General features: G+C 37.0%; 1 protein-coding gene across 1 annotated transcript; it reads left to right on the forward strand.

Annotated features, from left to right (window-relative positions):
- Positions 1-12526: 12526 nt before the first annotated feature.
- Positions 12527-52771, forward strand: HNMT (histamine N-methyltransferase). The gene is made up of 6 exons (XM_063112297.1): positions 12527-12719; positions 17830-17882; positions 39971-40078; positions 41110-41240; positions 43618-43711; positions 52050-52771. Exons 1-6 carry the CDS (start codon positions 12583-12585, stop codon positions 52403-52405), a joined length of 879 nt encoding a protein of 292 aa, XP_062968367.1. The 5' UTR covers positions 12527-12582; the 3' UTR covers positions 52406-52771.
- Positions 52772-72089: the final 19318 nt, after the last annotated feature.

Genomic DNA, 72089 nt, shown 5'->3' on the forward strand with positions numbered 1-72089 from the left:
AAACCCTTTTTTATAGGAAAACTTTAAGTAGGGCTGCTCTGATTGAAGGAGAACCCAGAAGACCACAGGCTTGGCTGTCCTCTGTCTTTTCCACATTGCTCCTGAGGTACCTGCAAAACCAAAAGATTCCAAGAAATAAAGTCAGATAAACAAAAAGAAAGTATATGTAGTATTCAAAATTTCTTTTTATTAAGAACAGAAACTGAATTCTAGCTGATGTGGGCAAATAAGGCATTTATTTTAATCCTCTGAAGGCTTTTGTTTCTCTCACAGCATCACAGGCCTGGAGAAGCGGATCTGTTGGCTGCTGGCCAGAAACAAGCCTGAAATGACACCCTGGACTTGGCATGATGGGGACACCACTGCCTCATGTCTCTTGCTCTATTTGGCCTTGGCACTTTAGGCCTTTCTCTCTCTCCTGAATTACTGAGCAATGGAAGACATGGTGGTCACAGTAGTTATGGAAAAAAGAAATGATAGGTGGACAGAGCCACAGTGAAAGAGACAAGAAAAATGAGCAGCCTAAAACATTTCTAGGAGTAAGCTAGCAATTGTACTTTTTCAAAGCAACATCATGATATAGGCATCAAGATATGGGCACATAGCTGCTACTGATCTTCATTCTGGGAATGAAAATGTCCCCTCATTGCCAACATTCCGTCACCTATAACTTCTTATTTCCCAAGAACACAGACCATTTTAAGATTTCTTGATGCCTTTCTTAACGTGTCCTGCTGCTTGAAAATTCCACCCTGCCACCTACACAATTCTTTCAGAAACTGCTAGTTGAAATATTTTCCAAGCTGGAAAGCATGATTCATACCTTAAGTCAAGTTTTTTCATGTCCTAGCCCTGTGACCAGGGGCAATTCACTGCTCTGGGCTGGAGTTTTCTCATCTGTAAGATTCTGGCATTGCAGGATGATTGAGTGTCAAAGGAGCTAGTTGAAAATTACTGTACACTGTAACATAGTTTACAGATATAACGTAGGATTATTATGATATTCTTGTCACTTTTCCCCCCTTTAGATTCATAGATGTCTTACAAAAAATGAGTGTCTCCCTGCCCCCTCATCTTGGTGAATTCTTTCCATCAGCACATTCTCCCTGCTTTCGGAATGCTCCTTTCCAGGCCTGAAGTATTTTCATCACCATGATTAATTTGAAGCCTTGGCTCCCAAAGTTGGTTTTTTGTGTGTGTGCAAAAGAAAAGAAATCAAGAAATCATAGCAAACCCTAGAGAAAGGGGAAAACTAGGGAGAGGTGAGAAGGAAGGCAGCTTTGAAATGGGAACTAGGGATGTGGAGATTTACTAGGTCAAAGGTCAAGTCTACTCATGGACATGTCCAGCCTAAAGCAAATTGAAACACTTTTAAAAACTTTAAAAATTGATAATGTTTGTTTATTTTTAAATTTACATACAGTAAAATTCACTCTTTTTGGTGTACAGCTCTAGGAGTGTTGTCAAATGCCACCACCATGCTCAGAATACAGATTAGTACCCTCATTGCAAAAAGGCTTCCTCTTGCTGTTCCTTTATAGTCCAAACCTCCTATGACCTTTAACCCCTGAAAACCACTGATCTCTTCTCTTTCCCTACTAGAATTTATGCTGTACCCCACAGATATGTACAACTATGTCCCAATTTTTAAAAAAGTAAAACAAAATTGGAAATGAAAAATTTTTCATCTGGGTGGTAGATATGATTTCCGTCTTACCAACTGTAGCTCAGAGTGACAAAGTTCATAGAGGAGCTATTGTCTTCAGAGCATTCCTGTCATTGTTTTGGCAAATGCTCTCTCCTGTCTGGGTTCCAAAGGAAGGTTCTGAGGGTGGGGAGGATATTTCGTGTTTGCAAAAATGAACAAGATCTCATAGAAAGGCCATTTTCATCTCAGAATTGCAACCCTGGTATAAAATTAGAATTGCTTCTCAATGAGAAACAGCCTTTATTAATGTAAGTACAAATTCTTTCTGGAGAATCCCAGGTTTGATGTAACTTTTAATTAAGCTTCTCAAAAGCTGGAACTCATTTATCCTTCCCTGTGTCTGCCATCTAGCAACAAGGTGCAGGGCCCTGTATTCAGAGACTTTGCTTTGAATTCTAATTTCAATTTGAGTTTTTATACATCATTTTGGCTCATTCCATGAGTTTTTCTGAAATTATTCGCTTGAATATCGCCAATATCTGCTTTTTGCCCCCATTTTCACTATGGAAATCTCTCTGGGTATGGCTGTTATGAAGTTTGAGCTATCTCCTCTCAATACTGAATTGCAGTTAGTATTTTAAAACCAATTAAACAAAATGAATTCCCTAAACAAATTAATTCCAGTATGTGTTCATTTCTTATCCTGACTGGAGATAAAAAGGTGATAAAAATGAACCTTAGAAAAATTATTCTAGCAGCAATATTATGAAAAACATGAGCATTTCAGTGTTTATCTAACCAGTAAAAGGCCAAATACTGTGAAAAGTTTTAACAAACGTTGAAATTCCAACCAGCATTTCATTTGGCATCCAAAGAAAAAGCAGACTATAAAACAGAGAGTGCATTTGTGGGAAGCAAGAATCACTGTGCCTTTCCCTCTTTCTTTTCTTTTCTTTTTTTAGTAACTTGGAATTTTGGAGACAATATAGTCCACTTGTCAATCTAGAATTACCAAAAAGCAAATTTTAAAAGTCACCCAGTTAATCCCACGTACCTTCATCATCTTTGACCCAAACTGCATTTCATTGCTTCTAGATCTGTACCAGTGGAAGTATTAATTTGGACTAGCAGAACAGAGAGGCTTTAAATGCACTTTTGTGTATATCATGCATCTGTCTTTAATCATGTGTTTATTGACTACGAATTTCACTTGATGACACAAAATGCATTCATAATTTATAACTCTGAAATGTAACAGCAATGCGTTTGCAGGAGGTTCTCTTCTAGCTACTCAGACTGACATCCCCATGTATAATGTGTGATTGTAGACCATATTGGGAAAGGAGCTAGTTTTTCTATAGGTATCTTAGAATCCTATATATTGGAAATAATAAAAATAAACATTGAATATGTATGGCTTTTGTTTTTAATTAGCCATATCGATAAACAGACTTTAATTATTTTCTACTAACTGAGAACATATGGGTAATTATTACGATCCCCTTATGTTTTCCAAGTGGTTAGTGTATCATGATAGTGCAATCTATGCTTAAAAATGAAAAATAGCTTCGAACCTGTGTTAGGAAAAAAGGGGTACCAAAGAGTCAGAGAATGAGGCACACAGAGTGCCAAATGTCTTAGAAATGGCATTCTGCTTCCAACCTGAAATATTAGCCATGTCTCTGATTAACAGTCTTAAACTAAAATAATCTTAAAATTTTAGAATTGGAAGTGAGATGATGGGATTTAGTTTTTCACATTTGAAGAAACTCAAGCCCCTCTGAATTAAGTACTCACTCAAAGTCACCCAGGGAGCCAGTAAGCAGAGTAGCAAGAAGTAGACACAGAAGTCACACACTACTCTACTCACTGACTCCCTATGAGGGTCCAAGGACAAAGGGACCATCCATGGCCCTGTTCTTGGCCACCTCTGAAACTCACAGTGGTGAGAGGACTGTCAGCTGTCTGGTAATTGTCCTTTCTGACAAGCTTACCAAAACCCTGACGGATTCCCAAGAAATAGCCAAATATTTTACACATAAAACAAAGCCAATCTTCATGATGACTTGGGGAGTTAGTGATCATAGTCAATCATCTCAGACCTTTAAGGTTTCACAAATACCAGCCTTCCTTTGACCTGTGGCTATCATAGTAGCCACTTCTCATTTTCGCTATTTTACTGTGATTCTCTAGCATTCAATAGGCACTTAATATGTTCTAAGTATTTTGCTTTATATTCCCCACCCCTTTTTAACTGTCACACAAATTAATATAGAAGATACTTAACGCTGCTCATCGCCTGTCTGCCACTAGATCCATTTCTTGTTCTTGGTTTTGTTCAGTACTTCAAGGGGCTGAATCTTATTAGTTATGTCATCCAAGCTTTCTTGCCAACTGGTTTTAAGTTAGTTTTAGAAAAGAGGGAAAACTGGCAGAGATGAGAGGGTAGGAAGAGGGGAGATGTCAGGTACTCTTGCCCATTTCCTGCTTTCTCAGGCAGCATCTCCAGGAGTGGTTTGGCATTGTTCTAGCTCTATCGGGTAGCTCCTGTTCCAGAGATTTGGTAACGCATGTTCTGCCTTTATCTCTCCAGCCCTAGAGGTGGTAGGAGCATCTTGTCCTGGTGGGTTGCCTCCTGATGGGTGTTTGCCCTTTGAGCTCTTCCAACACCTTTATAATGAGTTGCCAGTATTAAAATCTCCTCTGGAGCACCTGACATAGTTTCTGCCTTTTGGATTGGAACCTTACTAATGTCATTATTGTCTTTATCCTGAACTGAATGTTAGAGAAGTTTGTCTCACCCCAGAGAATTTACTATATGCTAAGCACTAGGCTGAACACTTGATACCTGTTATTTCATTTAATCCTCACAAATTATTGTAAGGTAGATAGTATTACCCCTATTTCACAGGTAGGAAAATAAGGTTAAGGAATATAACCTGCCTAATGCCATACTAGTAACTGGCAGACCTAGGAGCTATGCTTAGATCAGTCTCTAGATCATAGCAAGGGTGAAACCAATTAATTAATTAAGGGATGCTGGAAGATGGTACTGCCTCTTTTGGTGGTCCCACACACAGATATGAGTCACACTCTTCAGAAAGTTTATACTGGGGACCAGAGAAAGGAATCTTCTGTTGCATTACCACAACTCACCCAGTTTAGAAGAAGGTTCAAGTTCACCACAGCCGCTTTGCAAATAATCACAGGGCTGCAGGCAGTGGTGTGTTGCTAATTGTTTAAAAATCTGCTCTCCAGGGGAGTTTGCCAATTACCATGATGTAAATATTCCCAACATAGCTGACTTCAGGCTACTAATTTGATGCCAGCCTGCTCACAATATTTCTGAAATTCTAACTAACAGCTCCCCATAGCACTGACTAAAGGTATAAAAGGCAAGTAATTTTTCTTGACTAAATTATAGATGCTGCTATACAGCCTCAGCAGAGATAAGTCAAAAGCAACTGGCAATGCAGAGAATTGGTGAGGATATGGAGCAACTAACATTCTTATACCTTTCTGGTGTTTGTGGACATTTGCAAAACTTTTTTTTACAATACCTTCTGAAGCTAAACATTTGCTTACCCTATGACATGCCAAATTCACTCATGAGTGCATATATACATCAAAAGACATATACAGAAATGTTTCTACCAGCTTTATTCATAATAGCTAAAACTGGAATAGCCCAAATTTCCATTAAATGAAAAATGGTTTAAAATATATAGAATATTTATACAATGGAATAATGTACATCAATAAAACAAAGTGAACTGCTTTTGCACAAAAATATGGGTGAATGTCTAAAATATTGTGTTGAGCTAGAGAAGCCAGATACAAAAATATATTCCATATGGCCCTTTTATATGAAGTTCAAGAATAGGAAAAACTAATCTATGGGGATAAAAGTCAAAATGGTGGGTATATTGGGGGTGTGGGGTGAATATAATTGATTGCAGGCATGAGTTAGTCTTCTAGGAAGCTTGAAATACTCTATATCTTCACCTGGGTGGTGGCTATATGGATTTATACATGCAGAAAACTTCCTCGACCTGTGTACTTGATATTTGTATACCGTATTGTATGTAAACTATGCTTTGATTTTTTTAAACTAATCTCTGGGTCCCATGCACAGGCAAGGCATCCCAGATAGGAGAATATTTGAGCCCAGCATACACTTGAGCATATGTTTCTTCACCAAATGCCAGAGAAGCTTGCTTACCATTACCTCTCTGTTTATAAAAATTCCTCCTATGTGAGCATTTTCCCTTCACCAGATCCACAATTCACCATTAGATCTATCTCTTAGGGTAGCTGAATGAAGTTTGCATGATCTGTAACATGAGCTCTTAGGCAAAACTTGTTTGATGAATTGTATTATTTTATTTTTGTTTTGGTAGTTGTCCAGTTCCTGCTAATTTGCCAGCTTCTAAATGCTTACTGACCTTCAATTTTGCAAGGGGACCTAGACCTTACCATGTGACTATAAAATTTTAGATTATTAAATAGGAACTTAATTCTCAGACTTTCTTCTTTGTCTTATCTTATTCCTTGTTCCCATCCTTGAACCTTTCGGGTAAGCTTCATGTCCCTATGACATCACTGGTTACTCTTCTATGGCTTTTAAGATCATTTGTCTACCTATCTGCTCTCTTCTGTATCAACTAATTATCCCCCAAATATTGCTTTTACATCACTTGTTTTGGTTGTCCCTGATGGGGTATTTGCGGCCTTTTTTTTTTTCTGTTTTAAGTTGAATAAAACAAAACCATTATAAACTTCACATTAATAAAGTGTGATTGAAACAACTATGTTATTAAAAACAACAAGATCTATGGCATTATAACCAGCCATGTGAGCTTAAAAAACTCACATTGGTAAAATGTGGCTAATAACATTTTGTACAAAGTCAAGGGGCCTCTTACTCAGTGACTGTTTAGGTTATCATTTATGATTTATTGACAGTCTTTGGATAAAGTAGCTCTACTAGGTATGAATATATGTATCTACTTTTAGATTCACAGGCCCACAATAATTTGTCTTTTCTAAAAGATAAAGACTTTTAACTAGAACTTCAAGGAACCTTAACAATCATCTAGCATACTTTTTCTGTCATATATTTGTATGGGGGAGAAAAAACAAGGCAAGTTTTGAGCAGTTACATCATTTACTCTGTAAGAGAATGTGCTTGTATAGCACTCCAGTATTTGCCTGAAATAATGTCTAATCCTATGTACTATGATTTCAAATCTCTCTCTCCCTTTTTTTGTTTTGTTTTTTGTGGTTTTTTTTTTTTTTTTTTTTTTTTGGTGGCTGGCTGGTATAGGGATCTGTACTCTTGACCTTGATGTTATTAGCACCACGCTCTACCAAATGATCTAACTGACCAGCCCTAAATCTCTCTTTGAGACCACAGTTGGGTCAACCTGCCTGCCAAATTTCAAATAAACCAGCAGATCAAGTAAGCCAATCAATTTGTATAAAATATCTTCCTTCTTTATTCTTGCCAAGAAGGAAAATCCCAGAATTCTTTGAACTGTTTGATTAAGATAATTTAACAGTATTGTCAATATTATACACACATGTGTTATGCTATTTAGAAGGTGGGGCATATAACGAAAGATAGGAGGCCAGAATAGCATTTGGAAGACTAAAGACCAGAGTAAATGGAGATATCTGAAGAATGCTGAGTATTAGAAAATGGGTTCTGAGGATTTTGCTATTGTTTTTACATTTTTTTTCTTTTGTTTGTTTTTTGACATAGAACATACAGAGCAAGAAGAACAAACAAGGTAAAGCCTTTGTTTTTTGACCTAACCCAAATGGTATTCTATTAATAGGTACTAAGAAGAATACAGAATTACTCCACTTTTTCTTTGTTCTGGTCTTCTCTAACATGGAAAATAATATTCATACTGGAAAGATACAGAGTGGCAAGAGGTAGTATGGTATAATTTTTAAAACATGGGCTTTGGGCCTTGGAATCAAGCATGAATTTGAATCCAGGCTCTTCTCTTAGGAGTTATGTGATCTTGTACAATTTATCTTCTTTGAGTCTCACTTAATGATATCAATAGTTCTGTTCCCAGAGGGTTAGGAGTATTAAATGAGATGTAAAGTATATAAGGCACTTTGACACAATAACAGCTTAATAAATGGTAGATAACAGGGGATGGGAACCCAAAATTGGTAAGAAAATAAATAGAATTTTAAACGAGACAATTTTTCAAGGCCTAGAAGAATTACATCCCAATGTGCTGAAAGAACTTGTAAAAGCAATAATGACATCATCGCCAGTAACCTTTGAGAAGTCATAGCAAATGGTAGATGGGCTAGATCGTTGTTCAATTTTCAAAGAGGAGGGAAAGGAGAATTCTGAAAATTTAATAATTTTAACTAGCCAGCTAGATGTTTTAATTCCCAGTGAAATTCTAGATGCATTATGGATTATGGAACAGATATTCTATGTGAACTTTTAAAAGGAAATCGTGATTGCTAAGACCAGCATTTAATCAAATGCAAGTCATGCTGAAAGCAACAAGCTTTCCTCTTTTTGGGAGTGGGGGTGGGGAGGGATTGCAAGACTAATCAGAGAAATGTCATAGACATAGAATATCTGCATTTCAAGAGGGAATGTGACAAAGGTTTCATGAACCTTTAACATACTCTTATGCATTATGAATATCCAGAGAAAGCTACTGAATACAGCGCTTTTCTATTTGACCACAGAACCCAATTTTTTTGCAGAGCACCTAGTAAAATCTGAAAGAACTTGGGCTGAGCAGAACATTGGGTAACATTAACCTAAGCCTAGACAGCCATAATCTCCACTGGTCAGGTAGCCTTCAAGATAATGTATTTATTTCCAAACACTATTTTTTAAAGGAACCCAGACAGTAAAAGTTTTCCAAAGGAGGAGACCAGAATAATGAATTATATAAAGCTATATTATAAAATAAATAATTAAGAATGACAAAAGAGACACTTTGGGAAGTGGGGTTGTTCTGAGTCCATTTCAAATTTTTCAATTTCAATTACAAATTTTTTATATGGAGAAAGAATTGGATTCATTCTGTTTAGTTTAAACAACCAGAAATAGGAATTATAGGGAGACAGATTTGGGCTGAATATAAAAAGTTTTGTGAGAGCCCTGATCCTGGGGTTTGACAGACTAGAATTATACGACAGCCTTGCCACTTCTTCGCTAGGTATCCTGAGCAAAGAACTCAACCTCTCTGAAACTCAATTTTCTAATCTGTAATATAAAGAAGCTCATGGAAATACTGCAAAGAGTAAATCCTATACTAAATTTGAAAAGATCAGGCTGGCCAGTTAGCTCAGTTGGTTGGGGTACAGTCTTTTAGTACCAAGGTGAAGGGTTCAGATCCCATACTGTACAGCAGCCAAAACAAAACAAAAAGCAAAAAAATTAATTTGAAAAGACCCACACAATTCCTAGCACATAGTAAGTGCTTAGTAAAGGTAATTGTTAGTGCTATTAGTAATACTTAAAGCTACCCAATAATGAAAAGAAAGGAGAGCATATCAATAGTGGAAATGTTCAAGTACATTTTTAATCATTAAAAAAAAAAAATTGTAAGCCTACTGTGGGCAAAATATCAGGGAGAGTAGCTGTGACTCATTCCTGTCTTTATAAGCTAACAATCACATGGGGACAAACAGGGGAGTTAAGGTAAATACATCCAACAACATCAACACAAGGATAAATGCTTGCAAGAGGCTCAGAAATTATGAGCACAAGTGCTAATCTTTTTGAAGGAAGTATGCAAGGCTTTATGAAAGTGGTACCATGAAGAATGGGAAAAATTTTGATGGTTGGGGTAAGAGGGGAAACAGCATGTTACAGAGCAAGGAACTATTATGAGGAGAGGCTATAGACAGGAAATCTTATGGATATATCCAGATAAACAGCACAATTTTAATGGCAGGTAATGGCATGCCTAGGGGAAAATGGAACATAATTCTGGATAATTATTTGGGCCCACAGAGTGGGTCTTCTACTCAACTTGGGGGTCAGAGGAGAGACTAAACATTTTGGGACAGAAAAATGACTTTATTCAAACTTACTTAAAAAAAAAAATGAATCTGGCAGTGGTGGTAAAATTGATTAGTATGTGCATGATTCCTAAAGCAGGAAGACCAGTAAGAAAAATAGTACAGTAGGTGAAAAATGAAGAGAATCTCCAGTAGGGTGGAAGCAGTGGGAAGGGAGAGGGGATCCTGGAGGAGACACACATGAAGAGCAGACTCTGCTGGAGAAGATTTGACAACAAGCAAGGGAGGCGATGGCCTCAGGAGACTGAGCTACAATTAAGGGAGGTTTTAGCAGGATTTTTTCCAGATGAGGTCAAGGACATTTCTTCTCAGCAGAATAGCACAGTGTAAATGCTTATTAAATATTTGTTCAATAGATGAATACATGAATGAATGAATGATATGGATTGAGCTCTACAGAGAAGAATGGAAGATGATAATAGAAGAACCAAAAGCCTGTGAGAGTCAGTTTGAGGAAGGGAAACACTGGTTGGAGAGGGATGGGAGTTCAGAACATCATCCAGTGATGAGTGAAGGCCAGAAGGAGCCAGATCAGGAGTTGGCCAAAGAGAGCCCATGGGACAAATCCAGCCCACCACCTGTTTTTGTGCAGCTCATGATATTACAATAACTTTTCTGTTTTTAAATGGTTAAAAAAATCCAAATTAGAGTAATATTTCGTCACAGGTGAAAATGATATGAAAGTCAAATGTCAGTGTCCATTAATAAAGCAACACTTTTTGTTGTTCTATTTTTGCAGAAAGGAGCACCTTGCACTTTATAAATATTACCTATAGCATTCTCCCTACAACCCTATGAGGTAAAATTTATTGTTCCCATTTTATTGACAAGCAAACTGCAGCTTTGGTTTCAGCCAAGGTCATGTAGCTCATTAGGGAAGAGTCACACAGTTCAATCTGCCACTCCAGACTTTCCATTTTCTCCTATGATGAAAGCACTGGCTCTAAGAGTATTGAGACCAAGACATGTTTGCAAAAGGGAGTTGGGGAATGTTTTGAATGCTTAACGGAGTTTTGGACCTCAATCAGAGTAAGGGAATGTTTTAAGCAGACACATCTCTAAGAGTTAACTCATCCTCACAACTCCGCAGTGAATTGGATTCTACTATTAATAACCCTAGGTTAGATAAAGGATGGCCCTCTTAAAGACCACTTCCCAGGTAAAAAGCCCAATGTGTAGATGGATACTGTAAAGCTTTGGGTCTTCTTGCAGGTGAGAAAACTGGGCTTCCAAATGATGCCAGAGGAGAGACTCTGGGGAGGCCCAGACTCTGGTGAGGTCGGATAGCTTACTTCAACCCACCTCATTCTCGTACCAGGTTCTTGACTCCGCTACAGGAAAGAATTCAAGAACGGAGTCTTTAGTGAAATGGAGTAGAAGATGAAAACAGGTTTAATGTAACATAAGAGAAACGCATTTCACAGAGAGAGTGCAGCCTAGCTCCAGAGACTGAGCAGAGGGCCCACACTAAGTTTAATACAAAAGTAAGAAATATGCACTTAAAGTTTAGTACAGAGTGCAGGCTGGCTCAAGACAGTGAGCAGTGCTTGCTGAAAATAAGTTTGATGCAAAAAGAAAGCATGTACGCCTCAACCACCAAAGTGCAGGATGGCCCCAGAAAAGTGAGCAATAACCCTGCCTTCTGCTGGTATTCAACTTTTATAGTTTTGCTATCTAATACATATTCATAAATCTGATGAATATTCAACTAAAGGGGTGGTTCCCAGTTATGTAACATAGTCTTGCACATGCTCAATTGGTCTCCTTTTAGGGCATGTTCATTGGTCAAATTCTATCACATACACTGACCATACTCAAGAATATTCTGTGCTCTTTAGCACCTCTAGGGGAAGGTTATTCAAAGGAGAAACTCCACTTTACTGAGCATGCTATTAAGAATTATATAACCCCTTTCTAATGAGCATGCCCAGCCAATGAATTTGCATAAATCTGCCCTCTGAGGTCTCAATTTGCTGCACGGTGCCCAAAATAGGTCCAACCTGCAACAGCAACTCTCCTCTTGGGGAGCTGCTTGAAACTCAGGGTTGTGTCATGAAACCAGAACTCTTGGAAACTGAGCCCCTCCTATCTCACAAAGGCTCACTTAACCTTAAGCATCTATGATCCCATGTTCAGAGCACTTAGGGAAGGACTCCTGTGGACTAGGCATTGACCCTGGTGTCCTGCATGTTTGTCCCAGGAATCCTCCCTCACCCGTCTCATTCCCTCCCATCCCCAGCTTCTGACACTTTCTAGCTAATAGTTCTCATGCTCCTTCTTCCATGGTTTATTCTGAAGAGACTATCTGAGTTACAAATCAATCAGCATTTGAAGCAATGTGGTGGATGAGGAGTTTAAAGTTCAAGTGTTAAGCAATGTTAAGGCACGAAACTCTTCTGTAAACAGTGCAGAGTCAGATGCCAGTGTTTTGGAGCAGTTGCAGATTTTTGAAAGTGGTGCGTAGCCTTGTAGCTGTCCTGTTTGTCCCTGTGTTTGTGCTTTCAGCAGCCACTTTCCCACTTGGAACTTGTGGCAGCTGTGACAAAACAGGAAATGATTTGAATGCAGTTTGTTTTTACAATTTTCTGAACTTTGGAATTTAAAAACAAGTTTAGCAGTGATTGACTGCCTTGCTTTATTACCTCTATTTCTTATAAAACAACTGTGTCCTGTACAAATATTGACTTAGTCATGAGCTCTGCACAGCCGCCTTTGGTGCATGTCACATTCAAAGCAAGCTTAGCTTTTTTTTTCTTCTCTCGATAGAAACCGGTGGGGGTGGGGAGAGAAAGAGGGAACTGGGAAGAAAAGGAGGGGTAAGCCTTGCTTCCCTCTCTGCCTGCCTCCGAAAGCCAAACATGGCATCTTCCATGAGGAGCTTGTTTTCAGATCACAGCAGATATGTTGAATCTTTTCGGAGGTTTCTCAACAGTTCCACGGAACACCAGTGCATGAAGGAATTCGTGGACAAGAAGCTGCCAGGCATAATAGCAAGGTAATAAAAAGGGACGTTTTTGCCCAAGGGGCAGGCCTGGGACTCGCTGTGCACCAGTGATAGATGGGCCAAGCGCAGTCCGGCAGGCTGGGCGCGGGGACAAGGGCGAGCAGCCCACAGCAGCTCCCCGACCCCTCCTCGCCGCCCTGCCTGCTTTTCTCCTGCTGTGTTTTGCTTAGATGTTTGCTTTAAACACTCAAAGCCTCTGATTTGTGCTGCGTTTCCAGCTGCACGGAGATAAGCATTAACCATTTGAAGGCAGAGATCCTCGTTCATTTGGGAAAATGTTAGATACAAATCTTTGAACTCAGATTTTTCAGCCCTTCTCCAAATTTTACGTTTCAAAAAAGTCCCAAAGAGAGTCTGGTATGCTTTTCATTAGAATCAAATATAAGTAATTGCCCAGTATTATTTACCCCTGAGGATTGAGTGGGTGTCTTTCAGTTCTCATAACATCCATTTAAATTCATTTTCTTTATCCATTTATCTATTATTATAGTTATCACTGCCCCCCCCCCCCAAAAGTGTCTTTTCCTTTCAACTTAATATTAGCAATGTGGCCCTTAAAAAAGAGCATTTTCTCATTATTAGTGAGACTCACTAGTTTCTAGCCTTCTTGCAGACTCCTTCTTTTTCTTTTTGGTTATTAATGTGTTCAATTTGTGCCAGAGCTGATAAGCTTTATGCGAGTAACAGATTTCACATGCTAAAGATAATCAAATCACCTATCTGGGGGTGAACTGCTGTAACTCACTCTGCTTCAGGAAATAAAGATAGAAAACCGGGGGGAATATGACTGACTGTGTATTCAATTTGCAAACAGCAAAGGAAACTGATAGTTTATCTTTTGCTGAATTTCTCTATCATAGGCCTGAAAAATTCTTTCGTGGGGGCAATACCTCTGACTGACCAGAGCAGCATAATTGGAAACAAATGGAATTCTGTTTTCCTTTCTATTTTCCATTTTGCATAGTTGTCTTTAAAAGTTAGTTTCTAAAAAATAGAGTATTATATGATATAGTAATAATTAATATGTAATAGGATAACTACAAAAATCAAAGAAGGTAGCAAATAGAGACAACTTCTTATCTAGGAACTAATTTAGAGTTTACTTATTTGGGTCATTTTACTGTTTTCTAAAATTAAAGGCAATGAGTTAATTTCTCAGTTCTTTTCCAGTAAAGTACAGGTTCATGTCTGTAGTTTACCCAGGTCCTTGGTTTTCTTCAGCTATATCGTTTGGCTGGAAGAGATACCCAGGATGGATATAACATAATGAATGATGGATGATCCCTTCTCTGTCTTCAAAGTGTATACAATCTAATTGGAAATATTGAATATAAAATTTGTGAAAGACTGAAGAATTTTCGTTATATTGGTAAAATATAATTAGGAATGATCTGAATCAAAGTACCACTTACTAAAAAAGTAATTTTTTCCCTGAAGGTAATGTTTGAAATGAGATTTAGCTAAAGGCCTTTAAAGTTGTCACTGAAAGTTGTTTATAAGTTATGAGACACTAACATGTGACTCAGATCCTCTTTGTGTAAGCACAGTGTTTGCTGAGTGAGTTGCTCACTGTAGTAATTTAGTGTGGACTCAGTTGTTAATCGGGTGTGGACTCAGACTACTTAATTCTTCATTTTTATTAAAACAAGACATGGGCCGACCCCATGGCTCACTCGGGAGAGTGCGCCATGGGTTTGGATCCTATATAGGGATGGCCGCTGTGCTCACTGGCTGAGCGTGGTGTGGGCGACACCAAGCCAAGGGTTGCCATCCCCTTACCGGTCACAAAACAAACAAACAAACAAAAAAAAAAAAAACAAGACATGCTATATTTTAAAAATTCAAATCATTCTAAAAAGCTTATACCACCACCACCAACAAAAATAGCAGCCCCTTGTCCCACTCCAGCCTTGATTCCTACCTCCAGAAGCAACCACTTTCAACAGTTTGAAATCCTTTGTTTCTTATGGAATTTTCTTTCGTAACTCTAAATAACATGTTATTATTCTTTTTCTTAATTTTGCTGTATAAAAATAGCTAAATAAACACTCACATTTCCCCCCAATGGGGCAATGCATTTATGTCACAATATTTTATTAAATAATTTGAGTGTTTATATCATTTTGCCTATGTACGTATTATTTATAATTGAGCAATATATAATACTATAAATACATTTCCTTTTATAAATAACTTTTTGATTTTCCTAGATTGATTATTGTCTTCATTTCAGTTTCTTTTTATTTTCTATGTACCTATCACTACTTGGACCTCCATGCAGAAGTATTAATCTCCTCTCAATATATTAAAATATATCAAGTAATCTGTTCATTTTCCACCATGGGACCCTCTGTTTTCTTTCTTTTTTCTTTTCTTTTATTTTTTTCCCCCCAGTCAGGGAAGATTTGCTTTTTGCCTGCTATACAGCTATTGATGAGGGAATTTATACCACTTTCTGGAAATTCTCTTCTCTCTTCAGAATTTGATGTCTGCTTTTGGATCTCATGCCTTTCTTTTCTTGGTCCTTTTTTCTATTGAGCTGATCCTTTAAGAGCTTTCAGGGTGAATAGGAGGCAAACTTTTCAAGACTTTGTATGTTTAATAAAAATGCTTTTACTCTATGCTCATTCTTGTTAGATAGTTTGGCTAGGTATAGAACTCTATGCTAGAAATGATTTTGTATTGCAATTTAAAAGTACTTATTCATTGCCTTTTAGCTACTGAAGTTGTTGTTAAAAAATCTAATGACATTCAAATTCCTCATCTTTGGCATGTGACCTTTTTGTTTTTGGAACGATCTGAATCAAACTCATTGTTAAGAAGGTAACCTTTTTCCTAAAGGTAATGTTTGAAATGAGATTCTGCTGTAAGGCCTATAAAATTGCTGCTTAAAGGTCTTAGGGAAGCTCCCCAACTACCTGATGAGCCTTGGTTACTCATCCAATCAAATAACGAGGCCCTAAAAAGCAGCTGTGATTCTTTTTGTGTATGGAAGGACAGGGTTTGTTTAGTGAGTGGCTTACTGTAGTAATTGGGTGTGGACTCAGCCGTTTCCTGGGAGATCCTCAGATGTCAATAAATTTACTCACTGAGATTTTTTTTTTTTTCTCCAGAGAGGAATTCTTCAATCTCCTATCTGGGGTGAAGGATAGGATAGGGGTTGGGAGGGTATGGAGCTATTTTATATAGCCATGAATAGTAAAGTTTATTATTGTTGTTAAATGTAAAGCATTTAGATGTTTGCCTGGAAAATAGTAAGTTATCAATAATTATTAGTTATCATTATAATATAGGAAATGGGATAATAATAGTATCTAGCTCATAGAGGAGTTGTGAGAATTCAAAGAGTTAGTGTAAGTCACTTTGCTGTGTCTAGAATCACAATCATTGCTAATGTATGTTGAGTGCTTGTCACATGCAGATACATCTCTAAGAGATTTATGTGAATTAAGTCGTTTAATCCTCATAACTCCTCCATGAGTTAGATACAATTATTAAAAATTCTGTAATTTAGGTGGTCTTATCCTGTTTCACAGAGAGATCAAGTCACTTGCTCAAGGTAACATATCTGTTAGATGGGTTTCAGCCTGGATGCCCTGCTCCATAGCTTCCCGATGCTATCCACAGATATGGACATTTTTAAGAATAAACAAAAGATTTAGATAGGGATGGGAGTGTTAAGACTCATGATTGCAAGTTGGAAGATAACTAGAACTGAGAAATGCTACTCATTCATGGGTGTCCTTGACTCTAGCCTTTCCAGCTTCCTTTAGCACCTCACTTCAGCCTTTCTACAGGTTCTTTCACTTCAGCCAAAATGCAGTGCAAATGCACAAACAGTTCCTTCAGTTCATGTTTCCCCTTAGCAGCCATCACTTCCTCTTCTCACTCTTCCATCCTGTTTCAATAGTGTCTCAATTGAGTTCACTTTTAATCCCACTGCCATCTGACTTCTGTCCTTATCCTTCTTTTAAAACAGCTGTTATCAAAAAGGACATTTTTCCTCTTTTATTTCTTGGTAGTATACTCTGCTGCCTTGGACATACTGATGGACTTCTCTGTCTCTCATTCCCCTAGCACCTTTCTGAGTTTTATTGCTTTCTCTCTCTCTTTTCTGTATTCCTCACAATCCAGTGACTTTTAAAAGTTGGTCTTGCTTCATCATCCCACTACTCTTTTAATTCTTTGCAATTTTGTTGGGTGATAGTACTCACTCTCCAAGTTTTGACTACTACTTGACGATGATAATTCTCTAAAATATATCATTGATCCTGATCTCTCTCCATCAACCATTGATCTAGGCAGCTTAAATCTTCATATAAATGTCTGCTGAATTAAGGTTTACTTAAAAAAATAAATAAAAAAACCCAGAAAATGTAAACTTGCTGTCCTACTTTGTTCTCCAGCCTCCCTTTCAACACCACTCTTCTGTCAGTCTTCCAAGCTGGAAATGTGGCAGCCATTGTGCATTTATATATTTTTTTTGACCCCTTCACATCAATTTAAAAGCAAGTCCTCCTGACTCACTTCCCAATCCATCTATTCTACTCTATTTCTAGTACTAGACCTTAATTCAGGGCTTTATTATCTCACATTTCAACTTGAGAGCAAAGTGGTATCTTATTCATTTTTATAACTTCAGTTCCTAGGATAGGAACATAATAAATGTTTGATAAGCATTAAACATAAGGAAGGTAGGAAGAAGGAAGGAAAGAAGGAAGACATCATAGAGACACTGTAAACCTTCCTACCCTTTCTTACATCTACAATGAATGGCTTGTTGTGTTACCAGACTCGAGGTCCACTTTTTCTGTTCTTTTTCTCTACACGGTCTCCAAACAGAGGCCATTTCCTACTTCTGAGATGTTCATAGTGCTATTCTTAAGTCTCCCTCTTCAAGATAGCTAATAAATGGAACCTACATTTTTAAAGATACTCTAAAGACAGCAATATAACCATTGAAATGACTGGGACCATTCATGCTAGCCTAGTTTTGTTCATTGTATTTTTAGTCTGTTCTCTTCAATTAGACTTGATAATCAGATTTTATAAAGCACCTAACACATGTTTCTTAAACTACCTATTTTTTTTTTAATTTCAGGATTGGAAACACAAAATCAGAAATTAAGATTCTAAGCATAGGCGGAGGTGCAGGTATGAATAACACATTTTAAAAATTTGTATTTCACTCCAAACATCATGCTGTGTGACAGCAATATTGTTCATTCTTTAGAAAAGCTATTTTTCTTTGCTTTTGGGAGAGATCAGCTTATTAAAACTAGCAATATCACTTCAACTAAAATTATTGCCTCATAGATTTATAGGGTTTAGGATATTAGCTTTCATTACTATCTGTAATGTTAGGTGTGACCTTCTTATTCTTTTTATAAATGGAAAAACATATAAGATAACTTTGAGGATAACTTTTATCCAAAATGATTTTTACGTGTTCACAGAAAGAGAAAATCTCATAAGTAATTCCTTAAGATGGTAACACTTAAAGCATTGTCCCAGGGACTAGTTACTGGTTTGCAAACTTTTATTGGTCCATGTGGAGATTAGAAACATGTACCGGAATGTAAATATATGCACAGCTCCCTTTATTGAGAAAGTCCCACTATGGGCAAAGAATATCCTTAATGACATAATTAATTTACACTCTTGAGGACCCACTCTTTGAGTGGCATTGGCCTAAACCATTCTCTTCCTCTGACTGAGTTCCAAAACTGACCTGTAAGCATCCAAAACACTCCCAAACTCTTTGTAAGCTTTTCTTAGTCTCACTATTCTTAGAGTCAGTGCTTTTATCTGAGGGGAAAATGAAAACTCTGGAAAAGCAGATTGACATGTGTTGCTCTGCTCCTAAAGAGCTGTGTGACCCTGTCTGAAACATAAGCTGCAGTTTGCTTTCCAGTAAAATGAGAACAATGAATTTTATCTTATAGGGTTTTACTGATAATATAGATAATGTTTACAAAGTGCTTAGAACATTGTTATTGCTCCTATAAAGTGAAGTCTGTTCCCTTCTGCAAAAATAAAACGAAACATTTCATCTCAAGATTTTGCCTCCTATCAAACTCTTGAATAGTGTTTGCTTTAGTTTTTAAATTGCTAGACATCTGGAAGTTTGAGTTACTGTATTAATATATAAAATATGTCTATAAATTATATATTATTTAGTTACTGTTTTGTTTTTTTGTGTTTTTTTTGTTTGTTTGTTTTGTTTTTGTCTGAATGATGGCATAGTAATGGTTACTGTTTGGTAACAAATGGACACTATCTTGCCACTTGTTACTTAGTGCCAAGTGGTAAACCCTTGAGTCTGTTAAGTATGTATTCTAGGGCCACATGAATGAGTTGAATTGTAGCCCATATGTACAACAGAGATGACGAAGAGCCAACTAATGAAATGGTATAGTTTTGATGTCATTATTTGTTTATTTTTCATAAAATACATTGTTATATGACATAATAAGGACTAATCCTTAACATCATTTACTTGACTATCATCTTTCACCAAAAAAATAGAAACCAACAAGGACAAATAATGGAGGTTATTGTCATGAATAGTACTATAAAAAGTGTTTAAGCTAAAATACTCTATTATTGCTTACTGATACTTTAAGCCCAAAGGATTATAATAGTGATGAATTGCCCAAAGAGTGTCATATTAATTCATTTAACCAAGACAGTCATTTCAAGTGTGTTTTTCATATTTGTTTCAGGACCAACAGGCAATTAGACTATCATTTGATAGTGTCACTTGTGCTTGAACAAGAAGAGAAGCACTACAAGGAAAAGTAATTAAAAGCAATCTCTATCATGGCCAAGTTAATTGACCTTTTAATATAAAGTTAATTGAATTTCTAATGCAAATTTATCCAGATGCTTATAAGCTACCTAGAGAAAGGAGCATTTGGCCTGCACAATGATTCTGTACATAAAGGTGCATATAGGAGCTAATATAGAAAACTTATCAAAATAAAGGGAGCAACAGTTGGAGTTCTTCTGACTGGGCCCTATATTGTACTAATAACAGACTCTGTCTTGGGGATAATATGAGTGCCCTTTAAGGTCACTCTTCACAAGAAACTGATTGGAAACATAAGAAAATCTCCAAGAGAAATTCCAGCTATCCATACCTAGCTTTCACTACCCACATAAGCTACATGTAATCAAAAGCAATGCATTTAAAATCCCTAGATCTTGTTGTCTTTGGCATGAAAGAGCAGCATTTTGAGGGGAGAGGACACTCCACTTCAGTTAGTTTGAATGTTCATATAGCAACTCGGAGATGGTTATCTAATAATGTCATTTTCTAACTACAAGCACTATGCAGAAAAATAATATGTTGCTATATGGAGAGAAACTTCCTATTCTTGCCTTAGAGAAATGTTCTCCTCAGATGTCCTATGATCTCCAGCATGCCTAAGAGTTATACATTATCCCATGGCTGGAGTGTCCCTCCACATCAGTTCCTGAACTCCAGCTCCTGGCAAATAAGGTCATTGGCCCTGTCCAGTACCTTGTACTCAGCTCTAATAATACATCTCATAGGATCTTAACTTACCAGCCTCTCTCTGGTTTCACTTCCTAAATTTTCTTTTTTTGGTTATCCAGACAGCTGCTGGTCACTCTCTGCATAAGTTTGGTGCAAATATTCTCTTTGCATTCATAATGGTGCTACTATTTCCACCACGATTGAAAAACATACCCAAAGTAAACAAACTAATATCCTCCTTAAATGAAATTGCTATTTCTCTACCACTTAGTGCTCATGTTCTTTGAGGGCCTATTTGATTTTCACCCTACCTATTAACCTCTTGTCTTTAGAAGCTGGTGTTTATGTGGAAAGAGTTTCCATAGTTTAAGAGAGGACATAAGGTTTTTGAAAAAGGTATTTGGCACTTCAGTTCAAAAGCGAAACAATTACTAAGGCTTCGAGCAATTCAAAAGAAAGAAAATTGAAAGCAAACTCTTTGGTCTTGTCTGTAAGTAATCTACCACATCAATAAAATACAGCTAATAAGCAGCATTATTACCGATAGATTATATATTCTAATATTAGGAAAATGTATGAAATGAATATGATAGAAACCCAATAAAAAGAAAGAGAGGAAATCAGGAGGAAAGCAAACCATGAACAGAAATACAGACCATGTAGCTTTTACAGAGCCTACATGGGGAGCTATAAAGATATGTGTGTTTACGTGTGCATGAGTCTGTGTGCTTTAGTGAAACACAGTGAGTAGCCAGAATTGCTTTATTCATATCATGTTAATTTCAGCTATTGTTTTTAGGTTTTGAAATGCATTACGTTCTAAATCTCACAGAATCCACTTTTTGGTCCATCTTCACTGATGCATTCGAAAGTTGAAACACCCAATGGAGTTTTATTATTATTCAACTTTTAATAAGTATTGTCATTATGCTAGATGGTACATGGAAAAAAAGAAATTCATATTCTTTTTGTTAAGGGAGATTACTATTAATTTACAGTGCATATATTTATGCCTGGAAAAATGTTCCAGAATGTAATAATAGGCAATGTGTTCTCGTTGCTTTGGGCTTTGCTTAAAGGAGAGTCATTTTATCTGTCCCGCTGTTCAGTTCTTATGTTTAAATTCCAGAAACTTTTATAAGGGTTAGACAGGACTATAATTCAACTAATCTCATTTTCCAGCCTTCTACTTCTATTTTTATAAACCTAGCATGTACCAACTCAATTGCTAGACCATATATAATATAATTGTATATATGTTTATAGATAATTTTTTAATCTGCTCAAGCAACTCACATATGAGACATGGGTGTTATAAATCCCCTCACAATTTTTTGAAAATAATTTTGCTGACATATGTTGAGAGCATATGTCAGCAAAAAATAAGTGGTTTTCTTATTCTGAAACATACAGAAACCAGTATTCCTACAGAGGTTAAAAAATAAAGAGAATTTAGAGACCATCAACACCTTCACTCAACAAGAAAACTGAACACCATCAAGGGAGAAAAAAAAACTAGTTCTTTTGACTTCAGTCCAGTCCAGCAAATTGTACTAAATAGATATAAAAGTTAATTATTACTTGATAAAGGAGAGATTAGGCACTTGGTAATTATCAGCTATTTGAAAATCTAATTTTATCTGATTATTAATCTGATCTTTCATAAAGGACATGTTAAGGTGACACAGAAGTTTAATGCTTTAAGCTAGTTGGACAGCAGTGGGTAGAATGAATTCAATTAAGTAATGACTGGAAGAGCCATTTTGTCAAGTTTAGATACCCAGAAGTGACAGGAAGCAAAGGTTAATGTTTTCCAATAATCGAGAGTAAGCCAATAGTCTTGATCAATGAAGTAGGACTAATTGCGGAAAAATAGGGAATTTGGGGATTTTTGCCTAGAAAAAAAGAATTTGAGTACTCTTTTTGCTGTCTTCAAATATTTCCTGTTGAACAAACTACAGAATATTTGCCCCCCAAGGGCCAGTGGTTGAAAGTTCCAGAGAGTCATTTCTCGGTTCAGTATAAGAACTTGTTAATGATCAAACCTGTACAAAAATGGAAACTAATTTTCATTTTTTGGAAGGTAAAGAGTTATCTGTTACTCTAGAGCATCAGCATAGGCTGGAAAAATACTTTTCAGACATGCTATAGAAGGGACTCAGGAATTGATGTCTTGGGTGTTTGGGTCATTAAAGGTGCTTTCAGTCTTGAAAACCTATGGTTTTATAAGTAAATTGCCAGAAACAGATAGGAATTTCTCCAGAGTGATGTGGCTGTCACTATGTTTGGTTATATGGAGGAAGTGGTATTCTTCAAGGGTATTTCAAAAAGTTTATGGAAAAATAAAATTAAAGATAATATGGGGCTTCTAGACACAGATAATTTTTAGAATAGATTTTAATTGCTTATAACTTAAATGAGTAAGAATTTGTTTACTTCTATGCAGCATTATAGTAGTTATTTCATTATTAGGAGGATATAGACTCTAGTGACACACTAATCTATAGGATTTAGGACTGTCTCCTTTAGATAACCAGTTTGTGTGTCTCACATATAAACTATTGTTAAAGGCATTTATAATTATATGATTAAAAGTAAACTAATCTCCATATATAATTTTACCAAAATAGTTTACCACATTGTATTTCATTTTAAAACTTTCGGTGAACATGGAAGTATCATTAAGGACAGATACATTACAGATTTCAGAGAATGGTACATAATGCTATAACATTGGAGTCATTGTCATTAAAAGCAGAGTAAACAAGATTATTTTGGCTGATTCAATAAGGCTTGAAACAAAAAACAAGGTATAATGAGCAGAGTGAAGACAAAACTATCATTATTTGCAGATTAAATGACTGTGTACTTAGAAAAGCAAATAAACACAGTTGTAAAGTCTTAGAATTAATCGGAATGCAGCAATGGCCTGATACAGGTAAAATAATTAAAAAAAAAAAAAACAATATGGTAGATCCTCATTCTTTTTTTGTTGTTATTAACATTTGAGTGTTTTCCATTCCCAGTTTTACTTATAATCTACTTGAAATTCCATGGTATGTGTTTATCTGTAATTTTGCTGAAGAACAAGTTTGTATCTTGCTAGTTCTTGTGCCAGTTTGGTACACAGTCTTGTAATTAATGAATAAGTTTCTGCTTGACATTCATATTGAATAAAACTTTGCACGTTTATGCAGATATTCATGCAACTCTGGTGTAGGAAGTGTGTTTTCAACTTCATTTTATAGATGGTGAACCTAGTAACATATGCCACAAGGGGTTTGGGGATTGTAGAGATTGGTTGGGGTCAATGTCCTGGGTCTCCTTTAGCTTTGTCTCTATTCACAATAACAAACTGAGAGAAATGATGAAAAACTATTTGGTTAGTTAGCTGATAATATATTTCATTAAAATATAAAAATGTCTATTTGAAGAAAAGTTCAAATATTCCCTTTGAACAATTCAAGAAGATTTAAAAAGCCAATAATATACAATACTGATGAGGTTACAGTGATTGAAAACTTTCATTTATAAAAGATAAGGATATGAAATGAAATATAATTTTCCTGAAAGTAATTTGGCATCGTGGATAAGAACAGTTCTGATTTTCATCTAATACACACTGGTCTGGCCATGCTGGTTGTTAAACTATTGAAATACTTGCTAAATAGACACTCCCCTGCCATCCCATCACAGTCCCAGATGTTGCTTCAGTAACTCCTCCTGGACATCCTCCCCACACCAGTACCTCAACTCCAATGGCTCCAGCAATTGGGCTGGTCTTGCCTGCCCAGAAGGGCATCTAAGACTGTGCTACATTTCTTCAGCCTGCATTCTTTCTGAGCAGCTTGCACTCTTGTCTTTAGGCTTGTTTTGTTGTTGATGTTTTTAAATATGATCACAGATCAAGAGGATCATTCTAATCATTAATTCTAGTTATTGGAATTAACCTGAAAAAATTAAGACTTTAGCACAAAAATTTGTGGTTTATTGTTAGGTACCTCATAATAGCAAAATATCTAAAACTAACTATGTATTAAACTAATACTTTTCTTCTAAGGTCTGGAAGAAGAAAAGAATGCCTACTTTCCCCAGTCTTATTCAACATAATGCTGGAAGTACTAGCCAGCACAGTAAGGCAAGAGAAAGCAATACAGGCCATCCAAACTGGAATGGAAGAAGTCAGACTATCCCTATTTGAAGATGACATGATCATATAGATAGAAAACCCAAAAGATTCGACCAAAAAATTACTAGAACTAATGAATGAATTCAGTATAGTAGCAGTATACAAAATCAACACACAAAAATCAAATCAGTAGCCTTTTAGACACCAATAACAAAATAGCTGAAGAAGAAATCAGGAAAGTTATCCCATTCACAACAGCTCCCACCAGAGAGAGAGAGAGAGAGAGAGAGAGAGAAAGAGAGAGAGAGACTGTACCTTTGGGCTGGCCAGTTAGCTCATTTGGTTAGAGAGCAGCCTCACAAGACCAAGGTCACAGGTTTGGATCCCCACACTAGCCAGCTGCCAGAAACAAACAAACAAACAAAAAAACCCAGCTACCAATAAAATGAAATACCTAGGAGTAAATTTAACCAAGGAGGTGAAAGACCTTTACAATGCAAACTGCAAAACATTGGTGAAAAAATGGTAAAGGACGCAAATAAATGGAAAGATATTTCATGTTCATGGGTTGAAGAATTAAAATTATCAAAATGTTCATATTACCCAAAAGAATCTACACATTCAACACAATGCCTATCAAAATACCAATGACATTCTTCACAGAAATAGAAAAAAAGATCTTGAACAAAAAGAACAAAGTTGGAGGCATCACAGTTCCTGACTTTAAAATATACTGTAAAGCTGCAGTAACCAAAACAGCATGGTACTGACATAAAAACAGCAAATAGACTAATGAAACAGAATAGAGAGGACAGAAATAAACCCACACACTTACAGCCACCTGATATTCAGTAAAGGATATGCTAAAGATATGCAGTGGGGAAAGCACAGCCTCTTCAAAAAATGATGCTGGGAAAACAGGATGTCCACATGCAGAAGATTGAAACTAGACTCCTATCTCTCACCATACACAAAAATCAAAACAAAATGAATTAAAGGTCTAAATTTAAGACCCAAAACTATGAAACTACTAGAAGAAAACATAAGGGAAATGCTACACAAAAGGGGAGCAGGCAGTGATTTTCCAAGCAAGGCTACAAGGGCACAGGCAACTAAAGCAAAAATACACAAATAGGACATCAAACTAAAAAGTTTCTGCACATCAAGCAACACTGTCAACAAAGTGAAGAGACAACCTACAGAATGGGAGAAAGTGTTTGCTATCTACACATCAGACATAATATTGACACATATTCTAATATCCAGAATATAGAAAGAACTCAAAAAACTCAACAGTAAAAAACTAAATAACCCAATTAAAAAATGGGCAAAGTACCTGAATAGACATTTCTCAAAAGAAGACATACAAACGGCCAACAGATACATGAAAAAATGATCATCAGTACTAATCACCAGGGAAATGCAAATTAAAACCACAACGAGATATCATCTCACCCCAGTTAGGATGGCTATTATCAACAAGACAGAAAATGAAAATTATTGGTGAGAATGCAGAAAAAAGGGAACTCTCCTATGTTGTTGGTGGGAGTATAATTGGTACAACCATTATGTAAAACAGTATGGAGGCTCCTCAGAGAACTAAAAATAGATCTACCTTTTGATCAGCTATATAGCTGCAGGGTATATACCCAAAGGAAATGAAATCAATATATCAAAAAGACATCTGCACTCCCATGTTCATCTCAACACTATTCACAGTAGCTAAGAGATTGAATCAACCTAAATGCCCATCAGCAGATGAATAGATAAAACAACTGTGGTATATGTACACAAAGGAATACTATTCAGTGATAAAAAGAAATGATATCCTGTCATTTGCATCAGCATTGATGGGACTGGAAACCATCATGTTAAGAGAAGTAAGTCAGGCACAGAAAGACAAATAACACGTTGTGTCACTCATCATAAGTGGAATCTATAAAAAATAAACAATAACTGGTTCTCATAGAAGTAAAGAGTAGAATAATAGTTACCAGAGGCCAGGAGGGGAGAGGGGGTGGGAGATAGGGAGAGGTGATAGACAATGGGTACAAAACTATACTATCTACCCTAAGTGAATCATTGTACAGTATATGCAGGAGGTGAAAGTACACACTGTACCCCATAAATATGTACAAGTAAATGTTAAAATAAAAAACAAAAACAAAAAAACCTATTAGTTTTATATATATATGTAGTATACTTAGTTTGTGTATATGTAAAACAAACTATATATAAAATATACTTCCATATATATGTATTCATATATATTCTCATATGTAAGTGTATACATAAAGTACAAACATAAATGTATTTTATATAAATATATACTTTTATTTATATTATGTATATATGAAAAGTTAATAATTAAATCAATTATTCCACATATCCATTTAAGGTAATATAGTATTGCAACTACAAATAACACATTCAAGTAAATTTTGATATATTCATGGTTAAAGTCTTAAGTGAGAAAAGCAACGTAATTCATATACATCATGAGCTCTTTAGTGGGTACACTAAAGAAAATTATTTGCTTGAAGGAAAAAAGAAAAGCTTAGGAGGAAATAAACCAAAATGTTAACTTTTGCTTTCTCTAGCAGTGAAATGTTTATTTTCTACTTTATACCTTTCTCTATGTCTCAAGCTTTCTACAGTATTAATTTTATAGCCAGGGATGGGAAAAATAAACTCAAATGAAAATTTAATTTTATACATGAGAGGTAATGCTAAGGACTGAACTCACTGGCTTCTCTTGCATTTCCCTTGGCTAAGTGGCTGAAGCCCAAAGCACCGGTCCAACACGTTTTCATCACAAATTTCCTTCAGAAGATTTCCATTCAACTGTAATAGTAATATACCTGCACAAATACATTAAGAACAGTCCCAGTGATGTTGCAGACTTTGGAGCTTTTCTTCAGAGCTCATAGATGTTCCTGTGCCTGGCTCCAAGTACATGTCAGCCACAGTGACGGTGAGGACGGTATTGATCGAGAAGATGGTGTTTGTCCTCTGTTTCCTTAGGTACTTGATGTTTTTTCCATTGGTTCCCTGAATTTTACAACACAACGATGCAGGCTCGCAGTCTCTTTCCTCACATTAAGTTCTAAATGACTAAGAATGTTGATTTGTGTTTTAACCACTATTTATGTGGCAGGCTACTGGAGGAAGCCCAGATGAGACAGAGAAAGAGAGGGAAAGAGACCTAGCCTGGGTGAAACCACAACAATCACATGATTATCTCGGATTACCCTTGCCAGTTCAACTAGTTTCATTTTATAAATCCTGTCTTTGGGCTTAAAGAAGGTAGGGAAAGTACTTTCTTAAGAGTAACTGAGTATAACTTTTAAACATTACCGTACTGTAGGTATGGAATTCACCCCTCTTTCTATGCATATGCTGAAGTAGAATTCAAGTGTCTATATAAGTTTAAAATTTAAAAATTAAAAATTAGGCAAAATTCAGTCTTTTCTGAATTGTCCGTCAAATGTGTCTACACTTCAACGTTTGACACTTTTTGAAACAGTGTCTCCGAGTCTATTTCGTGGAACATTTTGGTTGCATCCCTTTTCTTAGGCTTCCTGAGACTGCAAAGCTTTCAGGCTGTAGAGTTTCTGGGCCAAGGGCCAAAAGACACATGAAAGCAAGTGGCCATGCCCTTTTGACTCAGAAATTATGTTTATAATCCCCTTCCTGAGACCCTATGGCTATTTTAATATTTTATTCTCCTTTTTCCCACATTGACAGAACTGCTTCAATACTGAGGCACCCAGGAAAAAGAAAAGTGACAGAGAAAGAGAGAGCAAAGGAAAAGAAAGACTCTTGTCAAGGATCTTCTGTCTTTCACACTGCACCTCAAAATCAGATTGTGTTTGATCTGGTTGCAACCCATATCTGAAATGATTTTTCTTCAGCAAGCACAGAGTTATTTAGGCCATCTTTCCTCCTAGAAACAATTTTTTTTTTCTGATGTTCTAGAAGAGGGAACAAGGATGATAATAATCTTAATGCAACATGTAATAGAATGAATTTTTTCCTGCTGATAGTCTAAAGAATTCACATATATTTTGATATGAGAAATGAAGCAAGAATAGAGTGAAATCGAATGGCAGGAAAAATTGCCACAGTCTTTAATCCTCTGTTTTCTTACCTGCAGATTTTTTCATTTGGGGAAGCTCCAGGGTTCTCAAGCTGGGATTTGTGTTTTATTTTATGTAGGATCAGTCAGAAGGACAAGCCAGACATCATGAATACATGATGAGTGCTCTTCTAAGTTGTCATTTTATTGCAGACCTGCCCATTTAGAGAGGCAAAAATCTTCATTTCCCTTGTTTCTGTTCTCCTTCAGGCTTCTTTTAAATGTCACCCTCTCCATGAAGCTTGCTTGACAATCCAGCTGAAAATTACAAAGCCCTCATACCCTGGTTTCCCCTCATTCTTTTTTCTTTAGTTTTCTCCATCAAACTTACCATTGATACAAGTTGGATGTTTTTGCCTGTTTTGTTCATTGCCTTATCTCCAGTGATTAGAACCTGGCATTTAGTTTGTTGAACTGATGTATAATGGCTTCAATTTATTTAGTAATTACTATATACCATGAACTCTGGTAAGTGATCTCCATATAATACCTCTAACTCTCACAGTGACCCTATAATATAAGCCATATTAGTCCTAATTTACAGATATGCAGTTTAAAGGACAGAGAGATTAACAAATTTGAATAAAATAATTCTGGTGAATACTGAGTTTGAGCTCAGTTTTGTTTCTCTGTAGCCCCTTAATTTTTCCTTTTCACATTTTTTCCCCATTTTTAACTAAATGACCTTGGATTTTAAACAAAAATGCACCGTTACTCTGCTATCTCATTAAATGTATCCTTGAAGTTCAGGGAGTAGAGAAAAGTTGTCTGGGAAATGAGACACGCTCTTTCCTTCCTTTTGAACTTTTTATAAGTTCCACTGTCAAAGATCTCAATTATGTGTCCCTTGATAAATAAAGGCATGCTGAATTTAAAATATGGCTTGTATGAAACAAGATATTATAATCACAAACATATCTGACTTTAAAATTAAGTAAAACACTCAACAGAGCCCAGAAAGGAGACATGAGAATTGAGTTCACAGTTGCAGCAGATTTGAGGGACAGGGTGATTCAAAGGATAGAAATTTGCAGGGAAGGAGATTTTTAAATTTGGTTATCATTTAACTTTCCAAATCAAAAAGTCAGCATATTCTGTTTGATAGAAAATAATACAGGAGTGAAAAGAACAGAAGAAAATTCACAATCCAGTCTATTAGAAAACAACTTTTAATTGATTAAAATTTATTAACATTTAAAGTAATTTATAGCCAGATAGCTTCCAAACATTTACTAATTAAAATAGTTTTCAATAAAAGTTGTTTTCACCCCCTTAATATGCTATAATAACATAAACCTCCTAAGTACTACATATTTTGGAAGAATCAAAAGGAGCTAAGCTTTTTGAGGACCTTTTATTTTCTGGCACATTACTAGGCTCTTCACATGTGTCATCATGTTTTATTCTCATAGCAAGTCTGTGGGGCTTCATTTATAAATGAAGAAGTGCAGCATTAGATATTTTGAAACTCAGATGGTTTAAGATGCATATCATCAGATAATAGATGGTAGGAGTGAGATCCAAGCCCTGGTCTAATTTTCCCTAAAGTCCACAGTATTCCCTTATATCACAAAACCTCAACCATAAATAGGCTGATCCTGCATAGTTGGTCATAATTATGCTAGAGAAAGTTCTAGAATCTAAAGTAAGTGATTCAAAACCTGGAAGAGAACAATAGGATACACAGACTAGCACAAGGGTTATCTCCTCTATGAAGTATGTACTGCTCTCCTCCGTAGCCTCTAGGAAAGGGGGAGACCTTCCTCACTACAGCCAATAACTCTGCCTTGGTTCCATCACTGTTGGCTCTACAGAGTGTTATGATGACTTGTAATAATTTATTGCACCTAATATGTTATATATCTTCCATTACCATCTCCTCTCTACTGTATATTTTGTATGATATATACTGTAGAGGAGGACATTTTTTTTTTTCCCTCAACTTTCATGACTTCTTAGTTGGGATGGACCCCTGTAACAAAAGACAGATTAACAAGAGAAAAGCAAGCATTTCTTAACATATGCAGTGCTCATCACATGAGAGAAACCTCAATGAAAAGTAACTCAAAGCAGGGCTGATTTAAAACTCTGGCTTACAGAGCACTTTCAACAAAGAACAATGCATTTGTGGGGAAATGACAGGATGAAGGAAAATAGTTTTAGGCTTCCAAGGGCAGGAAACTATAGGACGGTATGTATAAGAGAGGAAAAAGAAGAATAAGCTTTGTTTGCAGATTCCTCTGATGCTGTCCCTGGGCTGAGAAGAATCTAGAGTTGTCTACAGGAAAAGAAAATTTACATTCTGCCATTAGGCAGAAAAGTGGGAGGATGGGTGGATAGGGAGAGGCTTTCCTTCATTTGCTGCTTCTTAAATGCCTTTAGCTCAAAAATAATTTTTGTGTTAAAGAGGCATATGCCAGGGTGACATATTCTGGTTTTCCTCGATATTTTACTCATTTTCATGCTTTTTCTCCTGAGATTCTCTCAACACTCACTTACATTGCTAGGTATACATCTAATCAGGGGATCCAGCTGTTACAGAACACGGAGTGCTGTGCTTCCACTCCAATTTTTCTGTCTTACGGTTTGCCTCCAAATCCCTTCTATTTCCAGTAATGAAATTATGAACATCATGGTACAGTATCTCCTTATTGGTCTGTGTGAGAATTTCTTTGAGTTATGTGTTCATGTTATATTCCTATTCAGAATTCCTGGGTCATGGGTTATTCATATATGAAGGGTCATCAAAAAGTTCGTGGAAAAATTTGTATTGTCTTTTAATTCTATTTTTCCATGAACTTTTTGATTTGAATTTGATTACATTTTTTATTTAATTTGAATAAGTATTACCAAATCAGTCTTTGTAATGACTGCACCAGTCTATATTCTTACCAGCCTCAAGGAAATTTCCTCTATCTGAACATCCCAGACAGCACTTAGCATTCTCTAGCTTTCTGATTTTTTGCAAGTCTGATAAGCATAAAGTGATATTGTATTGCCATTTTAATATTCATCTCTGATTGTTAATGAGATTGAGCAATTATCAATGGCCTTATTAATTTTTTTTTTAAAATTATCTTTATAAACTCAACACTTTGGGCATTTCCTTGCATTTGATGGATCCTTAGTAGATGCATGATTGAAAGAAAGGCATTAGAGCATGAAAAATTCCCAAACTAGTCTCTGGGTTTGATCAAATAATTTTTGATTTTTTTTTTTGTTATCTCAAAATCTGAATAACAAATAGCTATCGGGACTAAATTTTTGAACTAATTAGCTATATTAACCAGTTGCTGTGATTTTATGGTTGAAGATTGTTTTTAAGTTTGATATAGGGAAATTAAACTAAAGAAATCTACAAAAATCAAAATTTTAAAATGTTGCCCTGTGGCATAAGGAATGAATGTGTTATATTTTCTCATTTTATGAATGAGGAAATCAGGTCACGAGAGATTTAAATACCCCATTAAAGTTATGCAGAAATCTGGTAGCACTGTAAGGAAAAATGAAAAGGATCAGACCATTTGGCTAGGTGTGAGTGAAATATAATCATTGTGAGATTAATAAAAGATTTGATACCCTAGCACTAGTGACACCAAGTTCTACAGTCTTTCTCTGAATAGTAGCAAATAAATGTTACCATTTTATAATAACTAAAAGAATAGAGAATAGATAGAAGAGGTGTAACACGTAAGACTCTTATCCTCTGATTATCTGTCTAAAATATACACAGTCAAAATGTGTGTGTAATGCCATAGGAACCAAAAAAAAAAAAAAAACCACCGTAAATTAAGAATTTACAAAACCACTCTAACTCCATTCCTTTACTGCCTTGGGCTCTCAGATGACAAACACATACATCCATCAATGATGGAAGTAGAAGAAGTGTATGTTCAACTCAAAAACATATCCTAAGAATAGGATTTCACACAATGTGCCTGCTAAGAACAGGGTCTTGGCGGAGCTTGTTCTAGGGATTTCCTTCCAGCCTATCTTTATATCTTACCCTTTAAAAATACTTTTTTTTTGTCATAACTAAACACCTAGAAAACCTATTTTTCCAAGTTGTGACTTCCCTTTTTACTACATACATTTTTTCTTCCAGTCATCCACGTAATTATTTTACTAGTAGCAGTCTGTAGGTCTGTCCATGCATTCATGCATCTATCTAACCAGTCATCTACCTACTTATCCATATTTTTAAGGAATAAAAGTTTTATTTTATACCTTCTTTACTAGTGTACTTACGCAGAACAGAAAGTCTCCAACTTAGAAGACCAGTCCTATGAGTCACCAGATAAAGGTTATGTGTGATCTAAGATGTGGTCACATCTTCAGTGTACTAACATTTACTATAGTGCAGCCATGCCTTATAAAATCAAATATATATGATTTTATAAAATCAAATATATTCAACCCATATGTGAGAGAAAAATTAATGCAATCACTTTTTAAAATATGTTTAATTAGATACTTAATGGTTAAGATGGTACTAACCTTAAAAGGTAATTATTGTGAAGAGGTTAAATAATTACAGTAAGCTAAATGCCAATTGTTGCTAATGTGCATTGTTTCATGTTTGGCTATACATGCCTTAGGATAGTTATTTGTGTGTAAAAGAATAACTGGAACCAATTCAGAACTGCACCTATTTCATAGTGCAGAGTTTTTTGTTGTTTTGTTTTTGGTGGGATGGTGATAAGAAGATGTAATAGTCAGGGTTCTCCAGAAAAACAAACCAATAGGATATGTGTATACATACATAAAATTGGGAATTTACTCACATGATTATGGAGGCTGAGAAGCCTCAAGATCTGCAGTTGGCAGACTGGAGACCCAGAAGAACCAGTGGTATAACCTCCAGTCCGAAAGCCAGAAGATTTGAAATCCAAGAAGAGCCAATGTTTCAGTCTGAGTCAGAAAGTTTGAAAGGACCAGTGTCCCAGCTCAAGCTGTTATATTCTGGTTTTCAATTGATTGGATGAGGCCCACCCATATTAGGGAGGGCAGTCTGCTTTAATCAATCTACCAAATCTAATGTTAATCTTATCCAGAAACACCCTCACAGACACACCCAAAATAATGGTTAGACAAATATCTGGGGACTCTATAGTAGAGTTGACATATAAAATTAACCATCACAGAAGGGCTTTATAATTGGGAAAGGAACACTTTAAAAATAATTAATTCAAAAATAAACTTTTGTAGAAACATTTTAAATTATGGATAAGCAGGAGAATTAAAAATAACATAATTCCACCACCCTGAGATAACCATGACTGTAAATAGTGGCTTTCTAAACACTATATTTGAAATGAAGTTCGCTATAACCTATTGATGTTTGCTGGTATGTATTTGGAGTTGCCTAACTTTGCTCAAATTCTACACATTAATCAACTAAAAAATCATTACATCATGTACGGACTCCAAAATCATTAATTTGCTTTGCTACTCACAGAAGGGGAAGAGAAGAGAACAGAGAAGAGAAGATAAAAGGAAAGGAAAGAGAAGAGAGATGACATTGGAGTAGAGTTGTCTTTTATATCTCCTTTTGTCATAGGAAACTGCAGATTTTGTTCCTTTAAGGGGAAACAATTAATATGTCACTGTTTAATAAGGCTTTAATAGTCCAAACAATTATTGGTGTTTTATGTATCTCAAGGCTTAGGATGTCAAAAATAAGTAGTCTACAATTGTTAGTTGTGACCAGCTAATACCTAATGAGAGGTCACATGTGAAAGGAGACTGACTATAAACTGAGCATGTATTGCCTTATTCTCCTTAAATGTTGTTTGCTGTGTCTCAAAGTTAAGATTCCCAGAAAGTTTTGCAACATAGAATAAAAGCAGACTGTTGGCTTCCACATTTCTTTCATTTACCAATGAATTTCCTGACAATTTCTGAATTATTTGATTGATCCAAATCTGGTTTACCCTTTGCCATCCTTTTTGCACATTACTTTGGCTTGTTGCTCTCTAAAAGCATTTATAGGGCACTTAATGCCTGATACCAAAACATACTCATAGTGTTAGGGCTTCTGCTCAGGAGGGTTCAGTTGAGAAGGAGTGAATGATCTCCTTCTTTTGTTGTTGTTTGAACCTCTTTTACTGCAGACTTATGGTAGTATACGGTCTGATAGCCCCTCAGGGTGCTTTTGAGTGGTTGATCAAACCGGCCCAAATTGTTCAATTAGTCAAGGAGCTTGACCTTAATCCAATTGATCAAGTCCTTAGAAGGATTTAAGCAGAGAAATGATGGGCCCAGTTAGCTCAGTGTTTATAATGGTTGCCATGGTGAGGGCTTTGAGGGTGACAAGACCAGAGCTCGGCTGGCCTTTCAGGATATTGCAGTATTCCAAAAGATGGATAATTTGGGCCTGAAGAAGGGCATTGCTGGAAGAGACAGAAAAGAGAAAGTAAAGAAACACTCAGTAGGAAAATCTGATGGTCATGGAAGGAGGATAAAGGAAAGATTAAAGCTTAGGCAACTAGATAGATAATGAACAGCATAGATTTCAAGAAAATTCTTATAACTAAATGCTAAATGGTTGGTTAGACTAGACTAGTATATGAGAAAAGATATGAGTTATCTGGTGGCCTTTTTTTTGCTGGGGAAGAAGTTTATGTAAATCTTTTTAAAATTTCTTTTGAAGACTTAATTATTTAGCACAGTTTTAGGTTCACAGAAAAACTGAGAGAAAGGTACAGAGATTTCCCATATTCCCCTCCCCCACCACATGCATAGCTCTCCTGTTATCAACATCCCCTAACAGAGTTGCATATTTATTACAATTGATGACCCTATGTTGGCACATTATAATTACCTGAAGTCCAAAATTTACACTAGGGTTCACTCTTGTGTTTCTATGGTTTGAATGTTTGCATCCCTCCAAAATTCATGTTGAAACTTAATCCCCAAGGTCATAGTATGAAGAGATGGAACCTCTAAGAGGTGATTAGGTCATGAGGACTTCACCCTCATGAATGGGATCCCTGACCTTTTAAAAGCACTTGAGAGAACTAGCTAGCCCCTTCCACTCGTTCCACCATGTGAGGACACCTAGTCAGAGCCCTCACCAGACATTAACTCTGCTGGTGCCTTATATTCAACTTCACACCCTCCAGAACTGTGAAAAATAAATTCCTTTTATTTATAAATTGCCCAGTCTCAGGTATTTTGTTATAGCAGCAGAACTGGATGAAGACAGTGTTTTATAATCTTTGTGTTTGGACAAATGAGTAATGACATGCATCCACCATTATCACATCATACAGTATTTTCACTGCCCTAAACACTTTCTGTGATTTGCCTATTCATCTCTCTACCCCAACACTTGCAAATCACTGATCTTTTTACTATCTCCATAGTTTTATCTTTTCAAGAATGTCATATTGTTGGAACCATACAGTATATAGCCTTTTCATATTGGCTTCTTTCAGTTGGTAATAAGAGTATGCATTTAAGGTTCCTCCAGTCTTTTACGGCTTGGTAGCTAATTTCTTATCACTGAATAACGTCTTGATGTACTGCAGTTTATTCATTCACGTACTGAAGAACATTTTGTTGCTTCCAAGTTTTGGCAATTATGAATAAAGCTACTGTAAATATCCATGTGCAGGTTTCTGCGTGGACATAAGTTTTCAACTCCTTTAGGGAGATACGAAGGAACACAGTTACTGGATCATATGGCAAGAGTATGCCTAGCTTTTTAAGAAACTGTCTTCCAAAGTGGCTGTGCCATTTTGCATTTCCACCAACAGTAAGAGTTCCTGTTGCTCCTCATCTTCACCAACATTCGTTATTGTCAGTGTTCTGAGTTTTGGCCATTCTAGGTATTTATTTGTTTGATAGGCATTTTCCTGATTCCATATGATGTAGATCATCTTTTCATATACTTATTTGCCACATGTGTATCTTCTTGGGTCTCTGTTAAGGTATTTGGTCCATTTTTAAATTGTGCTGCTTGTTTTCCTATTATTCGGTTTTAAAAGTTCCTTATATATTTTAGATAACAGTCCTTTATCTGATGTGTTCTTTGAAACATTTCTCTCAGTCTGGGACTTATCTTCTCATTCTCTTGACACTGTCTTTCACAGAGCAGAAATTTTTAATTTTAATGAAGTCCAGCTTATCAGTTATTTCTTGCATAGATCATGTCTTTGGTGTTGTCACCTAGGTTTTCTCCTATGTTATATTCTACAAGTTTTACACTCTTGCACTTTACACTTAGGTCTGTTATCCACTTTGAGTTAATTTTTGTTAAGGGCATAAGGTCTGTGTTAAAATTTATTTTTTTGAATGTAGGGGTGTCTAGTTGTTCCAGGACCATTTGTTGAAAAGACTGTCTTTGCTCCATTGTATTGCCTTTGTTCCCTTATCAAAGATCAGTTGACTGTATTTATATGTATCTATTGCTGGGCTCTCTATTCTGTTTTATTGATCTGTTTGTCTATTCTTTTGCCAATATCATACTGTCTTCATTACTGTAGCTTTATAGTAAATCTAGGAGTCAGGTAGTATCAATCCTCCATCTTTATTCTTCTGCAATGTGTTAACTATCCTGGATGTAAGTTATTTTTTAAAATACATGTCTCCTATTTCTGAGAGATATTAAGAAGCAATGCAGGATATGTTTTGTGTATTTATATCTTATGGATATATATATATATGCACATGTATCTATACACATGTATCTATACATATATTTATATATATATATACTCATACACATACAAATACACACATATATATGCATATATAGATATAGGTAGATATAGATAGATATAGTTATTGATAATAGACTCTATTAGCTCTTATATATATATAATAGTAAGAAATTTAAAGTCTATTATAAAAAAGAAAAATAGTGCAGAAAATAAGTGCCTTGTGAACATAGTGGTGTTATTTATTGTCCAATCTAGGATACCTTTGAGAATGAGAGTTGGAAAATGGAGTTGGAGGTAAAAGAATTAAAATTATTATAGTTTTTGAAATAGTCTGTATTGAAGATGTTTGTTTTATACTGGTCTATTTGAAATAGTTCTTTTTTTAAAAAAAAACTATTTACTGTTACATAAACCCATGGTTTCCACATGTTAGCTGCAATTCTAGCATTGTGTTCTCCATCAGTGCCCTCAGAGGAGGGACTGCCTGGCTCTGAACATGCCCTGGGCTGTGCTAAATACATTCTGCCACTTGGGAAGATCTGAAATATCCAGATCCATCTCAGAAGAAGTAGAGCTCATCAAGCCACAAAGGGAAATGATTGCATTTCAATTATCACTCTCAAAATGTTGAATTTGGGCTCCTGATAATTGTTGATCTTTTATTTAAAATGTATGGCTAGGCTGAGAGAGGCAAGAACAGAACTTTTGGCTTCTGTCTTTGGAGTAAGCTGGAATTTCTCTATTTCTCATTAGCCCACAACTATTCTTATCAGTCTTTTGCCTTATTTATTTTATTTTTTCCTTCAAAAATATAGTTGCTGGAGAGAAGACTTTTCATGTCCTTTTAGTATTTGGTGTCTATTTCTTGGTATGAAGTATTTAGAAGGACAAACAGTTTAGATTTAGACAGATGAACCTTCAACTTTAGACATATCAATATCCCCTGAGTGTTAAAAAAACTCAAATCACTTTATCCAGTTGGCAATAATATCTTGGAGCTTGCTGTCAGGATTAAGCGAGGTGTTCTAGGAAAGTGCCTAGAACGGTGTTTGGCAAATACTAGGTGATCAATAAATAGCAGCGTAGTTACTAGAGAAGGAATAAAAGATTTCACATAAGTAGGGCCGGCTTTGGAGAAAGTTGTCGCATAAGCTGCTTCCTCCCTCATTTCAGCTTCCTTCCCACCCTCCTCCTCCCACCCACACACTGTCTCCTATCACTAGTGCTGGGGGGCTCTCATTATGCCATGTGACTGCCCTCTTTTCCTAGACTCGTCTCTTCTGTTCTTGTTTATCTTTCTCATCTCATTCTTCCTTCCAGACCCCCCAGTCTCATGACCTATACTTAGGCTGCCTTCCATGTTTAACATTGGAAAGATTCTGTGAATGTCATTTATGCCTAAACGTTAAAGACTAACATCATTTTCATATGCTAATCTTGCCAGGAGGTATTTCCATTTTAATGAAAGTCAACATAATTGAATAAAAGAGCAGAACTTCAGTTGGAGGAATCAGCAATAGAAAGAGAAGAGATATATTTTTTAAAAAGAGGGACTCAATGGCAGTAATAAAAATAATTAACAACTAACATTTAGTGCAAACTTTATTTTGCACTGCGCTTTATATGCATTACCTCATTTAACCCTCATGACTAATAAATTAGGTACTATTATTATTTTAATTTTTCTGATGAGGAAAATGAAACTTGAGGAGGCAAAGCAAACTGCCCAAGGTCATACACACCTAGTAAGTGGAGAAGACAGTTTCGGAAGTCAAGTCCATTTGGCTTACCACCATCTCTCTTACACTATCATGTACAGGCTGAATTTCCATCAGGACAGGGATCTACCCACTCTTTTTATCATCATTTTCTAGAGCCTGGTGCAGCGCCTGGCAAATGGTAAATTAATAGTTGATGAATGAATTAATGAATAAATATCCATTCTGCTCATAATCTCTCCTTTACCTCTCTGGGATCATCTCTCGCTTGGAGGCTCTGCCTTGCACAACACTATGAACTCTGAACTGCTGATAGCTGCATGTAAACTCTTCTACTTGCTGACTTCATGCCTCTGGCATCCTGTCCCCTCTACCTGCTATCCCTCACTTCCCCGAAGTCTCTGGGCTAACTCCCACTTACCCTGAGAGATGGAGCTCGAGAGTGATCTCTGTGAAGCTCTCATCACTGTGGCCTCTTCTCCTGTATGCTCTCTCTTCCCACCTTGGCCAATCCAGCCAGGGTTATTTCCGTGTCTCTCTCTTACACTAGACAAGAGTGTTTCTCAGGACAGAAGTGTGACAGACTTTTTTTCACCTTTTCTTGTACCTGACATACGTTTGTATCTTTTTTTCAATCTGACTTTTTTTTGGTATTCTTCTGGCCTAACTTATTTTATCATTTTTTCATACTTTAATATCTTTGATATTAAGTTATGTCTTCCAGTTGATAAAAACCTTAAAATTATAATTAACAGTGTTTTTTTCTGACTTAAGGAAATAAAAATAAATGTTGATTGCCTCCTACAATCAGTGGCACCTTTGATTTAATGAAATACAGTGATAGATATTAAATCAATGTTATATAAATGAATGAATGGCATTCATAGCCCTCCTCAGATCACATTATTATTCTTACTTAAAACCTAGCTGTTCTGTATCACAGGCATAGTGGCAGGGTGACAGTTGAGCATTATTCTTTATTTATGGTAGGCTTTCCTAGTAAAGATAAGGCAGAAAATAAATCAGCTCAAATTGTTCTTAATCATTTCTTTCTGGAATGATTTGACCTGTTGTACTGTTTATCTTCTAGGTGAAATTGATCTTCACATTCTCTCCAAAGTCCAGGCTCAATACCCAGGAGTACATATTAACAATGAGGTTGTTGAACCGAGTGCTGAACAAATCACCAAGTACAAAGGTACCTGTAACCCATAGTGCCATATGCCAAGTTCTATCTCCAAAGACATCAGCTCAGATTTTTTCCTTAAATGATTAATAACATAATTACTATGGTATGCTCTTTGTAAACTTATTGGGAGAAGAACCTAATTAATTCTTGGCAGGCATGACTAAACATCTCAGAGTGTGAACAGTGAATAATTAGACTCCTTTTCTATTGACTGTTTATCCATTTCCCAGTCATCATCAACTATTAGTTTTGATGTTTATTCTTAGGGACAAAGTCATTTATTCACTCAGAAATATTTAAACAGAATCTTTAAAGAGCTTATGCTTAGTAGGTTATGGCAGGAGTCAGGAAACTTTTACTAAAAAGGGCCAAATAGTAAATATTTTAGACTTTGAATGCCAGTCTCTGTCACAGCTAATCAGTTCTGCCATTGTGGCCCAAAGGCAGCTGTAGACAATACATAAACTCATGAGCATGGGCGTGTTCCAATAAAACTTTATTTGTAACACTGAAATGTGAATTTTGTATCATTCTCACATATGAAATATTAATCCTCCTTTTGATTTTTTTCAACCATTTAAAAATGGAATGAAACATGAATAACAGAGGCCTCAAGTTATGAAGTAGAACATATATGTTTTTAGCTTGTGGTCCATACAAAAATATGGTGGCAGACCAGGTATAGCCCCCATGCTGTGGTTTCCCTATTCTTGAGTTACATAACCATATCACCTGTTTCACATGAACTTTCTTTGACAAGATTCCCCAGTTGAATCCCCATTCACAGTAAGATAATATAACCTATCTGCTCAGGGTTCTTATAATTATTTCCTCTTGACTCTTCTTTTCACCTCTAATTTTATGTAATACTAGAAAAAAAGCAGAATGAACTCTCTGGTCTCCCAGAGCTATGTAAAAAAGAAAAATATGCTTTATATCTGTTATGTATATAACACTGATTGCATTAAAATTCTAAATGGAAATGGGTTCCACGTTTGCAATTAAAATTGATGGTGTGCCACCTCTTCTCTGTATTTTAGAGCTTGTAGCCAAGACATCAAACCTCGAGAACATAAAGTTTGCTTGGCATAAGGAGACATCATCTGAATATCAAAATAGAGTGATGGAGAAAAATGAGCTTCAAAAGTGGGACTTTATTCATATGATTCAGGTAAGAAATATTTATTATAATTTATGTTCAGAAAGGAGATTTTTCAGAAATATGTAGGAAGAGTACCTAATATTCTAAGTTTTGTAAGAAAAATGAAAATCTTCTATTTCTAATTTTACAAGTGAGCATTGTCTGTCCAAATTGAGGATAAAGATGTTGATAACACTAAGATTCTCTTTAACATTCAAAAAACCAGTTTTCTGTACTAAAAATACCTCTACAGTTATCGATTTTTTAGAGATGTTGGCTTAATTAATGTTTCTAGCATCAAAAGTTTATATGTAGATTTGAGGACAACAGAGTGTTAAAATATCCCACACAGTTCTCCAGTTGCTCTAACGGACCAATGTCCCAGAGATTTTTCTGAATCCTCTTGCTTTTGCCTTCTGTAGGTGGCCTGGCTAGTGCATACGTGGCAGAAGGGATAGGTTAAGTGATGCTTCAGATCAGTAAAGTTTTTTTCCTTTGTCCAGCACTGACAGACTAACTCATGTATTTCTTGGAAAGGGGGTGACTATTAAATAGATGGCATGGGGCTAGACTTCCAGGAATCACTGATATTTCTGGTTAGCAAAAGGGATAGACTTTGGAAGTTGGCTACCATTGGGAGATGTGCATATTTTTAGAAATACCACTCAATTAACAACAAACACCATAGTCACCCTAAAGGAAAAAACTTACAAGAAATCAAAAGAAGAAATGACTCTAAGGTTGACATATCCAAGCAATACTACATCTCTGCTCCCTTAACTGATAAAATTTTTTATGTATAAGGGAGTACTTAACATTGCCCAACAAGCCTAGGATGTTTCTCTATTATCAGACTTGCTCTCTCACATCCTCACATAACTATTTCATAACTTTCCTTTCTCTTTACTTTTTCTGTAACCTCTCCTGACCACTCATTCCCAGCTTATGGCCTCACTTCATACTGTATAGAGAAAATAGGAACCTTTGGTTGAAAAGTCAACTTCCGCCCTCTAAACTTGCAAAAGTAGCTGCACTTGTGTGCATCCTCTTCTTCCATCTAATTACAAAGGCCTCCTCTTATCAAAACCCAATCCCTCCACTTGTGCACTGGATTCCATTCTTCTCTGGGTTATAGAATGCTGTGGCTTCAGGGATGAGCTTCTTTCTCTTATTTTTCTCAAAATGTCCATGTTTGTGCTTTCTTTCTTACAGCAGCTCTGCTTCCTTCTGCATCACTATTCTATTCCTCTTTCTCCCTGTGTTTCCTCTGCACTTTTCTGTGCTGTGTCTCTGTCTCATCACTGCTGCTTATAGTCTTAACACTCTCCTGACCTCTTTCCAACTTGATATTCAGTGTCAGCACAGAGAATCTCAGTGTCTCCTAGATAAAAATCCAAGGCACCTGCTATGGCCCACCTCCTCTTTTTTAGCCAGGTTATGTCATAGATTGTTAGCCCTCTTATTGATTAGCTGTATTTGGGCACCTTTCTCTAGTCCCTGAGGTGGACAACATGGAATGACATGATACCAGATATGGTCCCTTAGGCAGCATGGGCCATGGGCAGGTCCATTTTATTTCATTCACTTATGTGAAAGAGACATAGCTTAAGTTTTTTGCCTTTATTTGATTAATTACGTTATGGGCATGCTGCAAGGAATATTGAATTCTAGTCCAAGAGTTATGAAGATGAGATATAAGAAAGGAGGCATCTGTGAGAGTGGATTCCAAAGATAAAGCCATTAGGAAAAATTTTCCAATGCCAATGCATAATTCCAAACTCTTTCTATTAGGTGGAAGGGCCTATACTTCACTAAAGATTGGTCCAGAATGATTAAAAATAGGTGGGCCTAACACCTTGTGAGCAAGCATGTAACCTCATGCATGCTTTATCCAGTCCAATTTCCTAGAGAATCTTTCAACATCAGAGCCCATTACATTTTTTTTGTATTTAAAAAAAGCATCTGTGAGCATATGGAGAAGCTAGTGCGAAAGGCTTAATTTTAAAGCAACGTTCCATGAAATGGGGTCTGTTTTTATGGTGACAGCTTTTCCCGGAAGAACTACAATTCACAAAATATAGAATAGGCACAGGATCAATGTTCCCATGTGGAATGGAGACTAAGTGTCTCCAGCTATAAATGTCTGTGTTGAGGAAGCCAGAAGAGTAAATTTAAAACTATTTGGCTCTAGCTGAGCAAATACTGTAGTTTTCCTTTTCCCCAAATATTTTTTCACATTATTGTTTTCTCTCTCTGTATAACATCGTTAATCTTTATATTTCTTAAGTGTTTTGTTGGACAAAAATCCATGCAACTTGAAAGTCGAACTTTCTAGTGAGTATCTAGTCCAAGCAACAAAGACTTCAACTTAGAGAAGTGTCTCATTTTTCTTTTCCGTTCTTTCTAGATGCTGTATTATGTAAGAGACATCCCAGCTACCCTGAAATTCTTCCATAGTCTCTTAGCTACTAATGCTATGATTCTCACTGTTCTTGTGTCAGGTAAGTTATTTTCATTCAGCCTGACTTTTAAAACAGCAATAGCATATGTATGCATGGATTTATGTGTTTGAAGAAAGCTGGTATATTTTGTCTTTGTTATGAAATTCTTGCCTTGGTCTCTGATCAAAGTCAATTAATTTTCATGCTATCAGGAAAGTCATTCACAACAGCTCTCAATTTAGCAGGTGTGGTGGAATTAAACGTCTGTTTACTCCTTTCTCATGGGAAAATATGTCTTTGTCTTCTATATATGAATTATTTTTATATAACTTAGAGTAAATTCAACTAATAGGAGTTTTAAAATGAGACTAAAAATAGTAAATGTGTATTTACTTATTTTATGTTGCTTAAGTGTCACTTTTCCCTCTGTGATGTTTATTAATAAGCAAATAAAAGTTTAAATATTTGGAATGCCATCATATATGGTTAATTTGCATTACTAGAGCCATTAGCAATTAGCCGTTGCTTATTGTAGCTTTTCTCAAATACCTATCAAAAGTGATGCTTTTGCTTTGTTTTGGGAAGATATTTTATTTTTCTTTTATTTATTTATTTTTTTTAAAATTTTATTTTGTCGATATACATTGTGGCTGATTATTACTCCCCATCACCAAAACCTCCCTCCCTCCTCCCTCCCCCCTCCCCCAACAATGTCCTTTCTGTTTGCTTGTCATATCAACTTCAAGTAATTGTGGTTGTTATATCTTCTTCCCCCAACCCCCCGGTTATTTTTTGTGTGTGTGTGTGTGTGTGAATTTATATATTAATTTTTAGCTCCCACCAATAAGTGAGAACATGTGGTATTTCTCTTTCTGTGCCTGATTTGTTTCACTTAATATAATTCTCTCAAGGTCCATCCATGTTGTTGCAAATGGCAGTATTTCATTCGTTTTTATAGCTGAGTAGTATTCCATTGTGTAGATGTACCACATTTTCTGTATCCACTCATCTGATGATGGACATTTGGGCTGGTTCCAACTCTTGGCTATTGTAAAGAGTGCTGCGATGAACATTGGGGAACAGGTATACCTTCGACTTGATGATTTCCATTCCTCTGGGTATATTCCCAACAGTGGGATAGCTGGGTCGTATGGTAGATCTATCTGCAATTGTTTGAGGAACCTCCATACCATTTTCCATAGAGGCTGCACCATTTTGCAGTCCCACCAACAATGAATGAGAGTTCCTTTTTCTCCGCAACCTCACCAGCATTTATCGTTCAGGGTCTTTTGGATTTTAGCCATCCTAACAGGGGTTAGATGGTATTTCAGTGTGGTTTTGATTTGCATTTCCCAGATGCTGAGGAGATATTTTATTTTTCAAAGAAGGCATTTGATCATGTGATGCTGTTTCCAGGGATATAGTAAGTACCACACAGAGAACATAAGAACATTAGAAAAGGAAGCATTGACACTGCTGATGTCATTTGTTCATTACTTCTTTCATTCAGTGGTCTTTATGAGTTGCCCACCCAGTGCTTTTGGGTTAATTTTAAATATACAACATTATCTATCTTCCTAAGCTTATAGCAGACCTCATACTCAAAAACCGTATGTCACAAAATTAGTTTGTTTTTAAAGATGAGGAATAGATTTAAAGATGGCAAACATGGTTGTTGCCTGTAATCTTGAGCTTGAACTTATGTGGAAGTTTGGCAATACAGAACTTCTCTACATGACCTCCTCTTGAAGGGAACAGTTGGATATACTATTTTTATCTCTGCTTACTTAAAAATACTCATTTATGTGGGAGAGGTCTGGCTTCCCATTTAGAAGGAGTTATGTAAACTGGATCTTTTCTACTAACCTCTCTCTAAATTGAGGACACTTGGCTAAAGCACTTTATACTGCATTTAGAAATAGAAAAGTAAACTTAGTTGTCAACATTGTAGGCAGTCTATTCTTCTGCATCAGTAATACAGAAAAAATATTGCAGACTGTAATAGTAATTCATCCAGAAGATATGTAATGAATCCAGTCTCCTATTTATGTTCAGTTTGTTCTAAAATATTTTCAGAAGTTAAATATTCGGGTGCTAGGAGGAAGCATTCTATAAGTATGTATCTACCAATAAGAAAAAGTCAGCCTAAGATTTAGAAAAGGGCATAAGTAGTCTGCAAGCAAATGAGAATTGACTGAGTGCCCTTACAGATATAGTATTCTGTTACATCATGAATGAACTGATACAATCCATGGCTAATTGGCATCAGGAAATTGGAAAACCAAAACAAAGCCAGTGGCATGTCTGATGACACTTAGAGCAAGAGCACTGAGGCACTTCTTAGCTGTGCAGACTTGGTCTGAATCTTAGTTTATACAAGGCCTATTTCTGGATACTCAAACCTATATATTTTATTACATCTATCTGTATATGTTGTTCATATGTACTATGTGAATACATACATAATACATATACTATGCAAATATACATGGGGAAAATCAAAAAAGGGAGTAAAGACTCAAAATCAGTTAGCTTTTTAAAAAAGGACTTTGAATCAAAAACTTAAATTAATATAGTTTGATGGTGGAAATATTTTATCCATTTTCTCAATATGCAGCTCACAATTCTTTATTATTGCTTACAGCATAGGAGACAATTGTTCCAAAGAGGAAAACATTGTTAATAGATACTGTTCCTAGACATCACTTTTCCTCTGCTTTTGAAAGGCTCCTAATCTACTGGAGGATTCAGACATGTAAACACCTTCAGCAATGTGCTAAGTTTCCTGTCCAAGGCATGAAGGGAGTTTCAGGAGAATTTGTTGAGAGCAGGATCTCTGCCTCTCATCTCTATTCCCAGATCTTTGTAAAGCCTTTGGCACATGGAAAATACTCAGTAAATGTGTTTGAATTAAACTGAATAATTTTTTGGGCTTTGTTTTTTGTTCTTATGATATCAGAATTAAAATTAACTGTGAACATCCATCCCAAAAAGAGAATATATTTTGGCTAAAACTGACTACATAATAGACATGAAATCAGAGAACATAGAAAGTTCTGGAGATTTGCAGATGGATTTAGTAAATAGGAATAAATGGCTCAAAAAGAAGGTATGCATATGCACACCCATGGCACATGGAAATAACCAGACAAAAGCAAGTAAAACTATTGGAAAAGAAAGAAAAATTGAAATTGGAATTAAATGATGACATTTACAGGTCAGCCTATTGGAATACATGTTGCTTGAGGGAAAAGAACCTTTTTTCTGTGCTCCTAAGAGCTAGTCCAGCTCAGTGAATATCCATTTAGGAATAACTAGCAGAAATTCCTGAATATGAAGATGAAAGATTTGATTTGGAGATAAAAAGGAAGAGTAATAAGAACAAGAGAGGTGGATTTTTAAAATTTATTTTAAACTTTTTTCTACAACCATCGCAATCAGGATTTTGTTTTTTAGATGAGATATATCCCACACAAAAATGATGTCAGTGGCATGTTTTTCTGCAGATGCTGTAGCCAGGGATCGGTTGGGAGAGTTGCTAAGTTAAAGGCAACCTATCTGGTTAAGGGAGATGAACCAGAAGTAGATCACTGCAATTTTCTGTCCATTCTCTCCTTACCTGGCTAAGGAAGGAGGCAACTCACTGTGTGTTATTTTTAATACAGTGGGGGAAAAAAAACCCAACTGGTTTATATCATGTTGAAGACAAAAGTAACAGCATATGTTGTGCCCACCGAGAGGCATTATGATAATGCCTCAGTCAGAAAGTGCATAATTGCTCAGCTCAGAAATGGCACCAAGGAACAGCTTTGACACCAGCACATTTTCTGCATTAGTGTTTAGTTCTTTTTGTCTGCCAGGTTAGAAAAATAATGATAATGACAACAGAGCCTCTCTTCAACCACTGACTTGCTTATTTTCTTGTAAAGTCTTGTTCGGAGGCAAACTTTTATTTAGGAAGACAATCTGCTGACTTTGGAAAGAAAGATTTTTTAATACATACTCACGACCCTCATTTTTTTCATTGAATTGAGATTTTATTTATTTTTTGCTTCATTTCAATTCCACCTTCTCCTATATCCTGCAGTTATCCCCCTCTCTCTTCTGAAATAATAGTAGAACATCAGTTCTCTAAGCTATTTATTATTTACTGATAACTTTCTTGGATAGTCTCTTGTGTTGAGTTAAATCTGGGAATTTAGCACAATACATGGACGGGGGCCAAGGGTTTAGAGCATTCTATAATTATATGCAGAACTGTTTGTATTGTTGGTGTACTTTTCTGGAGAGTCGATTACTTTCATTACCTGATAAAGAAGATTGCGGGGGCCAATAAAGCTCAAGACATTGAAATTTTTACTTTTAATCCTGGAAGCACATATAACATGTAGGTTTCTGTCTTATATTGCCTTGACCTAACACTTCAGCAGCTTTTCCATATGCCAGTCATAGTTCTTAGTGCCTTTACTTTATTAACTCACTTCATATTTAGAGCAATTCTATGAATAGATTGTATTATCATCCCTGTTTTACAGATGATGAAGGGGAGGTACGGGTTCATAAAGCCAGTAACAGAGAAAGCCGGGCTTCATATTCAGGCAGTCAGGTTTTAGAGGCTATGCTCTTAATTACTGTACCATACTGACTGTGTATGTTACATGCATATATTAGAAAGCTCATCAATAGAAGCTCATTGTGATTATTACAGATTTATGAACAGCAGGTTTGCTTTTTTACAGTCTCAAAATTACAACCAGTGGAAATACACCAGCAAACTAATTCATTTATTTTATAAGCACTTATTACGCATCTGCTGCATGCTTACCATTGTGCAATGATTCACTTAAATTATCTCATTTAATACTTGTGATTGCATTGGAGGTAAGTATAGCAATCCCCATTTTACAGATGAGGAAACTGAGGATCTAAGCGATTAAATAACAAGCCTCATCATCTCATTCATGAAGTGTCTGAAGAAGGTTCAGCCTAAGTCTCTCTCCCTCAGATCATGCATCTCTTAGCTTCTGTGATGGGCTGGATTTAAAATTAAATACAACAGACATTACTAATATATCTTCTAAAGCTGTGGAAACATTTGTAGAAATTAACCTAGTTACTGGCAGTCCAAAGGCAGAATCTTATAAGTGGTGAATAGGCATGAGAGGCCACCCTGTGTTTGGTTTCAGTAAATTATTTATTTACTGTGCTCTTTCTTTCCATTTTTTAATTTTTACTCTTAGAGCTTCTCCTCTGAACTCCAGACTAACGTAAGCAACTGCCTTCCTCCTATCAGCATCCGAATGTCCAATAGGTATCTCAAATTTATATTTCCAAAACCAGGTGCCTGATGATACATTTAAAACTACTCCTTCCTCAGTCTTGCCATCTGCAGTAGTGGCAATACTACCTTTTCAGGTGCTCAGGGAAAGACCATTGGGGTCATCAGTGACTCTTTTCTTCTGTTCACACCCTATATCCAAATTGTTGGCACACCTCTTTGGATCTAGGAGCACAATACATAAAAACCCCTTCTCTTTGCCTCCCAGCTCAGTGGTTTAAGTTACCATCATATATCATCCAAGTGACTTCAGTAGCCTCCTTGCCATTGTCCCCGCTACTGTCCATGTACCCTTATAGTCTATTCTCATCTGCGTAGCCAGAGTGACCTTATTAAAATGTAAATTAGGTCACTCTAATGTCATGCCGTGCGATACAGAAGCCACATTTGTCTATTGAAGTTGAAATTGAAATTAATTAAAATGAAATAATACTTAAAATTGAGTTTCTCAGTCACACTAGCCACACTCCAAATGGTTAATAGCCACAGGTGGTGAATGGCTACCACATTAGACAACACAGATATAGAACATGTCCATCAGTCCAGAAAGTTCTATTAGACTGCACTGCAGTGCTTTCCCATCTGGCTGCACAGGATCTAGCACCTCATCCTCTCCCCCACCCCCATCCAATGTCATCTCTTTCCACTCTCCCTCTTATTCTCTTGCTCACTCAATTCCACTCTTGCTGGCTTCCTGGCTGGTTTTTTGTTGCTGTTGTTGTTGTTGTTTTAATTCATGGTTTCACTTCATTGAAAAATATACCAAATAAAACTGGCACTACAGAGTTTTCTAAGATCACCTTATAATGGTAAACAACTTATAATAAAGACTTAAGAGCTTTCTCTGTTTCAAATGAAAAATACTGGATAAAGAAATATATTCTCAATTCTGTTCCATAGTCAGTCTTTCCTAATAATAATAGCTAACACTGATTGAGCACTTTGCTACATGCCAAGCATCGTGTTAAATGCTTTTTGCACATGATCCCTTTTAATCCTTGTGACAATCCCATGATGTGGGTGTTATTACTGTCACTATTTTATGGACAAGGAGACTGAGGCTTAGAGGTCAATCACCTTGCCCAAACTAGTAAGTGCCAGAAATCAAACCCAAGTCTATGTTTTTCCAAAGTAGTGGTCTCTGAGCTTTGAGCTCTACTGGCAAGAAATGGAGTGTGGGGACAGGGACAGTGCATAGTTTGAAAACCTTCAGAAAGAATTCTAATACCATGCCCTCTCTGTACTCCACTTTTAAAAAATTTTTAAAATTTAATTTAATTTATTTTTTATTATACATACATGCTGGGTACAATGTTGATTTCAGTAATTATGTACAACGTGTGGTGGCTAGACTAGTATAATTAGCTTATTCCTCATTACAATACACAGTCATTCTTTGTGTCCGTTGACCAGTTCCTCACGAGCCCCTTCCCTCCCCTTTTCCATGTCTAGTTTTCTATTACTGTGATTGTTGTTTCTTTCTTCCTCTCTGTCTCTCATTATTTTTCATTTGTTTATTTATGGATTCAACTCCCAGTTATGAGTGAGAATATGTGGTATTTCTCTTTCCATACCTGGGTTGTTTCACTTAGGATAATTTTCTCCAGGCTCATACATTTTGTTGCAAATGGTAGAATTTCATTCTTTTTTATGGCTGAGTAATATTCCACTGTGTATATATACCACAATTTCCTTATCCAGTCATCCACTGATGGACATTTAGGTTGGTTCCATCACCTGGCTATTGTAAATAGAGCTGCAATAAACATGGGAGTTATTTTATTTAATAATATAGAAATGTATTTATGATGAACTCTTGAAAACAAGAATGTTCTTAACTCTCTGATTTGGAAAATTCAAAACTGTCATCAGAGATGTAGAAAAGAAATAAAGTAAGGAAAACTTAGATGATAATGTGAAATGAGTTTTGAGTGTGATTTCAATCTCCCAGAACATAGTCTGCCAAAGAAAATGAATGATAGTTACATATTTAACAAGTTACACTATGTATAAAGATTATTATACCCTAAAAGAATTATGTAAAGTTAATGTTTGATTAAAATATTATTTCAATGGTGGTTTATAGACTGCTTAAGTCTTTTTTTTTTTTTTTTGATTCTTTAAATGCATCAACAAAACTTGCAAACCTTTGTGTAGACTGACCAAGAAAAAAAGAGAGAAGACAGAAATCACCAAAATCAGAAGTAAAACAGGGACATGGTAGAGCAGTTGCTTCTTCTATTATGCTGGAGTGGGCTTTGAGGGGAGAGACATCTTCTTTTTCCTGTTTCTGCTGGTATCTCTCCATGTGTCACTGCAGTCCAGTGTCCAGTGGGCCATCTGCATGGTAGCTGTGGCTACCGCAGAGGCATCGAGCCACCTTTGCAGCAGCCATGGCTTTGGTGGTGGCTGTGGTGGGCCATCCCCAAGGAAGTCATATTTTTTGTGCGCTCCTTGCCTAGGACCCAGGTGTGCTCTGTTTCTTGCCTCCATGCGGGTGGAGGAGGCTGCTCTTGGCTCCTCCACTCCACGCAATAGCCTGGCATCCTCCGTTCTCCATCTGTGCTCCCCCAGGGAGAAGCCCGTAAAGTGGTGGCAGCCTGAGAGTGGCAGCTGACATTGCCATCGCTGCCAGCAATTGCCAGGGCTTGGCCCCCGGCTGGTTGCTAAACATGCCAATCCCATTCCCGCTTCTTGTCCTTTGCCAGTGCTCTTCTGTTGACATGGAGTAGTCTTCTCTCTGATGTCTACGTGGCTTGCTATCAGGTCTCTGCTCAAATATCACATTAATAGAGAGACTCTCTGTGACCACCCTAGATAAAATAGCAGCCCATCCAACTCTTTGGCCCTCCCTAACCCTTACTTTGATGAGCATTTATTACCATCTGACATAAGATATATATACTTATTTAATTTTCTCCATCCCCCTCATACTCCTTGAATTGTGAGCTCCACAAGCGGCAAGAATATTACTTTCTTCATTGCTTTATTCCAAGCATCAGGCAGAAGGTAAATGAAAGAAAGAATAAATGAAAGCCCGAATTTTGTTCTGTTGCACAGGAAACAGTGGCTGGGACAAGCTGTGGAAAAAGTATGGATCCCGCCTTCCCCTGGATGACCTCTGCCAGTATGTCACATCGTGTGATCTCACTCAGATGCTGGACAACCTGGGCATTAAGTATGAATGTTATGACCTTCTGTCTACCATGGACATATCTGACTGTTTTATTGATGGTAATGAAAATGGAGACCTGCTTTGGGATTTTTTGACTGAAACCTGCAACTTTAGCACAACAGCACCACCTGATCTCAAAGCAGAAATTATGAAAGATCTACAAGAGCCTGAATTTAGTTTTAAGAAAGAGGGGAAGGTTCTTTTTAATAATACTCTGAGTTTCATAGTGGTTCAGGCATAACTATACACAAGAGTGTATTCAAAAATTGTATTCTAAACAATGTCGCTCATTCGTTTCTATATTAAAATTACAAATTTATTTCTATATTAAAATTAAAAATCAACGTAGATAGAGCATCATATCATATATGAAATCTGGAAAATTCCAAGACATTCTTGGACTTCCATGTAGAATCATGTGGGATACTGTTGGTCTTATTCTGTCCTCTTGCAGGTAGAGAGACCATGAGAGGCTAAACACCACATAAGCTGGAAAAATGAGACAAATGAGTTTCCCTGGGTTATTGACAATAAAATCCTTTCCATTTGCTGATTGTATTGGAATTTCCTAGAATTCTAATAAAATATATGCTATGGATTCTTTAAATTCTAGTGAAGTGCATTCTTATTGATACTTCGAACACTAAGAAACTATATTTATTGGTTTTTCCTCTTTTGTGAAGAAGTATTTGTCTTCGTACATTATTTTATTGTAGTTTCTATCTTATTTTTTGCTTATTAAGAGTAAGTACTTTTAGAATATTACAAAATTAACTTTGTCATGTGTTGTTATTTCTTTCTATCTTGCTTTCTCTTGTACTTTTATCTATGATTTAATAGTATTTTGTTTCTTTTTGATATACTGAAGGTTTTCTACTTTACACAGCCAAATTTAGGCTTTTTTCTGACACATTTAAAAAAGCCTTCTGAAACCAAGGTTTTAAAATGCAAGCATACTTCAAAAAAGTTCATGGAAAGATTCATATTATCTTTTAATTCTGTTTCTCCATGAACTTTTTGAAATACGTTAGTACTAGCATGTTATCATAATAATTTTATAGTATCACTTTTTTAAAAAATGAAATATTTAATATGTTTGAAATTTGTATAAGAGTGGAATTGAGAACAAGCTGGTTTTTCCCCCAAAAATAATAGCAAGAAGGTATTTTTAAATTTACCAAAAAACAAAAACCTCCAGTAACTTAAAATACACCTTTTACCATTTACTAAGTCTCTAGAAAATCTTGAGTGTGTTTTTTGTTTGTTTGGGGTTTTTTTTGACCAGTAAGGGGATCGCAACCCTTGGCACGGTGTTTCCGCACCACGCTCAGCCAGTGAGTGCACCGGCCATTCCCATAATAGGATCCGAACCCATGGCCTCGGCACTCCCAGTGCTGCACTCACCCGAGTGAGCCACGGGGCCAGCCCTTGATTACATTGTGATACTTTATAGTTCCTCATGTTGCGCTAAGTCCTCCTCTAAGTCCAGGAGTCATCGTTGGACAGTACAATTTCAGGGGAATTTTGAAAACTTATTGTATGTTCCTTATTTTATTTTTAATAATAGGGCTCTATCATTTTTATAAAAGCAGTACTTTCCTTTAGATAAGTGAATAATTAAGTAATTTAATGATTAACAAGTGATTTTTTTAAGTAATTACTACTCCCTATCAGAAAAAGAATGCAAGTAAGGTTTACTACATAGCTCATGAACCCTTATCCTCCCGGTGAGGAAGCCTTCAACTCAGTGTTGTATTCACTTTTTCACGTTACGGGACTACCACTAAATGCTGGAGCATAGTCACTTAAAAGAGTTAATTCCCCTCCCTAACCCCCTAGATCATCCCCAGGGAGTGCACTGGCTCAGAGAACCTATTTACACTAACAAATTACCAAGTTTTGTTGTTCATAATAACTAAAACTGACTTACCTTGCTCTCTTTTCTCAGACAACTCTATTCATTTCTCTTGAATTATAAGTTCCAACAAATGAAATGACAGTAATACAATCAATTCCTGACTATGAACACTGAGCCATCATACTGATATGTACTACTGACAGAGGAAATATGTGAGGCCCACATGATTGATGGATATGGGGCCATTATGACCTTGAACAATTTCAGCAAAAAGATAGAAATCAAGACTCTACAGATCAAATTATGTATCTTTTTTGTAAAAGCCACATGTACAAAAGCAAAGAAAAATAAAACTAATATACTTAAAGATAGAAAAGAACAGTAGTCTATAAATTGGTGTTTATAAATATAGCCTTTTTCTCATTTCTATAAAAGCCTTTACTATAAAATATATGAATTCATAAATTTTCACCTCCTTTAGTTTAATGTAATATGAACACACAAGCCTTTTTTAAGAGAAAAATCCCCATGAATACTTGCCAGTTAGACATGCAAAGATCATGCAGCACACTAGATCTTAAGCTTGTGAAACTGCACAGACCCAAATGTACATTTAATGTACTTCAAATCTTTATTTAATAGGAATATTTTACACGTACAATTTTTTTGTTTTAAAAGCATATTTATATGTGTTTACCTCAACATGTTATTTCTAAGAAAATAAGGACTTCTTACTAAGTCTCACAGTGGAAAAAATGGATACAAATAGCCTTGTTAGATGGAGCTGCAGATCCAGACTTCCTGGGTTTAAATAATGGTTGTATTAATTACTCACCAAGTGACCTCAGGAAACTTATTTTCTCTGTATTCTCACATTTCATCATGTGCAAAGTGAAAAGAATCATAGTACCTACCTCAGAGGATAGTCATGAAAATTCCAGGAGTTAAGCTATGTAAATATGCTCATAAAGTGCCAGACTCATAGGAAATACTCAAAAATATTAACTATGTTTATTATTAGGTGCTTATAGAAATTCAATATAAAATCCCAAGTAAATAAAAAATTCAAGACTGAGGACTGCTATGACTGAGTTCAGAGAGCTGGTATCTGGAGGAGTCAACCTAGTTTCCAACCTTGAGATTCTTGGGCAAAGGTTTGTGGCGCCTCTGCATCTATCAGAGCTAAGCTGGTGCTCCAAGAAGTCCACAGTACCATCAGGGCTGGGCCACTCAAGCCCCACTCTAAGGGATCTGCCTTCCTTAGCCCCTGACGCTCTAAGTGCTTATGCTCTGTACTGTGTGAATGGTGCCATCTCAACCCTGTCTGATTAGACCAAGGGGTGGCAGCTGACACATGAATGGTACCTCATGGATCAGTCGGTAACTGATTGGAGCAGTCTCTCTTGAAAAATATGAAATAGATCCATTAAATTTTCCTCTGACAAATTTGGAATTACAAATCTGGGGCAGTTGGGCATTCATTCACTCATTCATAAAATATACATTCAACCAATATTTACTGAATACGTCTTAGATGTGAGGATTATTCTAAGCAAAGATGCTACTGCAGGGGAAAAAAAGTTTCTGACCTCAGTCACCTGATTTCTAAAGGGTTAAATAGACAAAATATAACCATATGTCAGAGAGCGATAGGCACTATTAAGAGAACAAAAGTAAATAAGGGGAAAAAGGTCCCAGAGGTTGTACTATTATGTAGAGTAGTCAGGGAAGGCCCCTTAAAAAGGTGAGATTTGAACAGAGATGTAAATGGAGTGAAGGAGCAAGCCATGCAGAGAGCTGGGTGAAGAGCGTCTGAAGAAGAAGGAAGTACAGACAAGGGCCCCGATGTGGGAATGAGCTTGACATACCTGAAGAACAGTACGGAGCCTCGGTGGCTTTCTGTAGTAGCTGAGCAGAAAGTTATGTGATGGGTTTAAGTCAAGTGGCATGTGAGACACATGTGGAAGACCTCAGTACAGTGCCACAATGTGAAGGAGAGGAACGGAGTAGAATTGCAGAGAGAATGAGAGATGACAGCAGAATAAAACCATATGTCCTTTGAATGGGAGATGAGCTAACTCAAAGAAGGTTCCTGGCCTTTTCCAGTTCCGTCTATGTCTATCATGAAAATACATACCCATTTCTTGGAGGTATCCTTGTGGGAGTCTGCCTTTTGCTTCCCAAATATCCTATTTAGAACAACATGTAAGATCTCTTTTGATTCTTACTTAACGAGTTAGCAAGATTAGCTGTTATCCCATTTTGCAGTTGAGGAAACTGATTTACTGATAAGTTAAATAGCTTAGCCCTGCTCTCAAAGCAAGTCAGTAACTGGAATTAAGCTAGACCCATAGTTGCTGACTTCATTGCCGTGCATCTATATATTGGGCACATTAAACTTAATGGTCTTCATTTATGTTAAATGCAGAGTAAGATTAAATGGAACTAAACTGTCTTTGCCCCCAAATGTCCATCTATAAACAGAAGGGGATCCGATTACAGAAGGGAAGAAGCAGTAATCAGAGTATCAAAGAGTAATATGAAAAAAAAAAAAAATCACCTCCTTGAAAAATGAAATTAAATTCTTTCTAAACTCCACACTTCATTAGTAAGTTTGTTTTAAGCTAATCACAAACACCTGGGTTGTCCTATCCAGTTGCTTTGACTTTTCTTTATATTTCTCAGCCTCTTTTCTTCTCAGGTTCCAGGCATTACCAACTTCATGTTTACATTGTCTGTCACCATATCCTAGCTCCCATATGATTCATACACTGTGCAATACGCATCCATAGTATGAGATCGACTAATGCAGGGTAGTTAAAGCTACGGATCATGTACTCCATTTCTCAATGTGATATACACCATGAAAAGGCAACTGGGATAAGAGGGGGGTTGATTTAAGAGGATCCCTGGGCAATGGCAGTCACAATTTCCGAGCATGCCAAAAATTCATTAGGGTTCCATGTCAGATCACTGTAATCTCTGTAGCAATGGATTAATAAATACAGTGAGGCATTGTTCTGGAGGCTGTAGTGACACATTGTGGACATTCTGTGTAAGCAGTGTCTTCCCATGATCATATTCTTCTCTTGAAGAATTATCTGTGTTTCTTGATTTGTCTTAATGATACTTGAAGGACTTTGCAAACAACCTGCCTAGGATAGAAAATGTTGAAATAAATCACAGGGGTCATCAGCTGCAGTCCAAGCTCGGTGAGTTCTCCAAAGACATTTGATTCATAAGACACAGGCAAATGTCATTACCTCTATTTATGTCCTACAGCTAACTAATTTCATGCTAATTTCATTTCTAGACCTTGATTCCTTTTTCCACATGTGTTGATGTATGGGCTTCATGAGTTAATTCTCTAGTTTTCAGTGCAGGCAGACTGGACATAAATCCCAGGATTTTGTAGAAGAGGCAGTTGTTCCATGATACTCATTATCAGCATAAGCACATTGCAGCCTTAGCTTATTTGTCAAGCTATTGCTGCTGTTTTGTTACATTTTCCAAGAGCTTCATCTACCCCACAATAGCTTTTAATGGGAGGTGCCTTACAGTCCTTGTGGTTTGTTTATTATTTTTGTTAGGTTTCCTATTTCTCCAAGGCTGATTGTGAGAAGTTTGGACTTCTTTCTTATTGTATAAAAGTTATCCAGAAAGTGGGACAAGGAAATTAGCCAGGACTTACTGCTCCAGGAGAAGCCTCATGGGATGGATTTGTTTGGGCAAAGTTGGCAACACATGGGTTTCCCATGTGTGTGCTCTCAGAATGGGGAAGAAAAGCTGCTTTGGCTTGGCTCCTTCCCTCCATTTTCTTGGGTTTCTGTAATTTATAAAGTTCTGTCTTGAAATAGAGTTAATTATGGAGGAAGAGTCTTTGCAAAATAAAACAAACCACAGAGAATTTTAAGGACTCCACATTAATAATACTCATAGTTAATATTTATTGAGGGCTTATTATGTGTCAGGCACTATATTAAGTGAATGCATTACATAATCTAATCCATATTACAAGTTCATGACAGAGTTAGTTACTATTTTTATTCCAATTTCACAAAAAAGGAAACTGAAGTTTAAATTGCTTATATAATGTCTCCACGTTATCACATCTAGTGGAGGCAGAATACCAATCCACACAAATTAACCCCAGAGACCATGTTCATAACCACTACATCTTGTTACTTTTAATTTTGACCCTTGTTGATTCTCTGTCCCTTTCTCTCCTCTTCAGGTTTCATATAGGAGCTATTTCCTATCTTCTGAATTTTCACTCCATTTCCCAGGGACTGATCTCATCTGGTGACTCTAGTATGAAGATAGCACCTACTTGACTTGATCAATTTTGGCCCAACAATATTTTATCTTCAAACATCGGCACCTGTAGGACTGTGGCCTGGTCTCTTGGGCAGGAGAGGACAATCCCAATGAATTGATCTATTATTTTGATCCTGTGTAAACATATCCTCAGTTATCGAGCATTCATAACAAGAGAATTTCTTTTTTTTATCATTGAACCGTAATTGAATGTACATATATGTAGGCAACGGAGTTGAATATCAACACCTGTGTACAATGTGTGATGATCACATCAGGATAATTAGCATAATCATCATTACAAAAACTTTATCACTTCATTGTGTTGAAGACATTTGATCTTCTATTTTCTATCCATTTGATAACGTACAGTGTTAGTATTAATTATAGCTGCCTAGCTTGACTGGAAATCAATCGAACTTATTTTTCCTAACTCGTTATTTTGTGTCCATTAAACAATTTCTTGCTCCTCTCTCTCCCCCTCCCCTTTTCCCTGATCTAGTAACCACAGTTCTGCTCTCCCCTTCTGAAAGTTCAAGGTATTATTGTGATTGTTGTTTGTTTGTTTGTTTCTGTTTATTTATTTATTTATTTTTTAGTTCCCATTTATGAGTGAGGACATGTAACAAGAGACATTTTAATAGCAAATGGTAAGCCCTGGGTAGCTGCAGCTGGCCACAGAGGTGTGAGGTAACGTGGCAGAGGCTGCTGCTGTCTCCTGCTAGCCGCTGTCCCTCCTTCTGTGGCAATAGAATATCTACACTTACAGCTAGGTACACGGCTGCCCAGATGAGGACTACATTTCTCATACTGCCTTGGAGTTAGATATAATCATATGACAAGTTCTAGCGAATGGGATGTGAGAAAAAGTAACCCAATCTGTGGGACCTGCTGAGAAAGAAAGAGCTAAAATTCCCTTCCGCTTCCTGCATGCTGGACCGTGGACGTGGCAGTGGGCTGTCTCACACCATGCAGACAAGGGCGGCAATACCCTGGGAAACGCAGGGCCACAAGGTAGGAAAGCCGGGTCCCTGGACCTAGGGAGCAGAGCTGCCATGTGAGGGGTGGACAACCTACCCTCTGACTGTTACAAGAGAGAAATAGCATTCTATCTCACATGGAAAATGTTAACGTTTGGGGAGTAATAGCAGCTGAAACCCACGCCTTAACTACCACAGTAAGTTAATCTGACCCAAGTCTTTCCCACCTTTTTCAGAATCTTTTTTCTAATCTGTAAAGGAGGCCAAATGGAATATTTGAAAATAAGAAAAAAACTTTAGAAAATACAACACGGGTTGTTTTGGGACTAGGAAAGTGGATGACTATTTCTTGAGGAAAAAAAAAAAAATTTTCCAAATAGAGAAGTGTACCCATTTTATCAGTCACCTGGATACTAGATATTTAATCTGCATGGTGTCAAATACCCAACGGATGACTTAGTCATTCATCAAGGTATTTAGTTATATTTCAACAAAATATAGAGATATGAACATTTATGGATTCTGTGAATGGTGTCTGTGTACCGTTCTAAAATTTCAGTGCGCTACAGAATCACCTGAGAGATTTTTTTAAGATATGCAAATTTCTTGGTTCTATCCTAAATCCAACCCATGTGTGCGGCCTAGGAATCTGTCTTTATGAATCGACCAGGTGATTCTCTGGCTGACCAGAGCCTCCAGACCTACAAGATATTTAACCTTGTGTGGAATATTGTAATAACAATCAATAGTAATACTTACAGAAACATGAAATTATTCAATGACCTCCCTAAACCAGTACTTCCTTAAGTGCTGCAAATAAGAATAGTAATGCTATCTACAATGAATGTCCCAGGCACTACACAAAATTCTTGACAGTAATTTCATTTAATGTTCATGATAAAAAGCCAGACTTCATTAATTATTGTCATTTTTCAGATGAAGACTCTGAGGTTTGATAAATTTAGATAGCCTTGCACACAGTCTATGCTAAGAAGTGACAAAGCTGGATCTCTTCTAGATTTGTCACCCTACAAGGTGCAAATATTTAATTCTTAGGCAGTAAGGCCAGTAATTGATTCTGAAAGCCATGATCATTTAGAGAAAAACTACAGTTCAAAGGTTATTTAAGTAAGTAGTAAGTAGGTGAGTGTATAGGTGGTCATTGTGCCTGTAGCCTCCATTTGCAAGATATCATACAGGACTGTTTTAGTCTGTTTCTGTTGCTTATAACAAAATATATGGAACTGGGTGATTTATAAGAGAATGAAACTTATTTCTTACAGTTTCTGAGGCTGTTAAGTCCAAAATCCATCTGGTGGTTGTGACAGTGATCCAGGGGTCTCACATTGCAAGATGGTGGAAGCAGAGAGAGCAGACACTAACCTCTTCATTCACTCTCTTTTTAAAGCCCTCAGAAACACACCCCTGACCAACATTTTTAATCCATTCACTACAGTACAGCCCTGCAATCTAATCACCTCTTTGAGGCCTCACCTTTCAATTACCGTAATTTGATTTCCCACCCTCCTAACAGTCACAGTGGAGGCTGTTTCTAATACATTAAACTTGGGGGACACCATTCAAGCTTTAGTGAGGTTTGTGGGGACATAATCCAGTCCACTACAAGAACATATGTAAAAACATGAGTTCAGGGATTGAAAGAAAAGAAGAACATAAAAACACATTTTCTGAGTTAAAGTGCCTTTTATAAATCATCTTAGCTATTTCTCACACACATACACACACACATTTTATAGATGTAAAAATGCATTTGATGGGTTCCCGAGATTGTGATTGCTTTATTTTTATAATTTTAAATTCTCAACAATGTAACTCAAAATCTTTTAGTGAATTGCTTCATTTTGGTAATTTAATTTTATTGCATTTTTTCAATGTGTTTGGCTAAGTTGTGGTTAGTGTTTTTCAATTTTTTTAGATGACACAAGGAACTGAGCAAAACTATACAGGATACGAAGGAGGAAATCTATAAAGAGATCAATTCTTTAAAAAATAATGTAGCAGAATTCATGGAACTGAACTATTTTTGTCAATGGGTATATAAGTATATAGGCCGTGTGTGTGTGTGTGTGTGTGTGTACATTTAGGTATGTATGCACACACATACACATAAATCATTTATATATGCACTTCCACATTTATATTACAGCTGTTGATCTTTACAGTGAGAGGAAATGTGATGTGGATTACAAATTTATCTTAATTTAACATGAATACTTGTGGATTTTCTTAATTTAAAATAATAGTTGCATAAGCAAGACAACAGTATATATCAAATTTAACAGGGTCTTTAATTACGGAAGGAAGTTAAACAAAGAAATTAGCACACAAGATGTTACATTTAACACAGAGACATCAATATATCTCATGCGTTTGGGCTGGCTCTGTGGCTCACTTGGGAGAGTGCAGTGCTGGTAGCGCAGAGGCCCTGGGTTTGGATCCTTTATAGGGATGGCCAGTACGCTCACTGGCTGAGCGTGGTGCGCACGACACCAAGCCGAGGGTTGCGATCCCCTTACCGGTCAAAAAAAAAAAAAAAAAAATCTCATGCTTTTGTTTTATAGGAAGAATTTTTAACCAATGTTACTACTCAGAAAAGAAAAAGTCTCCATTTTCAGTAAAAAATAAAAATGCTAAAATTAAATAGATTATCTAATTTTCTACCTTCATTTATATTATGTGCAGAATTATCTTAAATATTTGTTATGGATGAAGTGGCTTTCTACCAAATTGAGCCCTTTCGTAGTGGAAAATGTTAACATAAATTGTAGCATAAATCACTGCCTCATAGAATACCAGAAGGCGCATATAAAAACCCATATCTTTACTGCACATATTTCCCATTAACCATAATCTATTAGTAATTGAAGTTCATTACAAATTCTTGTAGACTTTATTGCTATCATGCTGCATGACATACCGAACCTGGCTTGCATAACAAGAAGTCCTTGCTGGGAAATATCCTATTAACAATGACAGTGCATTTGTCATTGTGATAATAAACCCAAGAGCTGCCTGTAGACTATAAATTATCAAGGTGCCGTTTGTGCTGCCCTGGCTTGAAGGTTTGTCAGTGCTTCAATTTTAAACGCCTGATTTTCAGTGAGCTGTAACTCAACTCTCAGAATCTGCCGTGACCTGCAACTTTGCATCCAAGAACTCAGCTCAAGACTTTTTTTGAAACAATTCTTAAGTATGATTTACATTTTCCAATCAAAAAGAACAGAGGTCTGCTGGCTTGAGCATAATAGTATTGAAGATATCTGTAAGACATAATAATTTCCCACCAAGAAAAATGTTTAGATCCAGCCCAGAATACCTATGGCTATTTAAAAATCAGAATTTGTAACAGTTCCAGTTTTGTGCCTTAAAAGGACATTATTTAATTTTTAGAAGGGTAACAGCTAACTGCAAATGTCAGGCATTTGAGGCAACAGCATATGCGAAGTCATTTTTCTTTTTGTGCAAGACCCTTACTTCCATCCCCTTCAGATCAATAATTTGAAAATAGAAGAATTTACATGGAGCAGTGGGAAAACATGACTGAAGGGAGAGGAGCATTTGAGAAGCAGATGTAAATTTGAAACTGTGTTAATAGATGTTCCTTTGGCTTGGAGGCAAGCTTTACCAGTCTGTGACATTTCTCAGCCAAGGAGATGGATGCCAGCAGGACCAGAAAGTGCTTTCTGCATTACGTGACTGTCTTAGTCCGTTTCTGTTGCTTCTAACAAAATACACAGAACTGAGTATTCTATAAAAAAAAAAAAAAAAAAAAAAAAATTTATTGCTTACAGTTTCAGAGACTGGGAAGTCCAAAGTCTAGGGAACATATCTGGTGAGGGTCTTTGTGGTGGCAACAGTGATGCAGGGTATCACATTGTGAAATGGCAGAGAAGAGAGCAGAGAGAAACACTCCCCTCTCTCTTCTTTTAAAGTCCCCAGAACCACACCCATGACCACCAGTTTTAATCCATTCACTACAGCATGGTCCTACAATCTAATCACTTCTTCAAGGCCCCAACTTTCAATTACCATAATAGGATTTCCCTCCCTCTTAACAGTCATAGTGCGGGCTAAGTTTCTACTACATAACACTTGGGGGACACAATTCAAGCTTCAGGGGGTTTGGGGCAGACATAATTCAATCCACTACAATGACCCACTGGTTATACAATCTTCAATCTTTCTTAATTACCTACAAATGGGATTGTAGATAACTACAGTTACCTGAAAAGCCTCCTCAATTCACAAATTAAGGACACGCATGTCTATGGATATATTAACAGTAACCAAAATGCTCACATCTCAGAGTTCTGTAGAGGGTCATTGACTGATACAGGCTAACCTTGTTTGGACACCTGTTGAGTGCAAGACTGGACGTTGGGCCAGTGAGAAAGCTAAGAGTAAAGGATAAGATTGGTTCTGGCTGTGAGAGAGGTTACTGACTTCTAAGGAAGACTGACAAGTAAGAAAACAAATATAATACAAGACAGAGTGAGACATAAATGCAAAATTGAGCTATAGACACTACTCAAGAGAAAGTTAGAATTCTAACTAGAGGATTAAAGAAGCAGATTTCATGAACAGAACACATTTAAGTGAAATCCTGAAGGATCCCATGTTTATTCAGGGACCTCATCCCAATCCCACAATGCAATGTCCTGTCCTGGGATACGTCACAACATGAGGAGAATAATAGATTCCTACTATAAAAATGACCATTAGGTTGGGGTGAGGTAGGCTAATTTATACTTGCTATAACTTCTAATGATGACAAATACAAAATCAGAGACAGAATGCACCAATTGCTTAGAGAGACTGTGAGCCTTCAAAGGAGGCTAGAAGGAATAAATCTTTTATTTCAAGGAAATTCTAATATCTGAGTTTTTCTAGCCTCTTTCCAATGAGACACTGGCCCTCAGGTTTAGTCAGTCATTAAGTGAGAAAAAGCAGAGGAAATGTGTCTTTTTTAAAAATTTATTCCCAAATGTGTTTAAGAAAAATCTAATAGTTTAGGTGATATCAAATCAATCCTTTGCACACCAAATTTACTGGAAGGGACTAGATGCAAAACCTTAAATCTGTGCCCCAGACACTATGCTAAATGGTATAATACGTATTTCATTGCATTCCTGCAAATCACTAAGTAGGGTCTAATATTTCCATTTTACAGGAGAAGAAACTGATACTTAGGCAAGTAGTGGAACCTAAGTTAGGTTAAGACTTGCTTAATATCAAACAGCTGTGAAGTGGCACAGCAGCACCTCAGACTCTGTCCTACTGACTGCACAGGCTGTGCCACTGTCTCTAGCCTCCGTTAACCCTCTTGTCTTTTTATTAATCTCAAGTAAGATCACTGAGAGAGCCAGTTTTCACTCTTTAATACTTAGTTTATGTTACCAATTACCCTTCGAATGTTTTATTTTTCATTTTATTTTTCTAGGCCCAAATAAATTGATTAATGCTCTTCAAATATGTACCATTCTGCTTTAATTTTATTCTCAAGAGCTATTTCAAAATACAGTGATTTCGTGCTTAAGTAAAAGCAAAAAAAAAAAAAAAAGTAAAATATTTTCTCATAAAGATTGTTGGTGTACCAAAATGATATAATGTTGTCTTTGATGTATTTGGAACAAAATACATAATTCAAGATTCACTTTTCATTTGATCATAGTTCTGGTCCTTAGAAAATCATGCATGTAGAGTTTGCCCACACCCAGGTAAAAGTTCTGCCACCTTAACTTCAAATTCCACAGTGTGCTCGGACTCTCTTCTTCCTCTGTTAGCATCTTTTCCATTTGGTGGTGGATATCTTTTCCCTACTTGCTTTCTTCTCTTTCTAGCGCTCTAATAAATCACTGAATTTTTTTTCAAGTTTTATGTCCTTTTGTAGTGGTGAACATGACTTTCAGAGTATACATAGTCCTAAAATATTCTCAACAAGCAGAAGAGGGTCATTTTGATTTCAAATATTTTCCCTGGCTATTGTTTGCCAATTGGAACTAACCTGAAAGCCAGCAAAAACAAGATGAGCCATCTGCTCTCCATCTCTTTCTCATTCTCAAGAATTTAAAACAATTATTTCTATTCATATATAGCATTTACCAATTGCTTTGCATATTATTTCATTTATCAACTTAAGCTTTTCACTAGAATAAAAAATAGATAATTCAAGAGAAAGTAAAAACCTACCATGTATCTTATCCAATGATACCACCAATGTTTTCCCTCATGGGGAACCAAAAAACAAAGGCGTCAACTGCCCTACCCCAGGAATAGAGCATGTGACTTTGGTGAGTAATGTTTTCCTCTCCTTGCCCTGGCTAAGTTCCCGTGACCTCATGAACTGAAGATGATTTAAACTTAGAATAGGGAGTAGGGTGATTGGAAAAACTGGAATGTTAGACATAAGAGAGAACTCTTGCTTGTCGTTGGGAGTTGGGGAAGAGACACATATACCTAACTCTATTCCAAATGTATGACGTGACATAGAAGAATCCATTTCAAATTTGGAGATCTGATCGTAGAGTATATCTAAGTGAAGCCCAGGGAGACAGCAAATCTCATGGAGAAATATTTCTGTAATCATGGGCAGCAACTGCAGGGTAGAACTGTCACTTCTAATTGAGCATAGCCAAGCCTGAAAGAGAGAGCAACAGAGGACACCACACCCCAAGGTGTGTTCCTATAAGCTCAAGAGTGGCTGAGTAAACATTTGAAGATTCCTATTCACTGTACCCACTGCCACCCAAGCAGGTCTTGTGCAAGGGTTGACAGATGGCCACTGGTCCCCAACAGATCTCACAGTTATGTTGTAGAGATGCAGTCTTAGAGGACTGCTTGGGTAGGGGGGCTGGAAGCTGGTGAGAGCATAGCGATTGCCAGAGATTACGCTGCTCTGCTGACAGAGACCATGCTCTATGGTTTTCAAGTCACTGTTGCTATAAAATCAAATGTGAGAGCACTGGCTCTCCCTCAGCAGTGAAGCTGTGTCTCCCCCTATCCCAACCTCAGAGTGTTGACACTAGAGAGAAAGCTGGGGAGAAAAAAAGTTTATAAATTTGAACTTTTACTTGAATTGACTTGAGTAATCTTTTATTTGTCTGAATTTATCTGAAAGTGACTGAATTATATTTTCCACCTTTAGGTGGAAATTAAGTCCAATTTGTAAAAAAATAAAATAAAAATTTGTTTTTGTGACTTTCAAAATATGTATCTATCGCTCATGTAAAGACTCAAAAATCTATATAAGTCAGTTTCTTTCTCAAAATCTATACTACCAATACCAGGTTGTGACATCTTGTCCTTGGCATAATAGTAGAAGGAGCATTCCCTATAATATCAGACAGGCTCTGGTACTTCAAATCTGGTATTTTACATTCTATTAATCCATTCTTCCTACTTTTATGCAAATTTCTCTTGCCATGTAGAGATCTTACTATCCTGAGCTTTCCACCCGATTTCTATACATTATCTCTTAGGCATTATGCATCACAGCCCAGTGAAGATTATCTCTTAAACACAACCCAGTACATATGTATTCATGCCTACGCGCCTTGCCCATAAGAAATCAGTCCCTCCATAACTAGACACAGCTACAAGTCAGTTGTTGAAAAAAGTTAGTTTCAACAAAAGAAAGCCATACAAGAAGTCCTGGTCACCAGGCTGTTTCTCATTCTCTATATTCTAAATCCCAAGAAGTCCTTTTCTAACTATATCTTCTAACTATTCCAAATTACTAAAACTTATACACTGTGACTTCTAGAACTCCTGGCCCACTATAATTAGAAACATCTATATTCTCAATCCCTTATGTTCTACCTGGCTCTCTCTTGAGGATACAACTTCCCCATGTCCCTTTCAAATGGTAGCCCTCTTCTTTCCCATGCACTGGGCTTGCAGGAGGAGGGTATCCTCTTATCTCCCATTGCTATTTTCTCTTCTTTCTCCATGAAAACACTCACCTTTGAACCTCAGATCATCTGGCTATTCCACACACCAGTCCTCCTTGTTGCAGCTACTGACTCACGCTTGGACCACATCCTCTTGATCTCGGAGGATGATTCTGGCTAAGTGTCACTCTCCTTTATGTCACTCCTGTTTCTTGGTGATTTCTATGTCCTTGTAAATCTAATATGATCCTTCTCATATCCTGCCTTCTGTGTCACTGACTGTATTCTTCTTATCTATTCTCCTCAGTTATTTCCATGATTATACCATAGACCTTGTCATTACTTAAACTATGAACCTTTCAAATTCTGTTTTCAGCATCATACTCTGTATTAGTCTGTTTCTGTTGCTTATAACAAAATACCTGAAACTGGATGATTTATGAAGAAAATGAAATTTATAGCTTATAGTTTCTGAGGCTGGGAAGTCCAAAGTCCATTAGGTGGTCACTACAGTGACCCAGGGGTCTCACATTGTAAGATGGTGGAAGCAGAGAGAGCAGAAAGAGAGAGACAGACTCTCTTCTCTCTTCTTTTGAAGCCCTAAGAACTATGCCCCAACCACCATTTTTAATCCATTCACTACTGCACATTCCACCAACCCAATCACCTCTTCAAGGCTCCACCTTTCAATTGCCGTAATAGGATTTCCCACCCTCTTATCAGTCACAGTGGGGCTAAGTTTCTATTACATAAAACTTGAGGGACACAATTCAAGCTTCAGTTAGTTTGGGGGGGGCATAATTCAATCCACTACACACTCTCTGACCCCCTTACCTGTTATCTTTCCAGCCCACTCTTCTGCTACACCCCTCCAACCTTCCTTTAACTCCCATCAGAACCTACAATTTATCAATGACATCAATGTTTTATTCTTCCTGACCCATCTTGGATTCAATCTCCTTCTCATCAACTCTAAATTCCAGTAACTGGTAATTATAATCTCTCTCCTGCATATATCCATGACTTCTTTGCCACTCTCTAGTTTCATCACAGGCAAAACCATAGCCCTAATTAAATGCAATTCTTTGTCTACTTGATTCCTGCAACTGTGCAACTGAACACAACTGAAGAAAAGCATAAAACCGTGTGAATGGCCTCCCTTTAAATTCATAACTGCTAATCTCAAGTGGGCTCTTAATGCTAACTGGAAATTATATTTCCATATCCGTTTCTCTCCCACTCTGCCAGTGGAGTATTTCATAGTTTCAGTTCTTAAGGCTCCAATACCTCTTCCTCCGTCCTCCACCTTAGTTGGTGACTTGGTTCTTCCTTCTGAGCTTTATATTCTACTGAGAAAATAAAACCCACGAGAAAAAAACTTCAAACTCCCCCCACCGCTACTCACCTAACTTCATTTGTTCCTGTGTACTCTGCCCTTGCTCCTAGCATTACGAATGCCCTGTGCATGCTCCGAGCTTCTGCCAGCACCTCCCCCTGGGGTGCACCTGGGGCCACCTCCTTCAGTCTGCCCAAACACGTCATAGCAACAGTCATCCCTTCTTTTTCCCAAACCGTGATTTTCTTTTCTTTAGTTGATCTTTCTTACCAACATAACTTGCTGTTCATTTCTAAAATATGTATACCTTAAAAATATTTATAAATTTAAATTTATACCTTAAAAAATTCTTAACTCGATTTCCTTCTCTAGCACCATTTATTTCTGTCTTTCCTTTTACAGAAACTCTCCTAGAAAGTGTTTTCTGTACTCACTGTCATTCACTTTTCCCCTTTCACTTTCCCTTGAGCCCACCCTGTTTTATCCATGCTACTCCATTGATACTGCCCTTATCACCATCACCAGTGACCTCAGAGCCAATGCTAAGCCTCAGTCTTCGCCTGAGCCCATCTGTTGGCAGTGCTTGACACATTCTATCTTGAAACACATTCTTCACTAGGATTTCAGGACACCCCCACCCCATCCCTTATGTTTTGCCTCACACCTCATTTCCCCTACTTTTCAAACTTCTTTTTGAGTTTCTCCTCATGTTCTTGACTTCTTAATGTCAGTGGGCTAAGGACTCAATCTTCGATCTTTTATTTTCCTATCTATGCTACTCTTATTCCCTTGGGGCTTTAAATAGTATTTGAGTAGATATGCTGACAACTCCAGGATCTCTCTGTCTAAATTCTAGATTCATTGAAGCAACTGTCTATGTGGCATCTCCTGTTAAATATCTAATAGGCTTATCAAGTTTAGTATGTCCAAGTATTAACCTCCTAATCTTCCTGTCCCCAGTCCCAAGAAAATCTCCTTTATCTCATCTTTGCTCCATTTTAATTAATAATGATTCCATCCTTCCAGGGGCTCTGGCCAGAAACCTTGAATTCCCCCTGAAATCCTCTCTATTTCCCAGAGCCCACCCCAGGATAATGCTAAGTCTTACCTGTCTTTCAGCCTGAATGCTCTGTCCCCTGAAGACCCATGGCTGTGTCCTTCACTTTCTTTGGGTCTTTCTCTAAATGCCACTTTAAGAGCCTTCCCTGTCCTTCCTATTTAAAATTTGATCCCTCTGCTTCCAACACTTACTGTTCACATTCCTGCATTATTTTTCTCTATAGCATAGCTCACCATTTTAACATATATATTACTTATTTATTTTGTTTATTGTCTGTTTGTCTGCCCCATCCCTCTACCCCTAGATTTTACACTCCATAAATACAGGGCATTTTTTATTTGCTCACTGCTCTGTCCACAGTACCTAAAATGGCATAATACATAGCAGGCATTCAAGCAAACGAACTACTTACCTTTCCTTAAAGTTTTACTGTACAAACACTGTCACCCTGTGAATTGTGGATTAGAAATACCCCTTTTAAGTAACTATTTTGAAGTTTGCATTTCCATCCCCCATCCTCACTATCACAGGGACTCCTGTCTGCTTCCTGTCTGGCAGGACCCCCTTCCTCTCCTGCTGGCTATGAAGCAGTTCTCAGAGGGGGAGCACAGTACTGTATTCTTGCATGAAAGAAGCCTGTGGTTTTGCTGTGTTAAGGCCTAGGTGTGATGGTTCCCCATCTCAAAGCTGGTGAGTACTAACCTCCTTCCTGCACTGCAGCATTTTAGGAGCCAACATCATTTTCCAAACATATTCATTCCTCACAGCATAGTCTTTCTTCTACTTATCATATTCATGAGTTTATGCTCATCTCTACTCCACCACCACCACCAACAACAACTTTTCTAGAATCAGCCTCTATAGGAAAGGGTCCAACTAGTTAAACAAACCCCTCTGAGTATTTCAGACACATACAGGGATTTGGTCCCAAAGTTGTATGGGTGAAGGGAGGGTGCTGAGATATGAAGCAGAACAGGGAAACAACCCAGAGATGAGCGACAGGTGCATCTACCACCCGAGATCTGAAGGGATACAACAGGAGTGCTGTTACTGGGGCCCTGGGGTGAGGGTCACCTGGTGAAAGCCAGAGCCAGGGCAGGTCATTGCAGGGTTTGCTGGAGACACAGAGGAGAAAGAGCTACTGTTGGAAATCTCACTCAGGCACAGAACTGGGAGCTTCTCTCCTTCTCACTGACCTCCAATCTTCCATCGGTGCTTTCCTTATCCAAACCAACCATAAGTGTGTGCCTGTGCACACAGCATAGGACCTGGAAAGCACAGACTGCTGGGGTAAGCAAGCCTTCTCCCTTCACTGTCTCCCCACTCTTTGTGAAACAGATAAGGGAGAAAGCAGAGAAATAAATCTGAGGGCAAACAGCTCCACAAACAGGCGCACAAGATGGGATTTCAGTCATTTCTAGCAGACAGAAGTTAATTTCCCCAGAAGATCTGAAGATGCCTATAGGAACCTCCAGGGTATGAAGCATAACCAAGCTTACTCTGAACAGCTTGGGGTAGGTGGCAGTGTTTGGGGGTTGGGGGGTGGGGAAGCCGGCAGGAAATAGGATAGGGAGGAGGAGGAGTGAGAGAAGAGCCTCCAGCTTTGAGGCTGCTTCAGCTCCCACAGGGCCATGCCCTCTGTCCCTAAGGAACATATCAGGTGTGAGGTCTGGTCTAAGGTGTGGGCACCAGTACTCGGTTTCCTACCCCCTCCCAGTGTTAACAGATATTTGTAAAATTTCTTCCCATTCCTGGAGCTCTGATTTTCAGGAATCCATAAATTCTCAAAAGGGCTATTGTATTAGTCCAACTCCGTTGTTTATAACAAAGTACCTGAAACTGGGTGACTTACAATGAAATTTATTGCTTACAGTTTCTGAGGCTGGGAAGTCCAAAGTCCATCTGGTGGTGGCAACAGTGACACAGGGGTCTCACGTTGCAAGATGGTGGAAGCAGAGAGAGCAGAGAGAGAGAAAGACAGACTCTCCTCTTCTTTTAAAGCCCTCAGAGCCACGCCCCTGACCATCATTTTTTAATCTATACTACTACTTCATTCATTTAATCTGTATAATCCAATCACCCTTCAGGGCTCCACCTTCAATTACCATAATAGGATTTCCCACCCTCTTAACAGTCACAGTGGGGGCTAAGTTTCTAATACATAAAACTTGGAGGGACACAATTCAAGTTCCAGTGAGTTTAGGGGGGACATAATTCAATCCACTTCAGCTATTAAGCATAGTTCTAAAAGATCATGTTATAAAGGGTATAATTACTTACAGTAGATCCCAAATAGGGAAGTGAATATGATACCTTCTTTTATAAGAAGTTGTATGACAGAAAGGACCTGCAAGCTGAACGGAACCACATGATTTCCCAGAGGGAATTGTTCACATTTTTACTTGAAAAATATAGCACATCTATCCCTTCCCTCCTAATAACAGATTATTTCACAGCTACTTTT

Source organism: Cynocephalus volans, chromosome 1 (genome assembly GCF_027409185.1).
Source record: "Cynocephalus volans isolate mCynVol1 chromosome 1, mCynVol1.pri, whole genome shotgun sequence".
Classification (NCBI taxonomy): Eukaryota; Metazoa; Chordata; class Mammalia; order Dermoptera; family Cynocephalidae; genus Cynocephalus; species Cynocephalus volans.

Coding starts and splice junctions, on each gene's coding strand:
- HNMT (XM_063112297.1), top strand. CDS start 12,583: ATGGCATCTTCCATGAGGAGCTTGTTTTCAGATCACAGCAGATATGTT. Junction 17,883..39,970: donor AAGCATAGGCGGAGGTGCAG/GTATGAATAACA, acceptor TTTATCTTCTAG/GTGAAATTGATCTTCACATT. Junction 40,079..41,109: donor ACAAATCACCAAGTACAAAG/GTACCTGTAACC, acceptor TCTGTATTTTAG/AGCTTGTAGCCAAGACATCA.